The 72,089-nt window shown below is 44.4% G+C and overlaps 1 protein-coding gene and 1 pseudogene across 1 annotated transcript; both read left to right on the top strand.

The window, feature by feature from the left end:
* Positions 1-14,607: 14,607 nt before the first annotated feature.
* On the top strand, positions 14,608-30,567 carry LOC121565417 (annotated as a pseudogene).
* Positions 30,568-41,649: 11,082 nt separating this feature from the next.
* Positions 41,650-43,958, top strand: LOC121562527 (2-hydroxyacyl-CoA lyase 1-like). Its single transcript, XM_045219468.1, has 7 exons — positions 41,650-41,955; positions 42,597-42,677; positions 42,837-42,909; positions 43,097-43,174; positions 43,351-43,445; positions 43,746-43,858; positions 43,942-43,958. Exons 2-7 carry the CDS (start codon positions 42,652-42,654, stop codon positions 43,956-43,958), a joined length of 402 nt encoding a protein of 133 aa, XP_045075403.1. The 5' UTR covers positions 41,650-41,955; positions 42,597-42,651.
* The last annotated feature ends 28,131 nt before the right edge of the window (positions 43,959-72,089 follow it).

Here is a 72,089-nt window from a genome sequence, read left to right as displayed (position 1 = left end):
AGCTACTTTCGGGTGGCGGGTACACCAGGTTCCTCTAGCCAGTGTGATGTCAAATCTGGAGAGATGGAGAGGAGACTCCATCCCAGATAAAGTGGGCACCATTAAGTTGAAGAGAGCAGTAACGCTCCAACCCATGCGTGAGCATCTGGTGTGGGGCCGCCTACCCCCAAAGACAAAACTCTCTGTGGGCAGTACTGTTGTTGTCGAGCCCAGCACGTCTCGCTGTGTGAATCGACACATACTAGTGGGGAGAGTAGTTACGCCTCTGTGGGGGGATGGATGGCTCCCTGTGAAGATTGTGAATCCAACAACATCGCCAGTTACCCTGAGACGAAATGCTAAAGTGGCGGATGTGTACCCTTGCATTGCATTGGAGTATTTTAATGATGTCAAGCAGCAAGCAGCTCATCAGAATGTGGCAAAGGCTCAATGTGACAGATCACATGGCAGTCTGACAGCTAAGAGTTCAGTTGGTGGCAATGTTGAATATGGCAACAGTACACTGAGGAATCTTGGACTTCAAGGCCTGTCTGTTGAGAAGTGTCCAGTTTCACAGTTCTGGAAAGATAAACTTGTCAACTTTAATTGGGAAGTATGACACAGTGTTCTCTAGACATAGCCTAGATTGTGGCGAGGCAAAGGAGTTCTGCCTTCGCATACGGCTGACTGATGACCGCCCATTTCGATGACCTTATCGTAGGCTGTCTCCAGCTCATTACCAAAAACTCTGGGAAACACTGGATGATATGGAGGAAAAGGAAATCGTCCGAAAATCCAGCAGCGAGTATGCCTCACCATTGGTGCTGGTATGGAAAAAGAATGGGGACTTGCGCCTATGTACTGACTTCAGGTGGTTAAATGCCCGCACAGTAAAGGATGCTCATCCCCTGCCTCATCAGGCTGATGTACTGGCCGCGCTGGGAGGTAATGCCTTCTTCAGCACAATGGATTTGACGTCAGGGTATTACAACGTGCCCCTGCATGAAGAGGACAAGAAATACACTGCCTTTTCCTCACCCATTTACATTTTACATTTTAGTCATTTAGCAGACGCTCTTATCCAGAGCGACTTACAGTTAGTGAATACATTTTTTTATATACTGGCCCCCCGTGGAAACACAAACCTGGCGTTGCAAACGCCATGCTCTATCAACTACTAATCCCTGCCGGCCATTCCTCCCCTACCCTGGACTGGGCCAAGTCCGCCATGATTCCCTCACGGCCGGCTGCGACAGAGCCTGAGTCTGCACTCGGCCTTTAGGTCTGCACGAGTACAATCGGTTACCTCAGGGCCTCTGCAACAGCCCGGCTACTTTTATGAGAATGATGCTGACCATCTTTGGTGACCAAAACGTTCTAAGTCTCCTTTGTTACTTGGATGATCTGATGGTTTTTGCTAAGACGGAGGAAGAGAGTCTGCAGAGACTTGAGATGGTTTTTCAGCGGTTGCAGGAGCACAACCTTAAACTGTCTCCGTCTAAATGCAAGTTTCTGAGGAGGTCTGTAAAGTTTTTGGGCCACATCATTTCTCAGGAGGGTGTAGCCACTGACCCTGCTAAAGTTCAAACCATATTGAATGTAACTGAGAGTGAGATAATGGAAGCTGATGGTGTCACACCGTCTCCTATCAAAATAGGTTATTTCCTTGGTATGGTAGTATACTATCAGCACTACATTGAGAATTGTTCCATGGTTGCTAGGCCATTGTTTCAGATAACTACAGGTCAGAAGAAGCCTAGGAGAGGCAAGGGTAGGAAGAGGCCTGGTCCCCCTCGCAGGCTCACTGCTGCAGACTGGACTGCCGAATGTCGACTCGCTTTTGAAGCTTTGAAATCAGCACTAGTTGACCAGGAACTGCTGGTTCATCCAGATTTTTCTCAGCCATTTCTACTTTCCGTGGATGCATCTACTAGTGGTTTGGGAGCTGTACTATCACAAGTGCAAGATGGGAAGGACATAGCCAGGCCGATAGCTTTTGCTAGTAAATCTCTTAATCATGCACAATCCAAGTATCCTGCTCACCGGCTGGAATTTCTAGCCATGAAATGGGCCATTCATGATAAATTCAGCCATTGGCTGCGAGGGCATAAGTTTACTGTGTGGACCGACAACAATCCACTCAAATATATTCTTACAAAGCCGAGACGATGCATGCGAGCAGAGATGGGTTGCAAAGCTGGCACCCTTTGAGTGGCGCAGTGGTCTAAGGCACTGCATCGCAGTGCTAGCTGTGCCACTAGAGATTCTGGTTCGAATCCAGGCTCTGTCGTAGCCGGCCGCGACCGGGAGACCCATAGGGCGCCGCACAATTGGCCCAGCGTTGTCCAGGGTAGGGGAGGGAATGGCCGGCAGGGATGTTGCTCAGTTGGTAGAGCATGGCGTTTGCAACGCCAGGGTTGTGGGTTCGATTCCCACGGGGGGCCAGTATGAAAAATAAAAATGATGTATGCACTCACTAACTGTAAGTCGCTCTGGATAAGAGCGTCTGCTAAATGACAAAAAATTTGAAAATAAAAATGATATCCAGGACAGTGGGGAGAACAAGTATTTGATACACTGCCGATTTTGCAGGTTTTCCTACTTACAAAGCATGTAGAGGTCTGTAACTTTTATCATACGTACACTTCAACTGTGAGAGACGGAATGTAAAACAAAAATCCAGAAAATCACATTGTATGATTTTTAAGTAATTAATTTGCGTTTTATTGCATGACATAAGTATTTGATACATCAGAAAAGCAGAACTTATTATTTGGTACAGAAACCTTTGTTTGCAATTACAGAGATCATACGTTTCCTGTAGGTCTTGACCAGGTTTGCACACACTGCAGCAGGGATTTTGGCCCGCTCCTCCATACAGACCTTCTCCAGATCCTTCAGGTTTCGGGGCTGAGATCCCCAAAGCCTACAAGAATTCTGATAGTGAAACTCCACTCAGCTGGGATGGTGCTGTGCCTGATGTTGTTAACTTGGTTGAAGATGCTTTGTCAGTCTGGTCTGTGACAATCTACCAGGATTCTGATCAGTCGTCTGACACTACTAGTGTTGAGTCGGAAATTGAAAGTGTGCTGGCTCCGGATATGCTGATCTGTAGTACTCCCCAACCTGAGGTTAGACCTTTGAGCACGGTTGGTGCTATGACTAGACTAGGTTGATTTATTAATCCAGTGAATAGGCTAATCCAAACTATGTCTACACAGGAAATGAAACAATTCTTGGTTTCTCAGTGACGGTAGGATATTGCCTACCTTTTCTTTTGTTGTGTGTATGTGGTAATCTAAGTGGGTCTTAGAGTGATTTGTGGGTTTGTCTAATATTTTTGACAATTCATGTAACTTTGTGTGTAGTTCATCAGCATAAAATGTGTTTGGCATTTTTTGTATAGGGTTGAATAAGGGATTAGCTACCTCTTATTTTTCCTAATCCTTCACGGGATAGCTTTCCAGCTGATCAACCATTTGTGGGTCTAGAATTAAGGGACTACACTGTCGCCCTGTGGGTGTGAAATGTTTTTTTTCTTTCTTTGCTTTGTTACCTTCGAGGTAATGTGTTTTGTTTTGTGTTTATAATCTAGTGTAAAACAGTAGGGGTGAATGTAGTAGTGTGATGTTGTTCCCCTAGATTATGCACCAAGTTGCACACAAGGACAGTTCAACTAGGCCAGGTCAAGAGGGGATGTTAATAAGTTAATAAAATAATAATAATAATAATAATAAAAAAATTCAATGTGGTTTTTATTTAATTACAGCTGCATAGCTAATGTAATTTGTTGGTGTACAAACATTTTTATATATCTATATTGTAAATACACCTAATTGTAAAAGTTTTGTATATTTTGGTTTGGTCCATCGCGGGTTACCTGTATTTATGTACCCTCTTATTGTTCTCTTTTGCCTGACCTTCAACTAGCAAGGTATGTTGTCCTTGGCGCCGTAATTTGTCAATATAAAACTGTGGTAAAGTTACACAAAGTGCTGTTACCCAACTATAGGTTTTGTTACAATGTGGACAATATAAAGATTTATGTTAACAACTTTCACCAAGCTCGCTAATTTGGGTACCTATTGTAACTCGGGAGTATTTGGGTCAGTGTTTGAGTGAGTTTCTATGTGCTCACGCAGGTGCCCGAGAGCTGTGGCTGCACGAAGGGCTAACCTATTGTGTGTTGTCTCTTGGTGTGCAGTTATGTCTTTTATTTTGTCAGAATTATGTTGTATATCATTTTACTTGTATTGTATAGTGTGTTGTTAGGCACTGAATGTGTGCATGCAGCACCTGTTCTCTTTTGCCTGACCTTCAACTAGAAAGGTGCCCGAGAGCTGTGGCTGCACCAAGGGCTAACATCATTTTTTTGTCTCTTCGTGTGCAGGTCGAATAAAAATTATCCAACCATCAGAATTCCAGTTGTGGCAGTGTCCTAATTAAAAGTACACAACGCAGAACGAACCACACTACATATGCATAATGATGTAGTAAACAACATCGCTCTGCGTGGGAACTTTTGGTGGGGGGGAAGTAGCCTTTATAAGTCTCCATGGTGGGTAAAGACCATCACTTCGTTGTCTTGTTGGGAATAGTAATAATTTGTGACAGTACGCATTGTATTAGTCTAACGGTTGTTTTTAATTTATTTCTCACATTAAACAGACATTTGAGAAGGATTTGAGAAGCGAATTGCTTGCAGTTGTACCTATGACACACAGACACACTAAAGCTGTACAGTGTAGTTAGAAAAGTCAATTTACATTATTTGCAGATGTGTTCCCTTTTATTTACAAATCGAAAAATTTAACATTTGAAATGAATGTGGCAGAACAGTTAAGCATAGAGTTCCTGTGGGAGTCTTCTCCTTCAGTCTTTTTGCCTCCTATGCCTCGTTTCCTATTAGATGGGATTTTCCCAATGCCAAGTTCACCTGAGACAGCCGCTATCCAGTGTCATGTGTTGCTGAATTACAGATCTCGCTATCCCAATGTCGCTGCTGTCCATGGTGCTGAAATATCCAATCTCGGCTATTTGCATACATAGGACCATCCACACTTGACACCACACACACAAGTTAATGCTAATATCACACACACTTTTGAACATTGCACAACCTGCAACAAGACACTGAAACAGCACTTAATTTCAAGTTTGTTTGTTTCTGAATAAAGATGCGAAGAATGAAATCAATGTGTGGAAGGAGATTGGACAATGTATAGGCATTCCCTATAGCTGTATTTGACTGGAGCATGATCAGATTGCTTTGTTTCAGCCAGAATGGAAATTTGGTCTGAGAAACTATGCCCATTATAGCATGACTATTTCAGACAGAATTCACTTAATATTGTCTGTAAAAATATAAATAAGCCAATGATTATATGACCCCCTTTCAAACATTCACATATTTATCATTTTCTTGCAGATATACAGTGCATTCAGGAAGTATTCATACCCCTTAACTTATTCCACATGTTGTTTTCTTACAGCCTGAATTCAAAATGGATTCAATTATAATATTTTCTCTCACGCAGCTACATACAATACCCCATAATGACAAAGTGAAAACACGTTTTTGAAATTTTTGCAAATGTATTGGAAATGAAATACAGAAATATCTCATTTATATAAGTATTCACACCCCTGAGTCGATTAAAGCTGTGTCTTTCTGGGTAAGTCTCCAAGAGCTTTGCACAACTGGATTGTAAAATATATGCAATATACATTAAATAGACAGACATTTTTTTTTTTTGCCATAGGTTTTCAAGCCGAATTAAGTCAAAACTGTAACTAAGCCACTCAGGAACATTCAATTTTTTTATTTTACATTATTTAGCAGACGCTCTTATCCAGAGCACTTACATTATTTATTTTTTCATACCCCTGTGGGAATAGAACCCACAACCCTGCGTCGAGCTACATCCCTGCCGCATTCCCTCCCTACCCTGCGGCCATTCCCGCCCCATGGGTCTCCCTCAGGCCGCTGCGCAGAGCCTATTCAACCATTTATACAGCTCACTGCGATCAGTCCTTAACCACTAGCCACAATTCAAGTCATCTTGGTAAGCAACTCCAGTGAATATTTGGCCTTGTGTTTTAGGTTAATGTCCTGCTGAAGAGGGAATTTGTCTCCCAGTGTCTGTTGGAAAGCAGACTGAACCAGGTTTTCCTCTAGGATTCTGACTGTACTTAGCTCTATTCCGTTTCTTTTTATCCTAAAAAAGTCTCTAGTCCTTGCCAATGACATGCATACCCATAACATGATGCAGCCACCACCATGCTTGGAAATATGAAGAGTGGTACTCAGTGATGTGTTGTGTTGGATTTGCCCCAAACATTACACTTTGTATTCAGGACATAAAGTTAATTTCTTTGCCACATTATTTGCAGTTTTACTTTAGTGCCTTATTGCAAACACAATGCATGTACAGGTTTCCTTCTTTTACATTTACATTTTAGTCATTTAGCAGACGCTCTTATCCAGAGCGACTTACAGTTAGTGAGTGCATACTCTGTCAATTAGGTTAGTATTGTGGAGTAACTACAATGTTGATGATTCATCCTCAGTTTTCTCCTATCAAAGCCATTAAACTTTCTAACTGTTTTAAAGCCACCATTGGCCTCATGGTGAAATCCCTGATAGTTTTCCTTCCTCTCCGGCAGCTGAGTTAGAAAAGGACGCCTGTATTTTTGTAGTGACTGGGTGTATTAATACACCATCCAAAGCGTAATTAATACCTTCACCATGCTCAAAGGAATATTCAATGTCTGCTTTAATTGTACCCATCTACCAAAAGGTGCCCTACTTTGCGAGGCATTGGAAAACCTCCCTGGTCTTTGTGGTTGAATCTATGTTTCAAATTCACTGCTGGACTGAGGGACCTTATAGATAATTGTATGTGTGGGGTACAGAGATTATGTAGTCGTTTGAAAATCACTATTATTGCACACATAGTGAGTCCATCTAACTGATTATGTGACTTGTTAAGCACATTTTTACTCCTGAGATTATTTAGGCTTGCCATAACAAAGGGGTTGAAAACTAATTGATTAGATTACTAGATACTAGACTCTGTCAATATGTTTTTGGAAGTGGCTCTGCATTTCTTGCATACACATCATATTTATGTAAGGATTATGACGACCTTCTAAAAGGACAAAGCTGTTTATGTGTGTTCCCTTGTCTCCACTGTCACCACATCCCTCGATGTGTGCAAACAGAGCATCTATATCAGGGATGGGCAACTCCAGTCCTCGGGACCTGATTGGTGTTACACTTGTTCCCCAGTCCCAGCTAACACATTTGACTCTAATAATCAAGTACTCATGGGCTTCAGTTTAGAATGCAATAAGTTTAATCAGCTGTGTTTGCTAGGGATGGGGAAAAGTGTGACACCACTCCGACCCCCAAGGACTGGAATTGTCCATGCCTGATCTATATGGTAGGACCAGTACCAGATTAATATGGAGGCGAAAGAAACGCACACCTATTTAGGCGAGGTGCTGGCTATCGGAGTAGAACACTTGAAAAAGAAAAGGAGAGCCGCACACTCTAGGAGCTCAGATGCAATAATTTAATAACTTAATAACCAACGTCAGGATACCCTGATGAAGACAGCTTGTCTGTCGAAACTTTGGTTATTAGGTTATTAAATTATTGCATCTGAGCTCCTAGAGTGTGCGGAAAAAGTGTGACACCACTCCGGCCCCCAAGGACAGGAATTGTCCATCCCTGATCTATATGGTAGGAACAGTACCAGACCTGAATGAATGTGTCTGTTTTGAATATTCACGGAGACAGAATGATGTGGTTGATAGCAGAGACGTCATGCCCAAAGGGGGCACAGGGTCACCTGCCCCCTCAGATTTGTGATGTTTAAATTTGTATTGTTATTTTTTCTCTGTCATACTACTAACCATGAAGTTGGCTTTAGCTAGCCCAGATAGGATCCCATTCTCCCAACCTAATAACTACACTGAACAAAAATATTAACGCAATATGTAAAGTGTTGGTCCCATGTTTCATGAGCTGAAATAAAAGCGTGAAATATTTTGTTCGCACAAAAAGCTTATTTTTCTCAAATTGTGTGCACAAATTTGTTTACATCCCTGTAAGCGAGCATTTCTCCTTTGCCAAGATAATCCATCCACCTGACAAATATGGCATATCAAGAAGCTGATTAAACAGCATGATAATTACACAGGTGCACCTTGTGCTGAGGACAATAAAATGCCACTCTAAAATGTGCAGTTTTGTCACACAACACAATGCACAGATGTTTCAAGTTTTGAGGCAGCGTGCAATTGGCTTACGGACTGCAGGAATGTCCACCAGAGCTGTTAACAGATACTTTTATGTTAATTTCTCAACCATAAGCCAAGGCGGCTTTAGAGAATTTGGCAGTACTTCTAACTGGCCTCACGACTTCAGACCACTTGTAAAGCAGCGTATGGGCGAGCTGTTGGCTGATGTCAACGTTGTGAATGCTCCATGGTGGCAGTGGGGTTATGGTATGGGCAGGCATAAGCTACGGACAATGAACACAATTGCATTTATCGATGACAATTTGAATGCACAGATATACCGTGGGATAGTGTACGTGCACAAAGTGAGTTTGTAACATGTATATCATTCTTACTTGTTGTTCTTTATATTTACTACCATTGCCTATTGTAAGTTGCCTCTCTGTGTTTTACTGTGTTGTGTAATACTCCGCGGTAGCATTATGCCATTAATACAGCCTTTCCTTTGTTAATAGCGTTGTTGCTCTACTTGTGCTATCAGATATTGTGCATATTCATTACCCCTGTTATCTGTCCATTACAGGACCACTATCATTCCACTACCTTTCCATGTCCATTTCATCCGTGTGTGTCAATAAAGTATCCTTGAATGTAACTCTGAAGTTGCCTTATTCCCCTCTTACCGGGGAGGTGAAAGCGCAACCTGGTCTCAGAACATTTCGTATTATTCTGTATGTACAAAGCTGTGATCAAGGCAAAGGGTGGCTACTTTGAAGAATCTCAAATCTGAAATATATTTTGATATGTGTAACACGTTTTTGGTTACTACATGATGCCATATGTGTTATTTAATAGTTTTGATGTCTTCACTATTATTCTACAATGTAGAAAATACACAAGACACAGAGGAGGAGAAACTATCCAACACCCTGGGAGAGAGAACGAGTGACCTCAGTCGAACTCACAGCCAGAAAGATGGGTTAGATACAGGAGAGGAGGAGGTTACCCCGGATGCCATCACCCCTGCTCCTGTGAACAAGGAATGAGAGGGGAAGCCTTCTAATCAGGCCAACGGGCAGGCGGAGCGAGAGGTCATAGTGATAGTGATTCACACCCAGAGAGAGACAGACAACCCATACAACCTCTTGGCTGAGATTAACCACACAGAGGTAGAGGCAGAGGGCCTTCAGGGCAAGCCAGTCAGCCTGCCTGCTCTGATCCTCAAGTCAATTGTATTTAAATTCATATTCATTAAAGATTTTTAGTCAAGACTTGAAAAGTGCCATTTATTTTAAATTATAATTATTCAGTGTCTGCAACCCTCAAGAACCAGGGTGAGTCTGGGTCCCCCTTTAACTGGGCAAACACAACTTGCATATTGTCATAGACTAGGCCGAAACGTTAATCTTTTAACCTTGCTTAAATAAAACAATGCATTTTTAATAGTGAGCAAGAGTTTTCTATGATGATTAAAGTTTTTTTGTCGCGCCCTCCACTTTTTTGTCAAATAATACATCTAAAAAAAATGTAATAAGTTAATTATTAAAAGCATTAAAATTGGGATTGGGATGTTTCCCACCTATTTATACAACCTACTCCACAAAGTTTAGAGAAATGTTCTGAAATTAATTAAGAATTAAACAGAAGAAAATCAGAATTGAAGGCAACTATAATGCAAAGAATTTAATGGTATATGGTTCAATCCTGTTTCTGGTCTAATGAATAATTAATATTGTTCCTCCTCTTCCTTGTGGCAAGCGCAGCAGCACACTGCCCTCCAAAGCCTGCAAAAAAAACGCTGGACTGCCCCTTTCCTCGCCCTGCATGGAACATCCAGGGTCACGTCCTTGGTGACGTGTGGGGTGACGTCCAGGGTGACCACAGCAACATCCTCTGGAAAGGGACAAAAGCGGGACAGAATGTAAATAAATGCAAACCGTAGGTTCTAAACACTGGCCAGTTGAATGGGATCTTTTATTTCAGCTCATGAAACATGGGACCAACACTTTACATGTTATCATGATGAACGGCACCTGTCAGAGTGCTTTCGATAAGTCTTACTCACCTGCTTGGATGTCAGATGGCAGAGTGGCGTAGACGGCCACCAAGAGAGGCTTTTCTTCAGGTGTGACGTCCACAACCTCCAAGAGTGAAGAAGCAGGGTATGCATCTGTGTTAGGGGTGAGGTCCACAAGCTCCAGGCTGGAAGAAGCAGGATCTGCCTCTGTGTTTGGGGGTGATGTCCACAACCTGTAGGTGGGAAGAAGCCGGGTCTGCATCTGTGTTAGGGGTGATGTCCGCAACCTCTAGGTGGGAAGAAGCCGGGTCTGCCTCTGTGTTTGGGGTGATGTCCACAAGCTCCAGGTGGGAAGAAGCCGGGTCTGTCTCTGTGTTAGGGGTAGTTTCCACAACCTCCTGATAGGAAGAAGCCGGGTCTAACTCTGTGTTAGGGGTGATGACCACAAACTTCAGGTGGGTAGAAGCAGTCTCAGCCTCTGTGTTAGGGGTGATGTCCACAAGCTCCTTGTGGGAAGAAGCCAGGTGTGCCTCTTTGTTAGGGGTGATGTCCACAACCTCCAGGTGGGAAGAAGCAAGGTGTGCCTCTTTGTTAGGGGTGATGTCCACAACCTCCAGGTGAAAAGAAGTCGGGTCTGCCTCTGTGTTAGGGGTGATGTCCACAACCTCCAGGTGGGAAGATGCTGGGTCTGCCTCTGAGTTATGGTTGATGTCAACAACCATACGGTGGGAAGAAGCAGGGTCTGACTCTGTGTTAGGGGTGATGTCCACAAACTTCAGGTGGGTAGAAGCCGTCTCAGCCTCTGTGTTAGGGGTGACGTTCACAACCTCCAGGTGGTAAGATACCGGGTCTGCCTCTGTGCTACGGGTTTTGTCAGCAACCTCCAGGTGGGAAGAAGCCAGGTGTGCCTCTGTGTTAGGGGTGATGTCCAAAACCACTATGTGGGAAGAAGCCGGGTCTTCCTCTCTGATACGGGTGATGTCAACAACATCTAGGTGGGGAGAAGCTGGGTCAAACTCTGTGTTAGGGGTGAATCCCTCAACCTCCAGGTGGGCAGAAGCCGGGTCTTTCTCTGTGTTAGGGGTGATGTCCACAACCTCCGGGTGGGAAGAAATTGGGTCTGCCTCTGTGTTATGGGGGATTTCCACAACCTCCAGGTGGGAAGAAGCCTGGTCTGCATCTGTGTTAGCGGTGACAATTAAAATCCTGATTGGCTCTACTACTACAAGGCACCAGGATGTCATGACAAAAGGCATCTGTCAGAGTGCTTTCTATGAGTGCTACTCACCTGCTTGGATATCAGCTGGTAGTGTGGCGGAGAAGGCCACCACTAGGACAGGGGGAACTCGCAGGGTGTCTGCAGTAGGCTGGAAGTAGCTTTTCACCTCGTCCGCCACAAAGGCACAGACAGAGCTCATAAAAAAGGGGTCTTGAGGTCATCCAGGGAGAAGGACTGGCTGATTCTCCCGAGGATCGACCTCACAGAGTCAAAAGCAGCAGCCCGGGAGAAAGGGGTGTGAGGAGAAGAGGCCTTCAACGTGTTGGAGAGCTTCTCCCCTACGGCCACCACCATACTCACAGCCATCCCGCTTAGGAGGATGGGGTGATCTGAATGGCCTTCCTCTGGCTGAAGCCACAGGGCCAGGAGGATCCTGGGCACCAGCTCCACCACCACCTGGGATGGGCTGAGCAGGTTGCTACAGGGCTTATTGGACAGCTTGTCCAGAATGCTCCTCACAGCTCTCTCCACGATGATGTGGACCTTGGGGTCGCTGAAATCAACAAAAAGCAGCAGAGAAAGCTAAACGATGTGCAATGTTCACACAGAGAAAACTGCCCTAGTTATTTTCTGCATAGCTCCAGATGTGTAGATGAATGGAGCAAGCTGTATGCAGGGCAGTACATGGAACTCACATGTCAGCGCCAGCTGGAGAGGTGGTGTGCATAGAGCGGCGAAGCTTGCAGACAGCCTTGTGCTCCATGTCAATCATTTTTAGGCAGGTGTTTACTTCCCAGGTCTGCCGTAAGAAACAGGAAGTCCCATTAGTGTAATTTCACAACAGATATATTCTGCTGTACTGACTAGTTGTTGAAAGGCGAGAAAGGAGCTCACTGACTGATAGTCTAAGTCTCTAACTCTCATTCTCTTACCAGCCGAGCGAGTTCGTTCCCCTCCTCCAGGGTTTCCTTCCACACCCTTCAAATAAAACACAAAGCATTTCAACTTTCCTGGCTTCCTATTTATCTGTTGTTTATTTTACCCACACCTCCTGGAGTGCTGCTGGTGACAGAGAATGGCAGTGAAGGTGAGAGCTGACGTGGTACTCACCTCTCCCTAAGGGATTTTTTGCCCTGAGACACCAGCCAGTCGCTCATGTGCTCCATGGTGACATGGGGCGAGACCTGGCCTCGACTCTGGAGCAGCAGATAGTGGACCATGAACTTCTTCTGCAAGATGAGGTAAGGTGTGAGACCGTGCCACTAAAGACCATATAATGTGCTTTCAGAAGGCCTCCCGCAACATTTCACAACTGCTCATGTCTCACAATTTGCAAGTGATATTAAAAACTCTTATGACCATCTTCTCTAAACTGTCTTGAAATAAAACTCTTGTTTTGGGATTAAATCTATCTCTTTTTTTCTGTGGTTACTGTTTTTGTGGGATGAATCTTACCTGTTTATTGTAATATGCTTCCTCCCAGCAGGCCTGCAGAGTCTGCAAATAAAGGCTGCTTCTACAGAATTCCTTTGAAGATAATTAAAATAATTATGCTTTATTAGGTACATTATGCACAGGCATTTACAGTATGCCAAAAGGAATATCTCCTAAGATTACCTTAGTGGGACCATAAGTGAACTCAGGAATGCTCCCAACCCTATCCATGGTCAGAGGGGGACGAAATGCAGCGCTATAAATATACGGGATGCTTTAGAGATAACAGGAATGATTTAAAGTCGCGAATGATCAATGCCTGTGGAGTCGTCCAATATGCTGCGCTGAGAATTGAGTTGTAGGCGATATTTGGATATGTTTGGCGCAATTTACATGTTTACATTCTATTGCCATGGAGAAATTGAGTTTCTAGAACCTGTTTTCTTCTATGTCTTTATTTCGTGAAATATTAAGATCTTTATTTTGTCATAATGTGTATATGAGGACGTTGGAGCCCGTTCCGATTCATGACGCGGTTATCCAGGTGCATGTTGCATAGCCCTACTAATCCAACCTTGGCTTACAAGTTAAATTAAATTAGTAGATATGCCTATACAAATCTATTGACCACATCCATTTAAATCAATGATTGTCAATTGAAAATGTGGTAGTTGTGTTATCCTGTTGTGCGTGTCAGGGCTCCTCTTAAGCACGTTATTCCAATATTTCCTAGAATTGACGCAGGTTACACTTTTGCAAAACTACTAGGTTAAAAATAAGAGCATGAATGACAATAAAGGTATGACTTGAATTATATGTGTAGTAGTGTGATGTTGTTCCCCTAGATCATGCACCAAATTGCACACAAGGACAGTTCAAGTAGGCCAGGTCAAGAGGGGATGTTAATAAGTTAATAATAATAATAATAATTCAATACGGTTTCTTTATTTAATTACAGCTGGATAGCTAATGTTATTTTTTGGTGTACAAACATTTTTATGTATCTATATTGCAAATACACCTAATTGTAAAAGTTGTATATATTTTGGTTTGGTCCATCGCGGGTTATCTGTATTTATGTACCCTCTTATTGTTCTCTTTTGCCTGACCTTCAACTAGCAAGGTATGTTGTCCTTGGGGCCATAATTTGTCAATATAAAACTGTGGTAAAGTTACACAAAGTGCTGTTACGCAACTACAGGTTTTGTTACAATGTGGACAATATAAAGATGTATGTTAACAACTTTCACCGAGCTCGCTAATTAGGGTACCTATTGTAACTCGGGAGTATTTGGGGCAGTGTTTGAGTGAGTTTCTATGTGCTCACGCAGGTGCCCGAGAGCTGTGGCTGCACCAAGGGCTAACCTATTGTGTGTTGTCTCGTGGTGTGCAGTTATGTCTTTTATTTTGTCAGAATTATGTTGTATATCATTTTACTTGTATTGTATAGTGTGTTGTTAGGCACTGAATGTGTGCATGCAGCACCTGTTCTCTTTGCCTGACCTTCAACTAGCAAGGTGCCCGAGAGCTGTGGCTGCACCAAGAGCTAACATATTGTGTGTTGTCTCTTCGTGTGCAGGTCGAATAAAAATTATCCAACCATCAGAATTCCAGTTGTGGCAGTGTCCTAATTACGTGACCTGCCGACTGGTCAGCTCAAGCCGACCGCCGGAGCTGTGCATGTGGATGAGGTGCACGACATGCGCATGTGAATTTGTTGATGGTTTACTGTAAGTGAATATATACTGTAAACAGTGAAAGTGAATGTAGCATATTCATTAGATACAGGTATTCGTGCTTATTTGTATGTTTTGGATGAATTTGTTTTTTGCATTTATTTTTTTGGGTATTTGAATGCACTAAATTACATTGTATTTTAGTGCTCTGTTGAGCCATGGAAGATTCTCAAATCCATAAGACATGTTATGCTGGGGATTTTAGTGTGGGTAGAGGGAGGGGTGTCCTTCCATTTACACCAATTGTACAGTCAGCTCCTGGGAGTAGAGTGTTTGCTAGTCCTGAGTTTGCAAGCACTGGGAGTGGTAGGCTGTTTGTTCCACCTGACCAGGGTATCCCACCTCTGTCTTTTGATGTACCATCATCCACAGTACTCAGTGATAATGGGACTAATCAAATGTTCTGGTCCTGTCCCCGTCTGGCAGATTAGTTGTCCACTATTTAAAACCCTTTCTGAAGCATTTGATATAAAGTTGCAGCCTAGTGCAGAAATTGCTATTTTTGGAGTACCAAACAACAATCCTTCTCTGACCAATAGACAGCTAGATGCCATTGCCTTTGCCTCCCTGTTAGCCCGCAGAAGGATTTTATTGGATTGGAAATCTATCAATCCTCCCTTAGCCTCTCTTTGGCTCAAAGATCTGAAGCTGTTCCTAAAATGAGAAAAAATGAAGTTACCATTCGAGGGTCAACCAACTCATTTTATTCCTCCTGGGACCCGATGATATCCTATTTTGAACAGCTCCAAACACTTCCTCCAGATTAGTACTCTTGGCCCCACCTTGAGATTACTGCTATATAGGCCTATAAAATCACTTAATCACCTGAAATTGTTAGGCTATTACATTTTTGCTTGAAGTAACGTTGTTGTATACTTTTGTTTTGTTTTCTGACATGTAACTCAATTACTTTCCCTTTCTTTTTAAATGTGTTTGGAGGCATTCTGGGGGAGGGGGAGGTCAAAGGGGGACTAAAAGGGGAGAAATGTACCATGTCTTTACATGTTATCTTTCATTCATTGTGAATACAAAATATATAATTTTAAAGGGAAGGCTTTGAAGCCAGATTTAGCGGATTTTGCTGTTTAGTTTTCCTCAACCTGTGTTTTGTTTCTCTCTCCTCTCCCTGTTAGATGGTGAGGCTGCTTCTCTCCAGAGGAGCCAACATTAATGCCTTTGACAAGAAGGATTGCCGAGCAATCCACTGGGCTGCTTACATGGGTGATGAGTTTACCACATCATTTACATTCTGACTAATGTCCTTTATACCAATGAATGAATGAATAGACTGTGTGTTAGTCTCACAGCTCAGCTGTATGAGCCACGTCTAGTGTGTTATTATGTCAGAATCATGTACTAAGTAGGTTGATTAGATGTTTTCAGTTGTACTAACATGATGTAGGTGTTGCTTATGGTGCTGTGTACCACTGTAAACTAATCTATCTCTCCCTCTCTCTGCCTATCTCTCTGTGTTTGTATCTCTGTTTCTCTCTTAACCCCCTCTCTCTCTCTCTCTCTCTCTCTCTCTCTCTCTCTCTCTCTCTCTCTCTCTCTCTCTCTCTCTCTCTCTCTCTCTCTCTCTCTCTCTCTATTTATCCCTCCCCCTCTCTCTCTACCATAGGGCACATTGAGGTGGTGAAACTGCTGGCCTCTCATGGATCAGAGGTGTCCTGTAAATACAAGAAGGCCTACACCCCTCTCCACTCTGCAGCCTCCAGTGGAATGATCAGTGTGGTCAAGTACCTCCTGGACCTTGGTGTGGATGTGAGTCAACACGCATTCAAATGTGTAGGGGGTTTTCATAATAGTAATGAAGAGAGAGAGGTTAGAGCCAGTGATTTGGACCAGGGGGTTTTCATAACCAAGTAATGAAGAGAGAGAGGTTGGACCAGGGGGTTTTCATAACCAAGTAATGAAGAGAGAGAGGTTGGACCAGGGGGTTTTCATAACCAGGTAATGAAGAGAGAGAGGTTGGACCAGGGGGTTTTTCATAACCAAGTAATGAAGAGAGAGAGGTTGGACCAGGGGGTTTTCAGAACCAAGTAATGAAGAGAGAGAGGTTGGACCAGGGGGTTTTCATAACCAGGTAATGAAGAGAGAGAGGTTGGACCAGGGGGTTTTCATAACCAAGTAATGAAGAGAGAGAGGTTGGACCAGGGGGTTTTCATAACCAAGTAATGAAGAGAGAGAGGTTGGACCAGGGGGTTTTCAGAACCAAGTAATGAAGAGAGAGAGGTTGGACCAGGGGTTTTTCAGAACCAAGTAATGAAGAGAGAGAGGTTGGACCAGGGGGTTTTCAGAACCAAGTAATGAAGAGAGAGAGGTTGGACCAGGGGGTTTTTCATAACCAAGTAATGAAGAGAGAGAGGTTGGACCAGGGGGTTTTCATAACCAAGTAATGAAGAGAGAGAGGTTGGACCAGGGGGTTTTCAGAACCAAGTAATGAAGAGAGAGAGGTTGGACCAGGGGGTTTTCATAACCAAGTAATGAAGAGAGAGAGGTTGGACCAGGGGGTTTTCAGAACCAAGTAATGAAGAGAGAGAGGTTGGACCAGGGGGTTTTCATAACCAGGTAATGAAGAGAGAGAGGTTGGACCAGGGGGTTTTCAGAACCAGGTAATGAAGAGAGAGAGGTTGGACCAGGGGGTTTTCAGAACCAAGTAATGAAGAGAGAGAGGTTGGACCAGGGGGTTTTCAGAACCAAGTAATGAAGAGAGAGAGGTTGGACCAGGGGGTTTTCAGAACCAAGTAATGAAGAGAGAGAGGTTGGACCAGGGGGTTTTCAGAACCAAGTAATGAAGAGAGAGAGGTTGGACCAGGGGGTTTTCAGAACCAAGTAATGAAGAGAGAGAGGTTGGACCAGGGGGTTTTCAGAACCAAGTAATGAAGAGAGAGAGGTTGGACCAGGGGGTTTTTCAGAACCAAGTAATGAAGAGAGAGAGGTTGGACCAGGGGGTTTTCAGAACCAAGTAATGAAGAGAGAGAGGTTGGACCAGGGGGTTTTTCATAACCAAGTAATGAAGAGAGAGAGGTTGGACCAGGGGGTTTTCAGAACCAAGTAATGAAGAGAGAGAGGTTGGACCAGGGGGTTTTCATAACCAAGTAATGAAGAGAGAGAGGTTGGACCAGGGGGTTTTTCAGAACCAAGTAATGAAGAGAGAGAGGTTGGACCAGGGGGTTTTTCAGAACCAAGTAATGAAGAGAGAGAGGTTGGACCAGGGGGTTTTTCAGAACCAAGTAATGAAGAGAGAGAGGTTGGACCAGGGGGTTTTCAGAACCAAGTAATGAAGAGAGAGAGGTTGGACCAGGGGGTTTTCAGAACCAAGTAATGAAGAGAGAGAGGTTGGACCAGGGGTTTTCATAACCAGGTAATGAAGAGAGAGAGGTTGGACCAGGGGGTTTTCAGAACCAAGTAATGAAGAGAGAGAGGTTGGACCAGGGGGTTTTCATAACCAAGTAATGAAGAGAGAGAGGTTGGACCAGGGGGTTTTTCAGAACCAAGTAATGAAGAGAGAGAGGTTGGACCAGGGGGTTTTCAGAACCAAGTAATGAAGAGAGAGAGGTTGGACCAGGGGGTTTTCAGAACCAAGTAATGAAGAGAGAGAGGTTGGACCAGGGGGTTTTCAGAACCAAGTAATGAAGAGAGAGAGGTTGGACCAGGGGGTTTTTCAGAACCAAGTAATGAAGAGAGAGAGGTTGGACCAGGGGGTTTTCAGAACCAAGTAATGAAGAGAGAGAGGTTGGACCAGGGGGTTTTCAGAACCAAGTAATGAAGAGAGAGAGGTTGGACCAGGGGGTTTTCATAACCAAGTAATGAAGAGAGAGAGGTTGGACCAGGGGGTTTTTCAGAACCAAGTAATGAAGAGAGAGAGGTTGGACCAGGGGGTTTTCATAACCAAGTAATGAAGAGAGAGAGGTTGGACCAGGGGGTTTTCATAACCAAGTAATGAAGAGAGAGAGGTTGGACCAGGGGGTTTTCATAACCAAGTAATGAAGAGAGAGAGGTTGGACCAGGGGGTTTTCATAACCAAGTAATGAAGAGAGAGAGGTTGGACCAGGGGGTTTTTCATAACCAAGTAATGAAGAGAGAGAGGTTGGACCAGGGGGTTTTCATAACCAAGTAATGAAGAGAGAGAGGTTGGACCAGGGGGTTTTTCATAACCAAGTAATGAAGAGAGAGAGGTTGGACCAGGGGGTTTTTCATAACCAAGTAATGAAGAGAGAGAGGTTGGACCAGGGGGTTTTCATAACCAAGTAATGAAGAGAGAGAGGTTGGACCAGGGGGTTTTTCAGAACCAAGTAATGAAGAGAGAGAGGTTGGACCAGGGGGTTTTCATAACCAAGTAATGAAGAGAGAGAGGTTGGACCAGGGGGTTTTTCATAACCAAGTAATGAAGAGAGAGAGGTTGGACCAGGGGGTTTTTCAGAACCAAGTAATGAAGAGAGAGAGGTTGGACCAGGGGGTTTTCAGAACCAAGTAATGAAGAGAGAGAGGTTGGACCAGGGGGTTTTTCATAACCAAGTAATGAAGAGAGAGAGGTTGGACCAGGGGGTTTTCATAACCAAGTAATGAAGAGAGAGAGGTTGGACCAGGGGGTTTTTCAGAACCAAGTAATGAAGAGAGAGAGGTTGGACCAGGGGGTTTTTCAGAACCAAGTAATGAAGAGAGAGAGGTTGGACCAGGGGGTTTTCAGAACCAAGTAATGAAGAGAGAGAGGTTGGACCAGGGGGTTTTTCATAACCAAGTAATGAAGAGAGAGAGGTTGGACCAGGGGGTTTTTCATAACCAAGTAATGAAGAGAGAGAGGTTGGACCAGGGGGTTTTTCAGAACCAAGTAATGAAGAGAGAGAGGTTGGACCAGGGGGTTTTCATAACCAAGTAATGAAGAGAGAGAGGTTGGACCAGGGGGTTTTCATAACCAAGTAATGAAGAGAGAGAGGTTGGACCAGGGGGTTTTCAGAACCAAGTAATGAAGAGAGAGAGGTTGGACCAGGGGGTTTTCATAACCAAGTAATGAAGAGAGAGAGGTTGGACCAGGGGGTTTTCAGAACCAAGTAATGAAGAGAGAGAGGTTGGACCAGGGGGTTTTCAGAACCAAGTAATGAAGAGAGAGAGGTTGGACCAGGGGTTTTTCAGAACCAAGTAATGAAGAGAGAGAGGTTGGACCAGGGGGTTTTTCAGAACCAAGTGACCTGATCAGGAATGTATTGTTTTGTTCTCTCTCTCCCCCCCCTCTCTCTCTCTCTCTCCACTCTTTTCCCTCCCTTGCTCCCTCCAGATAAATTAGCCCAATGGGTACGGTAACACCCCCCTCCACGTGGCATGCTACAACGGGCAGGATGTGGTGGTGAATGAGCTGATCGAGTGCGGCGCCAACGTGAACCAGGTGTACGAGAAGGGTTTCGCCCCACTCCACTTCACGGCCGCCTCGCGCCATGGGGCGCTCTGCCTGGAGCTGCTGGTGGGCAACGGGGCCCTCGTCAACATCAAGGTGAGGAGACCGGATGACCAACACTGTGTCTGAACTAAATAACACCCTATTCCCTATGTAGTGCACTACTTTTGACCAGGGGCCCATAGAGCAAGGAGCCGTGATGACACTGCCTGTGTCCCAAATGGCACCCTGTTCCCTTTATAAGTACACTACTTTGGTTCAAAAAGTAGTGTACTTATAAATAGGGTGCCATTTGGGACTTACACACTGACGCAGCACATGGCTTAGTATTTGGCCCTGGTCTACATTCAAATACCAATGGAATAGGCCTAACAATGCAAACTAAATGCAATCAAGCGCTCCTCCAATACGTGTTTGATTTTGCCTGTGGTCAGCAGCACAGACTGCCGTGTGAACCATCTTTGTCTTTCTATCTGCAGAGTAAAGATGGAAAGACCCCCCTCCACATGACGGCCATCCACGGACGCTTCTCCAGATCTCAAGCCATCATCCAGAATGGTGAGTCGCTGTGAATGCTCTCAACTGAATATATATGAACCAGTAGGCTCTTCAGCATTGTCTTTTGTCTTCAAACCATGATTCACTGGCACAGAGCAATGTTACTTGCAATGTGGTTGAACATGAAGCTTCATGAGGCCTCTAGGGTCAAGTGGTTGACGTGTGTGTGTGTGTGTCTGTGTGTGTGTGTCTGTGTGTGTGTCTGTGTGTGTCTGTGTGTGTGTGTGTGTGTGTGTGTGTGTTCTGTAGGTGCTGAGATCGACTGTGAAGAAAATAATGGAAACACACCTCTGCACATCTCTGCTCGCTACGGCCATGAGTTACTCATCAATACACTCATCACGAACGGAGCTGACACAGCCAAGTGAGAACACACACAGTTTCCAGCAAAAATGCAACATGCATCTGCAATTCTGTCATTGACCGAATTCCCGCTTGGAGACTATGCTCAACACATTGTGGTGTGTGGGGGGTTGATAGACAGGGCATTGCAGCATGCTGTTGTGTTGATCTGCTGTGGGGTTTAATGAGGACTGTGATGTGGTGCTGTTTCCAATCTTAGCTGAATCAACTGTAAGTTGCTCTGGATAAGAGTGTCTGCTTAAAGTCTAAAATGTAAAAATGTGTTGCAGGCGAGGCGTCCATGGGATGTTCCCCCTCCACCTGTCTGCTCTCAGTGGGTTCTCTGACTGCTGTCGGAAGCTCCTCTCATCAGGCTTTGATATAGACACCCCTGACGACTTTGGAAGGACCTGTTTACATGCTGCAGCAGCTGTTGGGTGAGTGGACTGGTCCAGGCTTTACACCAAGGAATATTTAGTTCATGAACTGGAAAGCCACCAGAAAGAACAAACACATATTCACACTCTTACATTTCACATTGTTTAGCAGTATTAAAAAATCGTATAGATCATTAGTGCGGTATCATTTCTGTATAATGTGGTTCCATGCCATGGTGGTATTGACTTGCGCTCTGGTCTAAATTGTCTTTATATCTTCTTGAAAGAGAAGAGAAACCTGAAAACTGCTCTTGCTAGTATCACTTTTTATTATTGCTTTTATTAGCATTATAAAAACAGTGATACTAGCAAGAGCAGTGTACGGGTTTCTCTTTTCTTTAAGGTTCTCATTGTTACCATCCACCTGATAGCTCAGATGTGAAAGGGCCTTTCTGAACTTGATATCTTGTTACCAGGAACCTTGACTGTCTGAATCTGCTGCTCAACACAGGGGCAGACTTCAACAGAAAGGACAGCTTCAGAAGGTCTGTCTGTGGCATCAAATAACTTTCATATGTGATCTTTATGATAATGGGGAATATAGTATAGGGGCATATAGGAATTATTATGGGAAATATTGGGCGGCAGGTAGCCTAGCGGTTAAGAGCGTTGGGTCAGTAACCGAAAGGTTGCTGGTTCAAATCCCCTAGCTGACTAGGTGAAAAATGTGTCTATGTGCACTGCAGCAAGGCACTTAACCCTAATTGCTCCTGTAAGTCGCACTGGATAAGAGTGTCTGCTAAATGACGTAAATGTAAATGTTTTACAGCTCCAATAAGCTGTTTCTGTTGTTGTTGTTGAATGGTTTCTGTGCGTTCTTCTAGGAGTCCTCTGCATTATGCGGCAGCCAATTGTAACTACCAGTGTCTGTTTGCCTTGGTGGGGTCTGGGGCCAGTGTGAACGATCTGGATAAAAGGTGTTCCATCCCGCTCCACTACGCTGCTGCCTCCGACACAGACGGAAAGTACGTCTCACACCTCTCTTACTGTTGTGTGTGTTGTGGTGCCATGACCTTTCACATTTCACTGTAGTCTGGAGAGTATGTTGTGGTGCCATGACCTTTCACATTTCACTGTAGTCTGGAGAGTATGTTGTGGTGCCATGACCTTTCACATTTCACTGTAGTCTGGAGAGTATGTTGTGGTGCCATGACCTTTCACATTTCACTGTAGTCTGGAGAGTATGTTGTGGTGCCATGACCTTTCACATTTCACTGTAGTCTGGAGAGTATGTTGTGGTGCCATGACCTTTCACATTTCACTGTAGTCTGGAGAGTATGTTGTGGTGCCATGACCTTTCACATTTCACTGTAGTCTGGAGAGTATGTTGTGGTGCCATGACCTTTCACATTTCACTGTAGTCTGGAGAGTATGTTGTGGTGCCATGACCTTTCACATTTCACTGTAGTCTGGAGAGTATGTTGTGGTGCCATGACCTTTCACATTTCACTGTAGTCTGGAGAGTATGTTGTGGTGCCATGACCTTTCACATTTCACTGTAGTCTGGAGAGTATGTTGTGGTGCCATGACCTTTCACATTTCACTGTAGTCTGGAGAGTATGTTGTGGTGCCATGACCTTTCACATTTCACTGTAGTCTGGAGAGTATGTTGTGGTGCCATGACCTTTCACATTTCACTGTAGTCTGGAGAGTATGTTGTGGTGCCATGACCTTTCACATTTCACTGTAGTCTAGAGTATGTTGTTGGCCGTGTTTGAATACATACTAGTGTTAAATCAGCAGTGTGAAAGCTTGGCCACGTCTCCTTTGGGAAAGTGTCTCTGCTTGCTTATCTGTCTGTCTTGATGTTGGTATAATGATTAGTGAACTCTTGACCTCTGACCTCTAGGTGTCTGGAATATTTGCTGCGAAACGACGCTAACCCAGGGATCAGGGACAATCAGGGCTACACCGCAGTCCATTACGCGTCTGCGTACGGACACCGCCTCTGTCTGGAGCTGGTGAGTCAGAACCACAGGGGACTAGACGCCCTGCATTCACAGACCATTTTGTCTGCGTCCCAAATGGATGTAGGGCCCATAGGGCTCTGGTCAAAAGTAATGCACTATATAGGGAATAGGGTGCCATTTGGGACAGACGTTGATATTCAGTAGGTTTTAAGGTGTGGTTGCATGTTTGTCGTGGCCGCATCGTCACTCTTGATGTTCTTTTTCCAGATTGCAAGTGAACACCTTTAGATGTGGTAAGTACCAGTTGGTTACTTTTCCTCACACTAGCTTGTTTAAGTTACGAATGCAACACCCCAGTATGTCTGCAGGGGCTGGTCACTGAGATTTACAACATGAAACATGCTACTAGACTAAACTTCAAAGTAAATATGTTACAAGTCTAAACTGGCCCGTCCTTGTCTTTCCCCAGCTAATGGAAACCTCAGGGACAGACATCCTGAACGACTCTGATGTCAGAGCTCCCATCAGCCCCCTACACTTAGCTGTGAGTAAAGCCTACCTGCTCCTGTAGGGGTCTCGCCACATGACAAATGGCACCCTATTCCCTATTTAGTGCACTACTTTTGACCAGAACCTTATGGGCCCAGATCAAAAGTACTGCACTACATGGGAAATAGGGTGCTATCTGGGATGCAGGCATGGTGTTGTTTTTCCACGAAGAGTTGATTGTCCAGACACTCACACACCATGTTCCTATCTGTTCTTGATTAGTGTAAAATACATGCATATTTTGACACGGTGATGATGAGGATGATTTCCTTATTTTGCCATTTGAGTTAATCAACCTCCAACAGAGGAGTAGTAGTGTGTTTGTTTCTAAATCTCACGCTTGGCAGGGACCTTCGATGTTGATGCTGGGCGGGAGAAAAAATGGGCACCCGATTTGAGAGACACTGGTCTACTTTAGAGGTCTAGGACTGTTTCTGTTCAGGCATACCACTGGTCTACTATAGGACATTGATTATATTAAGAGTGTATATCTGTTCAGGCGCACCACTGGTCTACTATAGGACATTGATTATATTAGGAGTGTATATCTGTTCAGGCATACCACTGGTCTACTATAGGACATTGATTATATTAGGAGTGTATATCTGTTCAGGCATACCACTGGTCTACTATAGGACATTGATTATATTAGGAGTGTATATCTGTTCTGGCATACCACTGGTCTACTATAGGACATTGATTATATTAAGAGTGTATATCTGTTCAGGCATACCACTGGTCTACTATAGGACATTGATTATATTAGGAGTGTATATCTGTTCAGGCATACCACTGGTCTACTATAGGACATTGATTATATTAGGAGTGTATATCTGTTCAGGCATACCACTGGTCTACTATAGGACATTGATTATATTAGGAGTGTATATCTGTTCTGGCATACCACTGGTCTACTATAGGACATTGATTATATTAGGAGTGTATATCTGTTCTGGCATACCACTGGTCTACTATAGGACATTGATTATATTAGGAGTGTATATCTGTTCAGGCATACCACCGGTCTACTTTAGGACATTGATTATATTAGGAGTGTATATCTGTTCAGGCATACCACTGGTCTACTATAGGACATTGATTATATTAGGAGTGTATATCTGTTCAGGCATACCACTGGTCTACTATAGGACATTGATTATATTAGGAGTGTATATCTGTTCAGGCATACCACTGGTCTACTATAGGACATTGATTATATTAGGAGTGTATATCTGTTCAGGCACACCACTGGTCTACTATAGGACATTGATTATATTAGGAGTGTATATCTGTTCTGGCATACCACTGGTCTACTATAGGACATTGATTATATTAGGAGTGTATATCTGTTCAGGCATACCACTGGTCTACTATAGGACATTGATTATATTAGGAGTGTATATCTGTTCTGGCATACCACTGGTCTACTATAGGACATTGATTATATTAAGAGTGTATATCTGTTCAGGCATTCCACTGGTCTACTATAGGACATTGATTATATTAGGAGTGTATATCTGTTCTGGCATACCACTGGTCTACTATAGGACATTGATTATATTAGGAGTGTATTTCTGTTCAGGCATACCACTGGTCTACTATAGGACATTGATTATATTAGGAGTGTATATCTGTTCAGGCATACCACTGGTCTACTATAGGACATTGATTATATTAGGAGTGTATTTCTGTTCTGGCATACCACTGGTCTACTATAGGACATTGATTATATTAGGAGTGTATATCTGTTCAGGCACACCACTGGACTTTGCTTCAGACTGTGTGTTTGTTTCCATTCAGGCGTACCACGGCCACCACCATGCTATGGAGGTCCTGGTTCAGTCTCTGCTGGATCTAGACGTGAGGAACAGCCAGGGGCGCACCCCTCTGGACCTGGCTGCCTTTAAAGGCCATGTGGAATGTGTTGACGTCCTCATCAACCAGGGAGCCTCCATCCTGGTTGAAGACTTCACCCTGAAGAGGACCCCCATCCACGCTGCAGGTACGCATAGGATATCACGTAAGACCTAGAGATTCTGCAATTCAAAAGTTTTCCTTACCAAGATGGACATTTGTTTGGTCATGTTGCTAGGATGCCAATGTCCACTCTAGGGATATTATATAGCATAGTGTGAAAATGCCCACTACACACTGATCTAAGGTCATTTTTTGTCATTATTGCTGAGGATCTGGGGAGTGTAAGCTGATCCTAGATCAGTGCACAGGGGAACTTCTATCCAGAGCCAGGTACACAGCTAGCAGGTGAAAGGCTTCGAGGGCCTCAGCCCCACAATGTTTTATTATCTGCTGTGTTAACATCATGAGGATGTCATCTACCAATACCACTGTTCTAGAAATCTGTCTGTTCATGTGAAGGTAATAGTCGTCCAGCAATCAGCTCATATCCTCTCTGTTTAGCCTCCTCTAGCTACCAACGGTCAATAATCTCACATTGTTATATCCTCTCTGTTTATCCTCCTCTAGCTACCAACGGTCAATCATCTCACATTCTTATATCCTCTCTGTTTATCCTCCTCTAGCTACCAACGGTGATTCGGAGTGTTTGCGTTTGCTGATTGGAAATGCTGACCTCCAGAGTGCAGTGGACGTTCAAGACGGGAATGGACAGTAAGTCAATTGGGTTTTGGATACAATTCCTGAAATAAAGAGATTTTGACACTAGGTCTACGTCCCAAATGGCACCCTATGCCCTACTTGGTGCACTACTTTAAACCAGAACCCTATGGGCTCAGGTCAAAAGTAGTGTACCATATAGGGAATAGGTTGCCATTTGGGACTTAGCCTGGTTATTACCAGTTTGTAATATGACCTTGTTGTCTTGTGTATCAGAACCCCTCTGATGCTGTCGGTGCTGAGCGGACACACAGACTGTTTGTACTCACTGCTCAACAAGGGAGCCAGCATAGAAGCCAAAGACAAGTGGGGCAGAACAGCGCTACACAGAGGGGTGAGGAGGAGAGCTGGCTGTATACGCTCACACACAGAAAGAGACGGGGAGGCTCAAATATACATATTATCTTCAGAAAAGTAGTTGTCCATGGGTAGTGGTGTATTCATCCCTGTAGGGGGACCTGCCTCCAGACATCATTTGTAATAATTGATGATTCATTATTATATAATTGATTATTAGTTATTTCAAATCCATTCTTGTCTCCCCGCCCTTCCTCCCAGGCGGTGACGGGTCATGAGGAGTGTGTGGAGGCCCTGCTGCAGCACAGCGCCAGCTTCCTGGTTCGGGACTGTAAGGGGCGGACCCCTGTCCACCTGGCTGCGGCATCCGGACACATCGGGGTGCTGGGGGGGCTCCTACACGCCGCCCAGTCAGTGGAGACCCTCCCCGTCATCAGACAACCAGGGCTACACGCCACTACACTGGGCCTGCTACAACGGTACGTACTGGACTAACGGAACACTAGATCTTTTCTGATTTTCTCTCTTCAGCACCGTAAACATGTCCCTGAATTAGGCAGGCCATACAACGGTACGTACTGACTAACTGGACTGTAGCTCTGTTCTCTCCTCCATGAAGTGTACACTCATTCACTCCCTCTTGTGGCTTGAAAAGCATTCGATTGGTGTGGACGGAGCCATGTGGGGGAATGAACAAGACTACAACAGAATTAGGGGTTATGACTCTCAGTGGAGGACCTTACACTGAAACAGGACTTTGTCAGGGATTGACATAGCATATGTTGTAGCTAAAACATCTTTTGTGATTTCACCATTGTCAGATGTGTAGCTTTCTCTGAGAGTATTGTTGTGGTCTGCAGCGACGTCATCTTTTTCCTGTATGAATCAATCTTCCACTAGGCCATGACACGTGTGTAGAGGTGCTGCTGGAACAGGAGGTTTTCCACAAGACCGAGGGCAACTCGTTCAGCCCCCTCCACTGAGCTGTGATCAATGACAACGAGGGGGCTGCAGAGATGCTGATTGACACTCTGGGGCCGGCCATTGTCAACGCCACTGACACCAAGAACCGGTAACTACAGCACATGACAAAGTCCTTTTCTTCTGGAGAATAATGTTGTCTTGGGAATAAAATGACCTCTGGGGTTGGATGAGGGATTGTAGATTACTTTTAATACATCTATTAGTGATTTTATATTTCTATGGTATAAACAGGGTTAATTGAACAAACTTGTTTATAACAGTCCTACATGATGTCGGTGAAATAAGTTTCCTCTCTCTCCAGGACCCCCCTGCATGCGGCGGCTTTCACGGACCACGTGGAGTGTCTTCAGCTGCTGCTAGGCCACAACGCCCAGGTCAACTCCCCCGATGCCTCCGGGAAGACCTCCCTCATGATGGCTGCTGAGAACGGACAAACCAACGCTGTCGGTACGCAGCCCCCTCTCCTCCGCTTTGCCTCGCCCAGCCGGTTTAAGTTCAACATGTCTGTTTTACATTTTAATAAGTCGCTTCATTTCCTAATTGAGTTTCTTTATGTTTCTCTGTCTGTGTCAGAGCTGTTGGTGAGCAGTGCCAAAGCAGAGCTCACCCTGCAGGATGCAGTCATGAACACTGCTCTTCATCTGGCCTGCAGTAAGGTGAGCATCCCCACATGAAGATGACGTTCATCTGAACAGTTGGCTCTCTCTGGTTAAAATTTTGGTCTGACATGTTTGACTCTGGTTTTTAAAGGGGCATGAAACCAGTGCCTTGTTGATATTGGAGAAGATTACAGACAGGAACCTCATCAACTCGACTAACGCAGCCTTACAGACGTACGTATGGTTCAGCTGTATTAATTGGGCCAGAAGTATTAGAAGAAGTGCACTATATAGGGAATAGTCTGGCATTTGGGAGGTATCCTCATTTGCTGCTGGCTAATCTGACGGTACTTTCTCCTCAGGCCGTTACACGTTGCAGCCAGAAATGGTCTGACGGTGGTGGTTCAGGAGCTACTAGTGAAGGGTGCTAGCGTGCTCGCAGTCGATAAGAATGGTAAGATCCATAACGCTAACACCGTTTTCTTCTGTACTTCTCTTCTCAATGTGTCCACAAATGTTTCTCTCTAGTCCACTGCTTGGTTATTGTCTTAACTTTGTATCTCCTAGCCTGTTGTTAGTTCATGTTTTTCACCAAAAGTGTTATAGTAAACTGTGATGCTCCTGAAGTGACCCTCTGCTGTTCTGTTTGAACCCCTCAGGTTACACGCCAGCCTTGGCCTGCGCCCCCAACAAAGACGTGGCGGACTGCCTGGCGCTGATCCTGTCCACCATGATGCCCGTGTCCCCCTGCAACCCGGCGCCCAGCCTGTCCTTCAGTGCCATTAACCACTACACCACCAGCCCCTCCAAGAGTGTGACCTTCGACAGCCTGCCCGTGCTGCGCAGCGAGCACAGCTCCTACTGCAGCTTCAACAACATCGGCCACCGCGAACACGATGGAGGCTTCTACAAGGATGAGGAACTCAACGACTCAGACTCAGAGACATACTGAGGGGGGTGGTGGTCGCTGCCCAGGAGGGGAGCCAAGGGCAGGCGGATGGACAGTGAAGTGGGGCAGAGGCCACAAACAAATACACACATACACACCGTTTCTTAAATCACCACAGCCAGCTTTGGGAGGGCACGAGCCGAGACAGTCCGCACAGGAGCCTTAAGAGTCCCGCAGATGGAGAGAGAGAAATGGAGGGAGGGAGGGAGAGGGGGAGGCACAACAGGCTGGCTGGCCACACTCATCCTCTCGTACCACCAGGTGTCCTTCCCGCAGATACTGGACTTCAGAGGAACTGCTGCTGCTATACCCCACCTTTACCTTTACCCACAAAGGTCCTAAACGGTAAAAACTGTCCAGCCAACAGACAGACGGACACCTTATGACGGCAATAACCTGTAGTCCAAGGGGATAGTAGCACTTCACTGAGTGAAAAACAGACATGGACCAAAAGATGTGGAAGAAGCCTTTTCAAAACCTGTTTTGACAGTAGAAATGGGATTGAGTGTTTTGGGCTGAGAAAAAACATAAGGAGTGATGTTTCATTTAAGTTTTATGAGAGTGATGGTCATGTTTATCCGCACACTAAGACAGACAGAACGCACCTAGCCTCTTGTCTGTAATCCATGTGGGAGGAGGGGAAATCATTGATTTTTTATGAACAAACATTTTAATAAAATCATTCATGTCTTAAGCTCCTGACCCTCTGTGGGAACCAAAAAATCGTAGTATTTGCTCTCATGAGTAATTTCAAAGGATTTCCATCCCCAATGGCACCCTATTCCCTTTATAGTACACTACTTTTGACCAGGGCCATAGGGTTCTGGTCAAAAGTAGTGTACTCTATAAAGAATAGGGTGCCATTTAGATTTTGCATTTGTATGTGAGCGACAGGACTTTTTACATTTGCGTTATTAAACCTACCTGTCCTTTGCCCTCTAGAAATTATTTTAGAAAGTAAATTATTAATTCATGTATTCTTTCTTGTGATATTTATATCATCATTTTGTGTCTTCTTTAGTTACTGAGGGGAGGTTAGGAGAGTAGGGGCAGCTGTTTGAGCGAAAACAATGATGCATACTAAGTACTACAACGTTTGTGAAAAGCACTGATACTATTCCGAGGCAGAAAACATGCCTCCCTTGGAGAGGAGAAACACTGTAAACCAATCGTAGGACAGCAGCATTTAGATTTTCTTCTGTTGAAAAAAATATATATATATTATTTGTCTTGGTCTTATAATCAATGTATTTTGACAGGTTTTTCTTGCTTTAACTTCTTCAAAAAAATGAAACCACTCAATCATTTGATGTGATTGCTTGTTCAAACCCCCGTTTTTGTCTCTTTTTGAAAATCATTTTAACTGGAAATATGTACAATACATATGCTATGTTCGTCAAATCAGGATCAGGAGGTTCACAGGTTTTTTCGTGTCCTTTTTTTTCTTTAAAAGGATGAAACTAGCATGTACATATGAAATAGTGACTGAATTCGAAACTCCCATGAATTCTTTCAGTATCTGAAGATTGCTGTATATTTTATGAGTAATAAAATAAAGAAATGAGTTATGTTATTTAATAATGAACTATGGGTTATCTGTTTTATGTGACAACCGCAGTATCAATTTCTAGGTGACAGTGGTGCTAATCCCAAAAGAAAGGCTACATACAACAAGGAACAAGAAGTCTATTGGCAAAGTGATGAATATTGCATGTACCTTGGCCTAACGGTGTGGGTTATGTATTTTATTTTTCATGGCGTCCTCAACATTACAGTTTTAAGGGCAACAATAGCCTAAATTTGTTTACAACTCGCAGGATTTCCATACGTGAGCTTTCAACAACACAGACTGTTGCATCAGCACGAGATCGAAAGTGCATCAAATCTGTACAGCATTGTTACGTCATCACTGATAAACGTTGAAACTGATCAAAAACCGCTGGAGCAGTTCAGTCTAATCCTCCCTAGTGCTGGAGGATTGCGTTAGTTTTCGCTCTGGATGCGCGTTCATTTTGGCAAGGAAATGTGCTGATTTTGCAAGGAGATGGAGAATAAAGAGTTCAAGGTAGACATGTTATTTATTTTTAAATCTTCAATTATATTAATTACTGTGGATTAAATATTGTTTAACAAATGAAATAATGTGCTATTCATGCTGTAATATCAAACTAGAAAGTATATGGCCGGGGAGTCATGAGAGTTGGCTAAAGGTACAGTAGGGTCAAATGGGGGTCAAAGGTTATGACAGCACCTTCATAAATTCGTCCAAAATGGCACCCTCTTCCCTATGTAGGCTAGTGTACTACTTTTGACCAGGAACCATAGAAGGGTTGGCTGACGTCACGAAAATGATGCTCGCGCATCGATGGCCGGAAGTCGTGTATCTTGTTATGATTCTGAACCTCAGCTAACAACAAGCTGCCATGTGGGGAATCGTAGCTCTGTGGCATGTTTCAGCTCGTTGTATGGTGTTATTGATACCAAGTCTTGTTTTGAGGTGTTTTGACTGATATCATGTCTATGCAATGGCTAAAATTCGCTACCTAGCTAACCAACAACAACTGTAACAATGTAGTTGATACGAGTTCATTGTTCAAATGTATTTATGTTTGCATTAAACATTTAGAGACTAAATATAGTTTACATGTTGTCAACAGTCTAAGTCAAACCCTGTCTATTTTGCCCCATAGTTGCATGCCAGTTTTGTTGCTTAACAACCAACCCCTCTATAGAGTCCCACAGTGGAGGTGTGATAATACCCATAAAACCTAGCGGTCAAACAGGGAAATGGTTCCAATCGTTTTTCCACCATTCATTTTTCCCATAGGCGATTTTAGAAACACATAAAATAAGGGCTGTATTTCGTGTAGGCTTACCCTGGCGTGACGTTTTTGTAACCATGTAAATCTCTCTCGGACAAGTTGATGTATTTGATGTATTTTTCTATTACATGTATGACATTTCATTGAGATATTTTGTGTTTTAATGACGCAAAATTGAATTCCACCCTAACTCTGCTTTCTGTTGTCGCTATCAGGATGCAGTGGTGACATTCACTACCGTGACCCACAAGGATGAAACTTCCCAGACCAGCCTCACCCTCAGCAGGGGAAAGAGAAGCTACCCAGACCTACACACCTTTGTGCAGGACATGAAGGACGAGTAAGTTGCTCTTTGGCTTCCCCATGCATCCCCTAGATATGTTCCCTATCTCAATTGCATACTCCTCGTGTCCTCTCTTCTCAAAACCCATTGGGTGAGAAAGCCAGAGGTCCCGCCCTTCTGACCTTCTCATCCAATGGGTTTTGAGAAGGAGGCGAGGAGATTGAGAGTCTCCCATAGTCTCGGGCCAATACAAAGGACTCAACGGACCAAATAACCAATCAGGGATGTCTGGGTGTGGCCTAGTTCCATAGAGGTCAGTCCATAACGTAGTCTAAGATAATAGAGGTAATGTCCATCCATAACGTAATCTAAGATAATAGAGGTAATGTCCATCCATAACGTAATCTAAAATAATAGAGGTAATGTCCATCCATAACGTAATCTAAAATAATAGAGGTAATGTCCATCCATAACGTAATCTAAAATCATAGAGGTAATGTCCATCCATAACGTAATCTAAAATAATAGAGGTAATGTCCATCCATAACGTATTCTAAGATAATAGAGGTAATGTCATGTAGTTCATTGTGTACTTGCATTTATTTACTTTTCAATCATTGGAATCTGCTGAGTGAGAATATGCGTGCCGGGGTGAGTTATAGTCACCTCTAAAGTAGTTAATGTTGGTAAAATGGACCAAACATTCATTTGTGGAAATCCTGCAGGACCTTTAATCCTGAACCACTGCTTTAATTGACTAGCTTGAGTAAATGGTTCTACGTTTTATATCAGTGCAGCCCCTTTAACAAACTACCTCTGTATGGTCTTTTAACATTGCAGATGAGCAGACATGAGTTTAGTGCCAAGTGCATGGATATTGTAGCATGGGTGATGGAGTCTACATCCACTGTGGTTGTTCCCGCCCTTGACCTCACCATGTAGATAGAGCTCTCTGATTCGCCAAGCTCTTCTGGATCAGGAAGTAATGAGGCAGGAGAGGTGACCTCTCTTGGCCGCAGCGTCAGATTCAGCTGTAGTGGAGGACCCATTAGGTGCACCAGCGCCAGAACCGCCTGCAGCACACGCACTCCCACGCCTTTCCCCTCCTCTCACAGGTACCTAGCCCTATCCCATCCTCTCACAGGTACATAGCTCTATCCCCTCCTCTCACAGGTGCCTAGCCCAATCCCCTTCTCTCACAGGTACCTAGCCCTATCCCCTCCTCTCACAGGTACCTAGCCCTATCCATGCCTCTCACAGGTACCTACCCCTATCCCCTCCTCTCACAGGTACCTAGCCCTATCCATGCCTCTCACAGGTACAGTGGGGGAAAAAAGTATTTAGTCAGCCACCAATTGTGCAAGTTCTCCCACTTAAAAAGATGAGAGAGGCCTGTAATTTTCATCATATGTACACCTCAACTATGACAGACAAATTGAGAAAAAGAAATCCAGAAAATCACATTGTAGGATTTTTAATGAATTTATTTGCAAATTATGGTGGAAAATAAGTATTTGGTCACCTACAAACAAGCAAGATTTCTGGCTCTCACAGACCTATAACTTCTTATTTTAAGACGCTCCTCTGTCCTCCACTCGTTACCTGTATTAATGGCACCTGTTTGAACTTGTTATCAGTATAAAAGACACCTGTCCACAACCTCAAACAGTCACAATCCAAACTCCACTATGGCCAAGACCAAAGAGCTGCCAAAGGACACCAGAAACAAAATTGTAGACCTGCACCAGGCTGGGAAGACTGAATCTGCAATAGGTAAGCAGCTTGGTTTGAAGAAATCAACTGTGGGAGCAATTATTAGGAAATGGAAGACATACAAGACCACTGATAATCTCCCTCGATCTGGGGCTCCACGCAAGATCTCACCCCGTGGGGTCAAAATGATCACAAGAACGGTGAGCAAAAATCCCAGAACCACGCGGGGGGACCTAGTGAATGACCTGCAGAGAGCTGGGACCAAAGTAACAAAGCCTACCATCAGTAACACACTACGCCGCCAGGGACTCAAATCCTGCAGTGCCAGACGTGTCCCCCTGCTTAAGCCAGTACATGTCCAGGCCCGTCTGAAGTTTGCTAGAGTGCATTTGGATGATCCAGAAGAGGATTGGGAGAATGTCATATGGTCAGATGAAACCAAAATATAACTTTTTGGTAAAAACTCAACTCGTCGTGTTTGGAGGACAAAGAATGCTGAGTTGCATCCAAAGAACACCTTACCTACTGTGAAGCATGGGGGTGGAACCATCATGCTTTGGGGCTGTTTTTCTGCAAAGGGACCAGGACGACTGATCCGTGTAAAGGAAAGAATGAATGGGGCCATGTATCGTGAGATTTTGAGTGAAAACCTCATTCCATCAGCAAGGGCATTGAAGATGAAACGTGGCTCGGTCTTTCAGCATGACAATGATCCCAAACACACCGCCCGGGCAACGAAGGAGTGGCTTCGTAAGAAGCATTTCAAGGTCCTGGAGTGGCCTAGCCAGTCTCCAGATTTCAACCCCATAGAAAATCTTTGGAGGGAGTTGAAAGTCTGTGTTGCCCAGCGACAGCTCCAAAACATCACTTCTCTAGAGGAGATCTGCATGGAGGAATGGGCCAAACTACCAGCAACAGTGTGTGAAAACCTTGTGAAGACTTACAGAAAACGTTTGACCTGTGTCATTGCCAACAAATGGTATACAACAATGTATTGAGAAACTTTTGTTATTGACCAAATACTTATTTTCCACCATAATTTGCAAATAAATTCATAAAAAATCCTACAATGTGATTTTCTGGATATTTTTTTTCTCATTTTGTCTGTCATAGTTGACGTGTACCTATGATGAAAATTACAGGCCTCTCTCATCTTTTTAAGTGGGAGAACTTGCACAATTGGTGGCTGACTAAATACTTTTTTTCCCCACTGTACCTACCCCTATCCCCTCCTCTCACAGGTACCTAGCCCTATCCATGTCTCTCACAGGTACCTAGCCCTATCCATGCCTCTCACAGGTACCTACCCCTATCCTCTCCTCTCACAGGTACCTAGCCCTATCCATGCCTCTCACAGGTACCTACCCCTATCCCCTCCTCTCACAGGTACCTAGCCCTATCCATGCCTCTCACAGGTACCTAGCCCTATCCCCTCCTCTCACAGGTACCTAGCCCTATCCCCTCTACTCACAGGTACCTAGCCCTATCCACGCCTCTCAAAGGTACCTACCCCTATCCACGCCTCTCACAGGTACCTAGCCCTATCCTCTCCTCTCACAGGTACCTACCCCTATCCTCTCCTCTCACAGGTACCTAGCCCAATCCCTTCCTCTCACAGGTACCTACCCCTATCCCCTCCTCTCACAGGTACCTAGCCCTATCCCCTCCTCTCACAGATACCTAGCTCTATCACCTCCTCTTTTTGCAGGTCTTTCCTGTTATAGGTACAAATATCCATTCCAGATCCACTTAGTGAGAAATACTACTTAGATACTACACAACCACTCTAAAAAGTTTACTCTAAATGTTAATGTTTGGACTGAGTGTGGTTTGAGATGGTTCACAATGCTTCCTTTGAATAACAATAACAAGGTTGAGTTTGTGTCCCAAATTCTTGGATCATATTCTTTTATTTTGTTACCATGTACTATTAATTTCTGTTGTGCATTCTGCAGGTGTTTGACCTCTTTGCTGAGTGAGGACAAAGAGTGATATGTCTCCTCACCTGAGGGTGGCGATAGAGAGATGAGACACAGACCACACTCAGCACCACTGAGATCTGTGTTTGGCATCTCTGAGGACTCTGTCTTCGACATGGTCCAGAGCGGCCAGTCGCAGGGTGACATCGTACCGCTGCCCAAACGGAGTAGACATGAGAAATACAGACCAAGCAAAATGTCAACGGACGGCAAGTTTATGATGGGTATTGTCGAGTTGGTTATAAACCTTCTCAACTCCAGATTGGCTGAGCTAATGCGAAGTGTCAGTCAGGGAACTCTAGTTCTGCTGACTGGAAGTATCTCAGCAAGTCAACAGTTTGCCCAAGAGATGCTAAGCATGGCGACTTCTAAGATGTATTCCCATGCCATAGAGCATATTGCGCTCGGCCACAAGTCTCCCCTTGAGTAAGAGAGGGAGCTTGAGGCCATCTTGGGTCCTCTGGCTGGACAGGTCATAGTCATCATCATAGAGAGCATCATCAAGGCTAAAACCAACGGAGGAAATGAGGGGAGAGCGACCAGCCCCTTGACCTATTTTCTAACTGCCATTTCGGCAGAAATACAAAGCCTAGTGGTTCACAGATCGGCTAGCAGACCATCCACCAGACTGTCCAACAACGACCCACTGCTGAACATTTCCAAGTCGAAGGTCTTAAGATCAGTTCTGCTCAAAATGGCAGAGCTCTTTGGCCAAGGTCCAAGTGAAACCTGTCTAGTTCCACTAGTCCAGAGTCAGTCCAACAACTCCATTTGCGACTGGACTGTGAATGCAGGCACCATTCATCCAAGTACATTTCTGTCCGACAACAGAATGACAGAAGTGTCATCCGATGTTGTGGATCTTGTACTTGAGGTTTTTTGGATAACAGGATTTTTGGATAACAGGAACCCGTCAAGGGCACAGAGTGCCTGCTCCCACAACTCAGCTAGTGGAGCAATAGATATGAGAGCTCTTGCTGGGGACTTGGTCAGACAGGTGTCTGTCAAACTCAGTCCGTTTGTATCTGACAGTCAACTCTCCACCATGTCCATGACAGATCTGTCATCATCTTTTTCTGACTCCACCTTGAAGCAGTTGTGTTCTCGCTCTGCTGTTGCTCTGGCAACTGCCTGTCAAGCAATCAAAACAGAGCTCGAGAACCAGAGACCTACCAACCTGGCAGCCAGAGACCTACTATCGTCTCTGGTAGAGACCATTGAGGACATGGATATCTCTGACATCCTCCAGGGCCCGTCGGCCATTTTGGAGGAGGCTGCTGTGATAAAGCACCCAGAGATGTCCACCTCGACAATATACAGATCTCTGCTTCTCGACTCATCTCTCGCCTCCTCTAAGATGGTCACTGAGAGCATTATCTTCAACAACCGATGCCCATCAGAGGAGAATGTGAGTATTCAGAAGGAGCTCCCTGCTGATAAAGTTAACATCCTCCATGGTCAACCAGTGGAGGAGTATATTGTCAAAGCTGAGCAATGCATCATTCAGGTCATTCAGGATGCAGCTGTGACATATACTGCTGCGCTGGATAGAACCGACTCTTGTGGGAAACTGTCGGAAATCCTATCTGTCCATGTTTCCTCAGAGAATATTGAGGAGGCATCCTCTGATCTCTTTGGTGGAATTATTTCCGACCTGCATGAGGTATCTGAGGTCAATAAGGCCTCCATGCGTACGAAATCAGGTCGCAAAATGTTTTGGGTGGAAGTGAGTTCAGGTTCCCAGATGATTTATACCAAAACCCTGGACAAACTAAGGAAACTGTTCACCTCCCACCATCTCACTGAGGGAAAAAATACTCCTGTGCAAATCGAGCTCTCTGCAACTGGACTACTTGTAACTGAGGCCACTGTGGAGGAATCTCCTGTACAGAAGACAGACAGTAAGACCCCTTCTAAGTTCTCAGCCTCAGCCCACCAGCTCACCCTCGACACCTGCACTAAAGGGGTAATCAAACAGGTGATCTCGGTGCTGAGGGTGGACACTTCAAAGGAAGACTGCTCCGCTTCCGTTGGGGAGAGCACGTCAAATTCATCCTTCGATTTCAACCAGAAGTTGGACTCGATAATTTCGAAATTGGAGGACCTCACCATTTCGAGTGACGTGACGTCAGCCGAGATTGCCACACTCACGCAATCTCTTAGTGCAGCCAGCAGAACCTCTAACATTTCCATCCAGAGCTTTCACAGTGCTGAGTTCCGAGCTAAGGCCAAACACATTGTGAGTGAGACCATTCTCAGAGCTGCTAGCAAAGCCAGCCATTCTTTGCTATGCATGCCTAGCACCACCTTCTCACACCATGCGGTTTCTACAGCCGAAGATATAGTAAATATTATCATGCAAGACCTTGAAAGTGTATCCCAGTACACTGTGGATGACGCAGACTCCTTCCCACTAGAAGAGAAAAAGCTGGAGTCCCAGCTCAAACCCAGAGTTGTCTTTGACAACTTATTGAATGCTGCTCAAACCATGTACCACAGAGTAAAGGATAGACTGAACATCTTTTTCTCTTTTCCACCGGTGTCAGTCACCACAGCCAAATATGTGCTGGACTCCACCCCTGTGGAGACACTCAGACGTTCTAAGTCCGCTGACACTGCTCTTGTTGAGGACAGGAGCCGCCCTCCGTCTGTGAGAAGTGAGAAGCCTTTGTCAAAAGTATGTTTGGCTAAATGGTCTAAAGCCCTTGTGTCTTCGAGTGGCTCTTCAACAGACCACCATGTAATTGACACATGCAGTGAGGATTTCACTCTGCCCACCAGGAGTATGTCAGTTGTGAGCAACAACAGTTTGAAGAGAGCCTCTCCTCTCCACGGCAGTGGATTGAGTGAAAGTTGCAAACCTCTTGTGGCTCTAAAAGACGTAACAGTGGCAGTCAGCCAAGAAGGCTTTAGCAAAACTGCAAAGAAGACGCTCAGCTTGATCCTAAATGTGATCAAGTGTAGAGTGGCCAACTCTGAGAGTTCATCTGTTGGGCAGATTGCAAGTGAGGAGTGTCTGATGGCCACTAACATGTTAGACTCTGTACTGGAGAGCCTTGACCAGTTGCCAGACATGAGTGCTGCCGATGAGATCACAAGGACAGAATCCCATTCCTCTATCGCAATGGATGAGAAAGGTTCACGGTCAACGCTTGTGAGCCAACAAGAAATAAACATATCTGACACCAATATCATAGTGAAAACTATAATGGACACAATCAAGACGGACGACCCAGAGATGACTTCAGCAGAAGAAAATCTGGATAGGCTCCTGTCAGTTGAAGCCCTTCAAGGTGCGTCTGGCAACCTGATTGCAAAGGTCCATGGTCTTATTCAGGAGATAACCATAAACCGCCAGCTTCAATCAATGGTTGGCCACAGAAGCCTCTCTCAACCAGCGCTGCCTAAACCAGCCCTGAGGAAGCTGTCAAAGGACGATGCCTCAGAGCTCATTTACAACTTTGCCCAGACTTCTGTTAGGAGACTCCTGGGGCAGTGTATGGGAAGGCCTATGCCACCATCGGCTGAAATGGTTTTGGATCAGGTCATCAAGTTGATGACAGACGTGGTGATGGACAGCCTGACTTATGTGTCCAAGTCTACAATGGAGGATGGTAAGTGAAAGGACCTATTTTCATCTGCATAGGACTTAATTGTAACATGATGCTCAATACATTGCGTTTTATGATGTGAAATTCACTGGTTGTGTCCAAAATGGCACCTTCTTCCATATTTAGTGCACTACTTTTGACCCTATGGGCCCTGGTCAAAAGTAGTGCACTATTTGGGATGCAGTGACTGACTTCAATGGCTGCATCCTCTTCTCCCAGTTATTGTACACAGGTCGGTCACACTAGCGTGCTCTTCTCACTCAGACACCAGCAATGCCACAAGTGTCATCACTCATGGTGTTGTAGCTGACCTTAATGCTACTGAGGAATTCCCTGCCAGGAGCCTTAGCCCGGCTGATGTAAAGGCTGACGGCATGGCCCGTCTTCCCTCTGCCAGAGGGGAAGAGACTAAGAAGAACAGGAAGTGGCGTTTCCCTACCGAAAATGCATTCGTTTCCAAAGATCATGATTAAGGCAGGGTGCTCTGTGTTTTGAGATTACCTCTGTAAGGCAGGGCTGAAATTTACCCTACAGATTCACTACACCCCTATTGTCTCTCAGCATTAGAACAAAACTGTTGTCATTTTCTTTAGGAGGTTGAGTGAGGACGCTGTAATGCAATCCTAATACACATGGGAGAGAGTCAATGGCTATGTCCCAAATGGCACCCTATTCCCTATATAGTGCACTACTTTTTACCAGAGCTCTCTGGGCCCTTGCCAAAAGTAGTGCCTTACGTAGCTGAATAGGGTGCCTTTTGGGATGCACACTCTGTATTTTACACAGGCTCAGTTGTCCTGATGTGTTTTGTCAACAGCTGTTCAAGACAAAAGGGGAACCGAAGAGACACCCTGAACTGGATGCGCTGCCTACCAAACGTCTCAGAGAGACTCATATTTCACAGGGTAAGTGATAAGCATCGATAATGTCATATTGATGTATCACCCTATGACAAGCTTGTTAAAACAGTGACAACAGATACAGGCAGACCGACGGACAGACATGCAGACAGACAGGCAGACTGACAGGCAGACGGACAGGCAGACAGACAGACAGGCAGACAGAAAGACAGGCAAACAGGCAGACAGACAGACAGGCAGACAGGCAGACTGGCAGACTGGCAGACTGGCAGACTGGCAGACGGACAGACACAAACACACACATTCATTTTCTGATTATGAAATGTTCTTATGACAGATGCTGAGTGTGAGGTTCCAGAGTTTCCATCCACTTCCCCACCCAAAGAGGACCTGACAACCACACCAGCCCCTGCTCCCCAGGAGTCCCAGTCCCGTAAACGCCCACTCATAGTCAGGGTGTTACACGCTCTCTCCAGAGCCATCTCCAAACCATTCAGAGGAGCTTCTGGGAAGAAGAATTAGCCAAATGCCTGATTTTATTAATATGATATTTTAATCAGAGCCTTTATTTAATAAAACAATACTGCATTGATTTCTGTCTATAGTAGTCTTCATGTATGTGCAAGATAACGGTAAAGTACTTCAAACCACATAGTCAAAAGTATTCATAGTGAAGTACCGTTTATGATTATTGATTGTGGAAATACACATAATACAGAAAAGTTGTTGTCACATATAAAGACAGACATAAAGGAGAACTCTGTAGACCAGTCACATTCTCAAGCCATAACTAAATCCATGAATGGATCTCCTATAAGATGACAGGAGAACATTTGTAACACTTTCTATGAAGCCTATATCTATAATGCATACACTCAAGTCATTTACATTTTACATTTTAGTCATTTAGCAGAAGCTCTTATCCAGAGCGACTTACAGTTAGTGAGTGCATACATTTTTTTTTCATACTGTCATACACTCATAATGACTTAATTGAGTTAAGTGTTAAGTTAAGTGCAGTTATAAACACATAATGAGGGCTTATTATGTATTTCTTGCAATAAAATAGAAAAATGCTACTAGTTTATTAAATATTCATGACTGCTATTGCACGGCTCATGTCCACACTTCTGTACAATAGGGGGCAGTAATGCACCATAACGTTGGATGCCAACTGCCTATAAACCCCACTGAAGAAGAAAAAGCTACTCATGTAATGCATGCTGGAAAGCAGACAAAAACTAATGATTTGCAAGAGATCTAAACAAGATTTATAAGCTACTGAACAACAAGTCCAAGAAATCATTGCTAACCGCGTTTGCACTTTGAACAGATTTCTCGACAATAATAATGGAAGATGTGACTGGGGCTCAGCTCATTGCAGAGGCACTAAAAGCTCAGGTGAAGTGTGTGCAATATATATAAAACAGTGTTCTACTGTGTAACCGTGTTACTAATAATATATTAGTCGCTGATCATGTCCTTGGCAGTGAGAATGTAGCACTACGAGTTGTGAAAGTGTGCCATAGGTCATTGCACTGGTATAGCTAACTATTAATATTGTTGTAGAAAAACATTTAGATGTTTATGTGGAATAGTATATGTTAACACCCTTGTTGATGCATGCCAATGTGTGTGTCAATGCAAAGAAAATCTAAACTACATTGTAACAATTCATATACAATTCAGTATGAAAATGCTAAATGACTAAAAATGTTTAAAAAAAAGGTAAATATACTGTATCTACATGTAACTCTCTACAGAATGTAGAATATATGTTTGGAATAGTTGGTGTTCCAGTCATTGAAGTAGCTATGGCAGCTCAATCCTCAGGAATAAGCCACCTTTTTATTACTAAACCAGCTCTCCCCAAATCATGTGATATTAACTACCCGTACATAGACTACAGGAGCGTGTAGTGTGTGAGGGTCAGTTTCATAGCTTTTTTGCATTGCTAATTATGTCTGCCTGTCTGTCTGATCCTTTGTGTGTCTGTCTGCCTGTCTTCCTGTCTGTCCCTCTGTCTGTCTGTTCCTCTCCAGTCCAGGTGCGTGTCTGGTTGTGTCTGGACCGGGACTCATCCATGCACTTGGTGGAATGGCCAACGCTAACATGAACTGCTGGTATGCTAGAACTCCACAAACAGAAGACCCTACTACTCATGTTCAGTGGTCCTTTCAAAAGAAGGGATGCTATCCGCACACTGCAAAAAATGATCTGAGGACTCCAAACTATCTCAGATTGTCAGTTGATGTCATTGTGTGATACCTCTCTCTCTGTAGGCCTGTGATTGTTATTGGAGGCTCCTCCGATCAAAACCAAGAGACCACTGGGGCGTTTCAAGAGTTTCCACAGGTACCGATTCAACCATGATATTTCTGACTTTTGAACATTAGGGGTTGTTTCCCAGGACACAGATTAAGCCTAGTCATGGCCTAAAAAGCAAACTCAATAGAGAATCTCTGTCTGGGAAACTGGCCCTAGCAGTTGAATTGCTGAAAGAGGAAATCATGTGTTATTTGTGGTCCTCTTTCTCTGTCAGGTGGAGGCATGCAGATTGTACAGTAAGTTCTCTGCTAGGTCTAGCAGTCTGGATATGATCTCCTCAGTGGTAGAGAAGGTATACAGTCTACTCTGACTCCCTCTGTGTAGTCCTCTTCATATCATTTGGTATCACCTGCAATTGTCTGTTTTCTGACCTCTAATTTTCCAGCTTAGCAAGGTACCTTAACTGCTTCATAAGAGCACAGCACAGCCTTAATTGATCTGAATGGAAGGGTGTTTGGTCTGTCTAAGGCAGCACGCACTAGCATGTATGGACGTCCAGGTGCTGTATACGTAGACATATCTGGGGACATGGTCAATGCTAAATTGGACAGGAGCAGAGCCAGGTTAGTGGCCATCACTGTCTTTCATCCATTTAAAAATGTCTACTAATGTGTTACTGTTGAATATGTATACCTCTGAATTCACATCACTGTAGTCATTTTTATTTTATCTTGTTATACCTTTTAACGTCTGAAGTGAACCAGAAATTAAATTACTTAGAAAATATAGCACTATATCAAAATATTCTCATCAGAGAATAGCAATAAGCCTCGATAGACCTTCATGGTTTATTTACATATGCAATAAAGTTGCTAGGTAACATGTTTAATGTTTGACCTATTATTTATTATTTCCTTTGTCAGAGAGGTGCCCTGTAGTCCACCTCCTCCTGTGAGTATGGCTGACCATATGGCGATCACAGAAGCACTGGCGGTCCTGAAAGGAGCCAAACGGCCTTTACTCATCATTGGCAAAAGTAGGCATTGCTTTTTTAATAGCCAGATAATCTGGGGGAACAGAACTAAAATCTTGCATAATTGCGTCAGATACTTGGATAAGGTCTGGGGAGATGCTAAGAGAAAGATACTAACGCCACTTGCGAACTCTCCACCCCCTAAACGGAAACTCTCTGCAAGGTTCCGGCAAGTTTATGGGCCAAATGTCCCCTCCCGTTCTGAAATTGAAAAGATGCGAGCACCTGCGAAATCGGGATTTGTCCAAATGATTAGTGGTGAAAAATCAGCGTACCGGAACAAAGTTGTCACATCCCAGTCTGTTGACAGACGCTACTTCCAGTTATGTTACGTGCGTCTGTCCAAGAGAGATCAATAGCCAGCTGAGACGCACTGTAACACATATAGCACTGTACCACGGTTCAGTTGAAAACTGGGCCACGTTCAGTCGACAAATGTTGTTGACATGATTTCTCATTCTACCTGTCCGAGAGGCACGTTCGTTCTACATGCTATATTTCTATCTGAACGTTGCACAACGTTTTGCTCAGCTGAATGCATCCCAGTTGTGAAGGCCAGTCTGTTGAAATCCGTGTGGCAGTGCCCTCTGTCTGTGTCCCTCTGCAGGTGCAGCCCATTGAAGAGCAGAGGGGGCTCTGAAGGAGCTGGTGGAGGGGTGTGACCTGCCCTTCCTGCCCACCCCCATGGGTAAAGGGGTGCTGCCTGACGATCACCCCAACTGTGTTGCTGTTGCCCGCTCCAGGTCAGCCTCTCCTTCTCTCAGCTGGCATCATATTCATGTACAGACCATTGACTGTATAAGTAGGACCAATAATTTCCCTGACCATTTGAACGGACCAGGAAACTCCTGAAATCCCTATCTATAACTAGTCTCTCCTGGCCAGGTCATGTCAATGTAAACTGGTGTCAATCAAACAACTACACTACTCCTATAACTAGCCTCTTTTCATTACATTTTGTTTTGTCCCTGCTCTCCTCCTCCTCTCTTCCTATCCTCCTCCTCCTCTCTTCCTATCCTCCTCCTCCTCTTCCTATCCTCCTGGTTCTATGGTCTTGGTGGGGACTGCAGAGCTCTGCTCCAGTCTGATGTTGTGGTCCTACTTGGTGCCAGACTCAACTGGATCCTGCACTTTGGCCTTCCCCCCAGGTTTGACACCCAAGTAAAGGTCATCCAGCTAGGTCAAAGGTCACCAGTAGGGTTTCTTTTTTTTCCTTATTTTTTTGGATTCCAGATTTTCTGCTTATTCCGTTATGATTTTTGGAATCTTCCAACAGGGATTTCTGGGAATTTTGGGAAAGTAACTGTAACTTTGCAACACTAGTCACAGGTCATTTCATAGTGAACTACATTTCATTGTAACCAGGTATAAAGGTATTTGACTCAGTCTATTGGATTTAGTCTATCAATTATATAGCTTCTCTATAAGTCTTTGTGGTCTCTCCAAATAATGTCATGGCTGTCTTAATGCTGTACAGTACATCTATATTTAAGCAATAAGGCCCGAGGGGGTGTGGTATATGGCCAATATACCACGTCTAGGGGCTGTTCTTAAGCACGATGCAAAGCGGAGTGCCTCGATACAGCCCTTAGCCGTGGTATATTGGCCCTATACCACAAACCCCAGAGGTGCCTTATTGCTATTATAAACTGGTTACCAACGTAATTCGAACAGTCAAAATACATTTCAAATCAAATCAAATCAAATCAAATTTTATTGGCCACATGCGCCGAAATACAACAGCTGCAGACATTACAGTGAAATGCTTACTTACAGCCCTTAACCAACAGTGCATTTATTTTTAACAAAAAAGTACAAATAAAACAACAACAAAAAAAGTGTTGAGAGAAAAAAAGAGCAGAAGTAAAATTAAATAACAGTAGGGAGGCTATATATACAGGGGGGTACCGGTGCAGAGTCAATGTGCGGGGGCACCGGCTAGTTGAGGTAGTTGAAATAATATGTACACGTGGGTAGAGTTAAAGTGACTATGCATAAATAATTAACAGAGTAGCAGCAGCGTAAAAGGATGGGGTGGGGGGAGTGCAAATAGTCCGGGTAGCCATTATTAGCTGTTCAGGAGTCTTAAGGCTTGGGGGTAGAAGCTGTTGAGAAGTCTTTTGGACCTCGACTTGGCACTCCGGTACCGCTTGCCGTGCGGTAGCAGAGAGAACAGTCTATGACTAGGGTGGCTGGAGTCTTTGCCTTCCTCTGACACCGCCTGGTATAGAGTGTAACGGTTTTGACTTGAGGTTATTTATAGGGGTGCCAGGTAGGTTGTGCCTACCAGAGAAAGCATGGGTTTCTCCTTTTAGTTTGGGAGGGAATGAGTCCCATCTGGTCCGTCAAGTCACACCAATACAAAGGACTTATGTAAAAGTCAAGATGGAAATATACTTTTCATAAACCCCTTAAAACCTTGGAAAGAACTTCAAACAAGTGTATTCTTTTGCGTGGTTGTATTAACAACATAAATGATCACACACACCCACACACAACAATATAACAAATCAATGCACTTATGTTCATTTAGAAATGTCCTGTACCTCGGGCATAAAAAGAGTCCAGCCCGGTAAATAAGTTCAGTGACTCAAGTGACCTTAGTCCCGCAACGTTTGTCCGTAGCATAAACCCAGTATATTCATACACTCAAAATAACACTTATTTTGTAACACAACTATAAAGCGTATCAAAGACTACCCAAAGAATAATACGTCCTCACAACTACATAAATCACAGTATACATCACCCCAAACAAATGAAATACCGTGTACAAAAAGTTGTAGTCAGTCGGTCAGTCAGACAATCCGCCAACAGCTCTCCAGCGGAGAAAAGGCCACGAAAACCAACGGAGAGTTGTAGTCCACAGACGCACAGAGTGGATCCAATCCTGGGTAAACTCGCTTTAAGGCTACAAAACACACTGTAAGGCAACAAAACAAAACGTCATGGCGAAGCTTCATCAACTGAAGGTAGTACACATCCTCATTCATGTCTCAATCACAACTTCCCTTTTTGCGCAGCTGATGCTGGCTATTTAATGAGCAATTAAAGGGGAAGCGCCCTATTAGAAGGAGAAGCACTGAGACGGTTCAGAAATATTCAGGGCCGTCACACACCCTCCCCTGGAAAAAGCCGACCATTGCCCGGGAAGGCAGATCTTGGTCGGGAAACCGAGAAAGGTCTCCTCATCACTTTCCTCTACAAAAATATTCATTACTTTTTGGCGCTCACGCTCCTCAGCTGAGGGGTCACAGGCATTAAGCCGTGAGACTTCTGGGTCTGGGAATCCGAGAAAAGTCTCCTTACTTTCCTCTTCAAAGATCTCCAGGACCTTGCGGCGCTCAATCTCCTCCAATTCCTCAGCCGAGGGGTAACAGGCCTTAAGGCGTGAGACATGGACAACGCGCATATCTTCACCTGTGTCCTCTTTCACCACTCGGTAGTTCACAGGGCCCATCTGCTCCACAATCCTATATGGTCCTTGCCATTTAGGGAGCGAGCTTGGCCGAGAAGAATTGTTCAGCTTTCGAGTAAGGATGAGAGCGAAGCCACACCCGATCACGAAGCTGGAACTGCATGTCTCGTCTGTTCTTATCATAATTTCTCTTCTGCTTGAGTCGAGCCTGGATCATGTTCCTTGAGACAAGAGCTCTCAAGTCGTGGAGATGGACTACCTGGTCATAGCAAGCAACGTCTGGAGTAAGCTGCTGGGGCTGTAGCACCATATCCAAGGGTCCTCGGAGGAGACGACTTAAGTTCAGCTCTGCAGGTGTGACTCCAGTGGACTCTTGCACAGCAGAATTCAGGGCAAATCGAAACTCGTGAAGGTGCTTGTCCCAGTGTTTGTGCTGGGTCCCTACATAGGAAGCAACCATTGTCTTCAAGGTTCGATTTACTCTCTCAGTAAGGTTGGTCTGTGGGTGATAGGCTGTGGTCAACTTCTGTCTCAGGTTCCATCTTTGGCAGGTCTCTCCAAAGAGATCAGAGACAAATTGGGAACCTCGATCAGACAGGATGTAATCAGGCACTCCCCAGCGAGTCAAGATCTCTTTCGTAAGGATGTTAGAGACGGTCCTCGCTGTGGCCTGACGCAGGGCAAAGAGCTCAACCCACTTGGAATAGTAATCAACAAAAACAAGCATGTACACATTCTGATTGGAGCTTCTAGGAAATGGACCCATCAAATCCACTCCTAACATTTCCCAAGGTCGGGTAACCACAGTTTGCTGCAACTTGCCAGCAGGTTTTCTACCTTCTGGTTTGTACATTTGACAAACCTGACAGTTTCGGATATGTGACTTCACATCCATGCTCAGATGTGGCCAGTACAGTAATGCTTGCAAACGTTTGTAGGTTTTGAACCTGCCCAAATGACCAGCTAATGGGTCTTCATGGAAATGTTGAAGCAGTTGAAGGCGTAGAGTTTCAGGTATGTACATTTGGTAGAGTGTTCTGTGAGGTAGTTGTACAACTCGGTAGACTTTGTCTTCAATGATGGTCAGCTTTGTGGTAGAGTTGACCATCTTTTCTCCATCTTCCAGGATAGTCTGGTACAAAGCCTGTACTTCTGGATCATCCTGTTGGGCTTTCCAAATGACCTCATCAGAGATGGGAAAGTCAGTTTTGGGTGAGTCTCGACTGCTAGACAGGACAGTAGCACATGTAAGATGAGGGCCACCATTACCACAAGCAGGAGCTCTGGATAAGGCATCTGGAACAGTGTTGTATTTTCCTTTCCTGTATTCTACTGCAAAGGTGAACTCTTGCAACCGTAGAGCCCATCTGATGAGCCTGGTGCTTGGTTTGTTGGTCTTGAACACCCACACAAGGGAGGAATGGTCAGTGACCACAGTGAAGTGTCTTCCCTCCAGGTAGTACCTCCACTTTTCCAAAGCCCAGACAACTGCAAGGCACTCTTGCTCGGTTGTGGAGTAGTTCCGTTCTGCTCCATTCAATGTCCGACTGGCGAACGCTAGCACTTCTTCAGTACCAAGTCCAGTCTGTTGGACTAGGACAGCACCAAGTCCAACATCACTTGCATCAGTGTAAACAACAAAAGGGAAATCAAAGTTGGGATAACCCAAAATGGGAGGTGTGACGAGGTGTCGTTTCAGGGTTTCAAAGGAGTTCTGGCACTCTGCCGTCCATCGGAATTTCGCTCCTTTTCGCTTCAACCCGTTGAGGGGTTCTGCCACCTGGGAGAAGTTCCACACAAACCGATGGTACCATCCAGCCATCCCAAGGAACCGTTGAAGGGCCTTGAGTGTGGTTGGCACAGGGAAGTCTTGTACAGCCTTGGTCTTTTCAGGATCCACATGAATACCATCACAAGACACAATATGGCCAAGGAACTTCAGGGAGGTTTGGCAGAAGTTGCTCTTCTTCATGTTCACTGTCAGACCAGCTTCTCTTAGCTTGTCCAACACTGCTTGAAGGTCTTGAAAGTGTTGCTCTCTGTTCTGGGAGTAGATAATTATATCGTCCAGGTAGACGAAACATATCTTCCCTTTGAGCTCACCTAACGCAATCTCCATGAGTCTTTGGAAAGTGGCAGGTGCATTCTTTAATCCAAAAGGCATCACCTTAAAGGAAAACAAGCCCTCAGCACAGACAAAAGCAGTCTTGTCCTTGCTTTCCTGGTCCATCTCAACCTGCCAATAGCCACTATTGAGGTCAAGGGTAGTGAACACAACAGCGCCAGACAATGACTCCAGGATCTCGTGGATGGTGGGAAGAGGATAGGCATCAGTCTGGGAAACATTGTTGGTCTTCCTATAGTCCACACAAAATCTAAGACCACCGGTCTTTTTTGGAATGAGGACAACAGGAGCAGCCCAGGGAGAGGAGGAACGTTCTATTATATCTTGTGTCAACATATCATTAATGAGTCCCTTTTGGATGATTAGCTTCGCTGGGGACAAACGATATGGCTTTTGCTTGATCGGCATTTCCTGTGTAAGGAATATTTTGTGCTTCAGGAGTCCGGTGCGTCCTAGCTTTGAAGTACACACATCAGCATTATTCTGCAGCTGTTCCAACAGCCTTAACTCCTCTGGCTGTTCCAGCTGAGCTCTTCTTACAGCCTGTAAAAGGAGATCATCAGAAGGATTACCCAGGGTTAGTGGTACCGTAGCAACGGCAGAGAAGACTGCCACATTTGGACCCCAATCATGTAACTTTGTAACTTCTGATTGGAAGAAATGCTTCTTGCTCGGATTGTTTGGAAACCAGTAGCAATTGTGTGCGATATCAATCTGGACACCGCTGAAGTACATAAAATCAATTCCCAACACGACAGGAAAAGCAAGGTTCTTGGTTTGTAGGATAACCGAAGGAATCATATAGGAGCGGTTACACAGGCGGAACTCCACTTCACTCCATCCAAGTGGTCGTTTAGCCTCACCGTCAGCCAGATACAGTGGACCTTCTGTCCACGGCTTCAAGTTGTATTTTGGACCTTGAACCTCCTTCCACAGTTTCTCATTGAGCAGTGTGTAGGATGACCCGGTGTCCAGGATGGCTCTTCCTGTCCATGGGCCTATGGACAGGGGTAACACCAGCTGGTGTGGTATTAACTGAAAGGAAGGGGGATGTCGGCGGGGGGGCGTAGGCAGTGACTCTTGAGGTTTCCGCTCTGGTCAAAGCACCCAGAGTAGGATGGTCGTTCCTGCGAAGTGTGTTAGGTGTGTTGGCCTGTTGTGATTTGTGGTTTCTGGAAGGGTTTACTTGATACGGTCTTGGACATGTAGCTGAAGAATGTCCCTTTTGGCTACATCTCCAACAGAACATGGGAGGGGTCTTGGCTGGAGACTCTGGCTGTGGTTGATGATCTGGCTTGGGTAACTGTTTGGGTGTCTGTTTCTTTCTCTGTTCATATTGCTGTTGGCATTCTCTGTCCTTCTCGAACTGCTGTCCCAGGCGAACCAGTCCATCGACAGTGGTGACTCTTTCTCTGAGTTGACTGGCTAGTAGTGGGTTGATGTTCTTCAAGATCAACTTAATGACCTCTTCCTCCTCAATGCCAGGTTTCCACCTTCTGCACAGGGAGTGGTAACCGTATGCAAAGTCACGGATATTCTCATTCTCCCTTTGCACTCGATTCCTGACTCTGTCTGCCAGCTCATCTGTGTAGTCCTCAGACAGAAATGCAGAGGAAAACTTGGCCTCAAAGTCAGCCCAGGAGGTAGTGGTGAGACGTGCCACATCCCACCAGTCTCGAGCTGTCCCATGCAACACATTCCTCAATGTGGCAAGGAGTTCTTCGTCAGCCAGGGGATTGAGGGCAAGAAAGTCATGACATCTTTCCAGATACATTAGCGGATCAGGACTGTCATCCTTTTTCCCAAAGGTGGGAAATTGCAATTTAATGGGCATCGCTCCCACATGACGTCTACTCAAATCACCATGAACAAAAGAGCTAGGAGGGATTGAGGAAGTAGAGGGTGAGGGAGTTATGGGACCATGAAAATGAACACCAGGATGCATGGTGGATTGCATCCTGCAAGGGGTGGCTGCAGCATGGCCTTGTCTTGGCTGTTCTGAGGTGCCCGCTTGGCCCTCAGTGGTCTGAACAGAAGTGGACACAAGAGAAGCTCTGTGCAAGGAGTTGTGCCTAATGGAGGCCATGTCAACAGACACATCATCCAACATTTTAACACAATTAGAGAGCGCTGTCTGCAAGTGGTCTACAGTGTTAACCAGGGGAGAAAATACAGAATTGACGTCCTTGAGGACCTCAGTGTGATGATGTTGCAGGCGCCACTGGAGAGTGGCAGTGAGTTGGCTTTGTTGGTAGTCAAACTGCCTGTCCATGGCACCAGTAATTTCCTGTCTTCCACTCTCACTGAGCTCTGTCAGAGTGTGAGTTAGAGTACTCAGTGAGTTTCTGAATTCCATGGCACTCTGTTGTTGCTCTACACTCAGACATTTGAATTTATGATGGATTAGAGTGTGGAGATGTTGTTGAGTCTTACGAATATCAAGGATGTCACCTTGAAGTTGTAAGACTACAACCTCTGGAGATAAACCAGACAATGGAGGAAGGTTGGGCGTCAGAGGGAGGGCTAGCTCAGTACTTTCACACAGATCCATGTCAATAAGTGAGTTACTAGTTAGACCTGTGGCCTGAGGTCCAGACCGAGCATTTAGATTCCCAGGGCTCTGGCCCAAATCAACTCCATTATTTCCAGTCACATTATGATTTGTATTGTTGGCTCGGTAGTCAGAATGGCCCTGTGTATTCCCATTGACTGGTAGGATATGGATGAGCACATTTTCTTGTAGTGAATCCATTATTTTAATTCCACTCAAAAGATTTGCTTTGGTTAGTTCTCAATGTTGAGGTCCCATCTGGGGTGCCATTTTTTTATGTAACGGTTTTGACTTGAGGTTATTTATAGGGGTGCCAGGTAGGTTGTGCCTACCAGAGAAAGCATGGGTTTCTCCTTTTAGTTTGGGAGGGAATGAGTCCCATCTGGTCCGTCAAGTCACACCAATACAAAGGACTTATGTAAAAGTCAAGATGGAAATATACTTTTCATAAACCCCTTAAAACCTTGGAAAGAACTTCAAACAAGTGTATTCTTTTGCGTGGTTGTATTAACAACATAAATGATCACACACACCCACACACAACAATATAACAAATCAATGCACTTATGTTCATTTAGAAATGTCCTGTACCTCGGGCATAAAAAGAGTCCAGCCCGGTAAATAAGTTCAGTGACTCAAGTGACCTTAGTCCCGCAACGTTTGTCCGTAGCATAAACCCAGTATATTCATACACTCAAAATAACACTTATTTTGTAACACAACTATAAAGCGTATCAAAGACTACCCAAAGAATAATACGTCCTCACAACTACATAAATCACAGTATACATCACCCCAAACAAATGAAATACCGTGTACAAAAAGTTGTAGTCAGTCGGTCAGTCAGACAATCCGCCAACAGCTCTCCAGCGGAGAAAAGGCCACGAAAACCAACGGAGAGTTGTAGTCCACAGACGCACAGAGTGGATCCAATCCTGGGTAAACTCGCTTTAAGGCTACAAAACACACTGTAAGGCAACAAAACAAAACGTCATGGCGAAGCTTCATCAACTGAAGGTAGTACACATCCTCATTCATGTCTCAATCACAACTTCCCCTTTTTGCGCAGCTGATGCTGGCTATTTAATGAGGAATTAAAGGGGAAGCGCCCTATTAGAAGGAGAAGCACTGAGACGGTTCAGAAATATTCAGGGCCGTCACAATGTGTCCCTAGCAAGGGAGCCAGCAGAGTACTGGAAAGACATGGGCCAGTGGGTATCCAAGGGTAAGAGGATCACTGATTGGGCTGGGAGTGGCGATCAACGAACAGCCCAGCCACAGATAGTACATTTAGATGAGAATGGCCATGCTGAGGAGAGGAATACCTGTTGACAGAACAACAGGAGTCGGGACTTAAAATAAGTTCCAGAGCATTTGTGGTCCCGGGGTCCAGCAGACGTTAGGATTAATAAAAGGGGTAATTCCAGTACAGGTGATACCGAAATCTAATCATAGGCCATATCAGAAGCAATAACCTATGAAACCAGAAGCAATAAAAAGGTTTGCAGTTTACCAAGAGCAGATTGGGGAGGGACCTTGAGGGAGGGCCACTTCCCGGGGAGATAGTGGGGCCAGAAACAAAGGTGCAGTGTCCTGGAAATCACATCTGTTTTTTTTTTTTTCAGTTCTGCTGGGGGAGTACATTGTATGATGGGGTTTTGTGTTGAATTAGAGACAGTGAGACTATTAGTCAATACCTAGGAGAGAAGAGAGGTTACGGTAGCAAAGACAGACAAGAAGGAAATGGTAATAGTGGAGACAGGAGTGAGTGGAAGTGCTACACCAATGTGACAAAACGGGACATTTTTGCTAGAGAATGTGGAGGAACCGTGTAGTTACTGGGTGTGCAAGGAAAGGGCACCAGTTAAGAAAACTGTAGGCAGAAGGGGAAGAGAGAAATCAGGAGTCCTCATGACCTGGCTGTTTGGTTGTTGTTTTTTAATTGGGGTTTTCAAACAAAAACAACACACCTAGTATGGATGTTTATAAAGTCTTGTTGTTTCAATTTTGGGGGGTTTTCAGCAGGTCAAGGGTGATAAGGTCTTAGAGGGAGCACACGTGAATTTGTATGGAGTTTTATAGGTTTTGGCTGAGTTTGGGGTATATATGATTTCTGAGAATGAATGTCGTGAGGATTAATGAACACTTGGGATAAGTAACATTTATTAAATATTTAGAATAATGGTAATGTTTGGTATACATGGGATGGAATTTCAATTGCCTCTGAACTCTGTTTTAACTTTCTGGAGTTAATTAATCATCCACACTGGTAAATTCCTAAAGGCATGAGAGGAGGACTTGAAGATAGTTTATTTTACCAATAAATAAAAATAAGGGATGGCAATTGGATGATAAATTACCAATATTACCTAAGTGATTGTTAGGTAGGTGGGATAATATTGACACATGGGCAGTGACGTGTCAAAAAGGAGGGATGGATGGTAGAACAGATTAGACAACACTTTGTTGCACATGGGATTACTAATTATATAAAAAAAAAAGATGTGTTATTGTGCTCAAAATAATCACCAGGGCAGACAAAGGGCACCTCAGGGTGAGAGTATCCTCCGGCTAAGCACCCTTTCCAGCAATTGGAAATGGATTTTATAGAGTTATCACGGAGTAAGGGAAGAAATTTAGAGTAACCCCAGACAAAGATGGGTTATCCCTTTGAGAAAGTAGTTTGGAAGACCTTACAGAATGCCAAGCAGCTGGCAAGGGGACCAGACAGGCAGACACAGAACCAGAGAGCACCCTAGCAGAAACACGTGGAGAAGGTCGCTTATTAACCATCACCTGTATGTCAGAGGTTTCGGCCCCCACAGGTGAATTAAAGGAGAAGGTGACCCACTCTATCTAACCAGGAGACTGAAGCAGGCCTGGCGGGAAGGGGCCCTACCAAGTACTGCCTTTGCCAGCAGAATAGCTGAGAGAGATTCATCTGGGTGCATGTCACACACTGTAAAAAGGTAAAAACCAGCTACTACCTGACGAACAAACACAGAGATAGGAGAAAGATCCGATCACCACTAGGGCTCGGGGTTGCCTCTTAACGAAGATTCCCTACCTGTCTGATCATCCCTGTGTGAGTTCGATAGTCAGCAATGGGTTGGGCCTCTGGGCATCTGGATATGTTCTCAGGCGCGAGGGTGGGGATTCACAGGTTTCCTGGACGGTAGGTGGAAGCTGTCTGATTGTGGGGGCCACTATTCCTAACACACTCAAACCCTCCTGATCCGCTCAGAAGTAGTAGTTAACCTAACACAAAGTTGATAAAATAATACCTAGCACAGTCTACGAAGGCATAGGGAGACAGCAGATGTAGGAAAGGAGTACTAGGGACTGTAGGGAAGGACATCACCTTTGAGGTCTTTAGGCGGACCAGTTGGGAAGTTGGGGACTACTGGCTGGTAGGATCATAAAGGATGGGAGATATATTGTATGTCACCAAGTGTACATCCTGGGACTATGTAGTTGCTTTACACCGATGGAGGGGGATATGTGTGTGTGTGTGTGTATGGTTGCATGTGTGTATATGTGTGTGAACTGAAGGTCAGTAGAGCAGTTTTAGAGTGGAAAACTACAGCCCGCCTACAGAGGGAAGGGATTTCTTTTGCATGTGACGTATGAGTATAAAAAGATGGACTCTGAAATTGTGATGGCAGAATTCTCAATGAATAAATATCTCTGACTATGCAGACCGAGACTCTGGTCGCGATTTAAATCCCAAAAGACTTACAACCTTTTGGGAGACGCACAGAGAAACTGAAATAGTTTGTTAAATAATTCACATAACAATGCCTTTGTGGCGGACGAGGTGAAAGCGACTTCCAGCCTACTGCAGACACCCTGCCAGTTCCCCTGTCCTAGTGGTGGCCGCCTCCGCCACACTACCAGCTGACATCCAAGCAGGTGAGTAGCACTCATAGAGAGCACTCTGACAGATGCCTTTTGTCATGACATCCTGGTGCCTTTGTAGTAGTAAAGCCAATCAGGATTTTTATTGTCACCCCAAACACAGATGCAGACCCAGGTTCTTTCCACCTGGAGCTTGTGGACATCACCCCTAACACAGAGGCAGACCCGGCTTCTTTCCACCTAGTTGTTGTGGGACATCACCTTTGACACAGAGGCAGACCCGCCCTATTCCCAGCTGGAGGTTGTGGAAGTCACCCCAAATATAGAGGTAGAACCCGTCTCTTCCCACTTGGAAGTTGTGGGACATCACCCGTAACACAGAGGCAGACCCGGCTTGTTCTCAGCTGGAGGTTTTGGACCTCTCCCCTAACACAAATGCATACCCGGCTTCTTCACTCTTGGAGGTTGTGGACGCCACACCTGAAGAAAAGCCTTCATGGTGGCCGCCTCCGCCACTCTGCCATCTGACATCCAAGCAGGTGAGTAAGACTTATAGAAAGCACTCTGACAGGTGCCATTTGTCATGATAACATGTAAAGTTTGGTCCTATGTTTCATGAGCTGAAATTAAAGATCCCATTCAACTGGCCAGTGTTAGAACCTACGGATTGCATTTATTTACGTTTCTGTCCCGCTTTTGTCCTTTTTCAGAGGATGTTGCTGTTCACCCCGGACGCCACCCCACACGCCACCAAGGACATGACCAGAGATGTTCTGCGGGGGCGAGGAAAGGGGCAGTCCGGCACGTTTTTTGCAGGTTTGGGGGGAGTGTGCCTGCTGCGCTTTGCCACAAGGAAGAGGAGGAACAAGATTAACTATTCATTAGACCAGAAACAGGATTGAACCATAGACCATTAAATTCTTTTCAATATAGTTGCCTTCAATTCTGATTTTCTTCTGTTTAATTCTTAATTAATTTCAGAACATTTCTCAAACTTTGTGGAGTAGGTTGTATAAATAAGTGGGAAACATCCCAATCCTAATTTTAATGCTTTTAATAATTTACTAAGACATTTTTTTTTAGATGTAATATTTGACGAAAAGTGGAGGGCGCTCAACCAACGTTGAGTCGAGGCGCAACCAAAACCTTAATCATAATCTAAAAGGAAAAGCGCTAACTCCTTCTCACTATTAAAAATGCATTGTTTTATTCAAGCAAGGTTAAAAGATTAACGTTTAGGCCTAGTCTATGACGATATGCAAGTTGTGTTTGCCCAGTTAGAAGGGGGAACCCAGACTCACCCTGGTTCTTGAGGGTTGCAGACACTGAATAATTATCATTTGAAATAAATTGCACTTTTAAGTCTGACTAAATATCTTTAATGAATATGAATTAAACATTTTATTTCATTTTTTTATTTAACCTTTATTGAACCAGGTAGGCCAGTTTTAGAACAAGTTCTCATTTACAACTGCGACTGGCACAAGATAAAGGCAAAAGTAGAGCATTAAAAAACAGCAGCAACACAGAGTTACACATGAGATAAAACAAAACATCCAGTCAATAACACAATAGAAAATCTATATACAGTGTTTGCAAATGTAATAAGTTATGGCAAAAATAGGCCATAGTGCAAAAATAATTACAATTTAGTATTAACACTGGAGTGATAGATGGGTGTAGATTTGCAATATGATGTGGATTGATGACCTGAGCCAGTGGGATTGGCTGCAATTTTTACATTTTAAGTCATTTAGCAGACGCGCTTATCCAGAGCAACTTACAGTTAGTGAATACATTTTTTGTTTTTATATACTGCCCCGTGGGAATCGAACTCCACAACCCTGGCGCTGCAAACGCCATGCTCTATCAACTGAGCTACATCCCTGCCGGCCATTCCCTCCCCCACCCTGGACGCGCCGCGGGCCAAGCGCCGCCCATGAGTCTCCCGGTCGCGGCCGGCTGCGACAGAGCCTGGATTCGAACCAGGATCTCTAGTGGCACACTGCGATGCAGTGCCCTAGACCACTGCACCACTCAAGAGAATATGTAGTGAGGGCCAACCAATGAAAGCGCACAGGCCCAATGGTGGGTAGTATATGGGGCTTTGGTGACAAAACGGATGGCACTGTGATAGACTACATCCAATTTGCTGAGTAGAGTGCTGGAGGATATTTTGTAAATGACACGCCGAAGTCAAGGATCGGTAGGATAGTCAGTTTTACGAGGGCATGTTTGGCAGCATGAGTGAAGGAGGCTTTGTTGTGAAATAAGGAGTCGATTCTAGATTTAACATTGGATTGGAGATGCTTAATGTGAGTCTGGAAGGAGAATTTACGGTCCAACCAGACACCTAGGTATTTGTAGATTGTCCACATATTCTAAGTCAGACCCGCCGAGAGTAGTGATTCTAGTTGGGCGGGCTGGTGCATGCAGCGCCGATTGAAGAGAGCATGCATTTAGTTTTAATAGTGTTTAAGAGCAGTTGGAGGCTACGGAAGGAGTGTTGTATGGCATTGAAGCTCGTTTGGAGGTTTGTTAACACAGTGTCCAATGAAGGGCCAGATGTATACAAAATGGTGTCGACCGCGAGGTGGATCTGAGAGTCACCAGCAGCAAGAGCGTACATCATTGATATACACAGAGGACAGAGTCGGCCGAGAATTGAACCCTGTGGCACCCCCACAGAGACTGCCAGAGGTCCAGACAACAGGCCCTCCGATTTGACTCATTGAACTCTATCTGAGAAGTAGTTGTTGAACCAGGCGAGGCAGTCATTTGAGAAACAAAGGCTATTTAGTCTGCCAATAAGAATGCGGTGATTGACAGAGTCGAAAGCCTTGGCTGGGTCGAGAAAAGACAGTACTGTCTTTTATCGATCGCGTTATAATATCTCTATAGGACATTGAGCGTGGGCTGAGGTGCACCCATGACCAGCTCGGAAACCAGATTGCATAGCGGAGAAGGTACGGTGCGATTCGAAATGGTCGGTGATCTGTTTGTTAACTTGGCTTTCAAATACTTTCAAAGCACAGGGCAGGATGGATATAGGTCTGCAACAATTTGGATCTAGAGTGTCACCCCCTTTGAAGAGGGGGGGATGACGATCTCAGATGATCGAAAGAGAGGTTGAACAGGCTAGTAACAGGGGTTGCTACAATTTCAGCGGCTAATTTTTAGAAAGAAAGGGTCCAGATTGTTAGGCCAGCTGATTTGTAGGGGTCCATATTTTGGGGGGATTCATGAGCAAGTTGCAGAGCTGGTGGCCGGGGTAGGGGGATAGCCAGGTGGACAGCATGGCCAGCCGTAGAAAAAATTATTATTGAATTTCTGATTATCGTAGATTATCATGCTGTTTAATCAGCTTCTTGATATGCCACATTTGTCGGGTGGATGGATTATCTTGGCAAAGGAGAAATGCTCGCAACAGGGATGTAAACAAATTTGTGACACACAATTTGAGAGAAATAAGCTTTTTGTGCGAACGAAATATTTCACGCTTTTATTTCAGCTCATGAAACATGGGACCAACACTTTACATATTGCGTTAATATTTTTGTTCAGTGTAGTTATTAGGTTGGGAGAATGGGATCCTACCTGGGCTAGCTAAAGCCAACTTCATGGTTAGTAGTATGACAGAGAAAAAAATAACAAGACAAATTTAAACATCACAAATCTGAGGTGTCTCTGCTATCAACCACATCATTCTGTCTCCGTGAATATTCAAAACAGACACATTCATTCAGGTCTGGTACTGTTCCTACCATATACCACACCACTTCCTAACCAGTCCTTGTGGAGTGGTGTCACACTTTTCCCCATCCCTAGCAAACACAGCTGATTAAACGTATTGCATTCTAAACTGAAGCCCATGAGTATTTGATTATTAGAGTCAAATGTGTTAGCTGGGGCTGGGGAAAAAAGTGTAACACCAATCAGGTCCCGAGGACTGGAGTTGCCCATCCCTGATATAGATGCTCTGTTTGCACACATTGAGGGATGTGGAGACAAGGGAACACACATAAACAGCTTTGTCCTTTTAGAAGGTCGTCATAATCCTTACATAAATATGATGTGTATGCAAGAAATGCAGAGCTACTTCCAAAAACATATTGACAGAGTCTAGTATCTAGTAATCTAATCAATTAGTTTTCAACCCCCTTTGTTATGACAAGCCTAAATAAGCTCAGGAGTAAAAATGTGCTTAAAAAGTCACATAATCAGTTAGATGGACTCACTATGTGTGCAATAATAGTGATTTTCAAACGACTACATAATCTCTGTACCCCACACATACAATTATCTATAAGGTCCCTCAGTCCAGCCGTGAATTTGAAACAGATTCAACCACAAAGACCAGGGAGGTTTTCCAATGCCTCGCAAAGTAGGGCACCTTTGGTAGATGGGTACAATTAAAGCAGACATTGAATATTCCTTTGAGCATGGTGAAGGTATTAATTACGCTTTGGATGGTGTATTAATACACCCAGTCACTACAAAAATACAGGCGTCCTTCCTAACTCAGCTGCCGGAGAGGAAGGAAAACGATCAGGATTTCACCATGAGGCCAATGGTGGCTTTAAAACAGTTAGAAAGTTTAATGGCTTTGATAGGAGAAAACTGAGGATGAATCATCAACATTGTAGTTACTCCACAATACTAACCTAATTGACAGAGTATGCAATCACTAACTGTAAGTCGCTCTGGATAAGAGCGTCTGCAAAATGACTAAAATGTAAATGTAAAAGAAGGAAACCTGTACATGCTTAGTGTTTGCAATAAGGCACTAAAGTAAAACTGCAAATAATGTGGCAAAGAAATGAACTTTATGTCCTGAATACAAAGCGTAATGTTTAGGGGAAATCCAACACAACACATCACTGAGTACTACTCTTCATATTTCCAAGCATGGTGGTGGCTGCATCATGTTATGGGTATGCATGTCATTGGCAAGGACTAGAGACTTTTTTTAGGATAAAAATAAACGGAATAGAGCTAAGTACAGTCAGAATCCTAGAGGAAAACCTGGTTCAGTCTGCTTTCCAACAGACACTGGGAGACAAATTCCCTCTTCAGCAGGACAATAACCTAAAACACAAGGCCAAATATTCACTGGAGTTGCTTACCAAGATGACATTGAATGTTCCTGAGTGGCTTAGTTACAGTTTTGACTTAATTCGGCTTGAAAACCTATGGCAAAAAAAAAAATGGCTGTCTATATAATGTATATTGCATATATTTTACAATCCAGTTGTGCAAAGCTCTTGGAGACTTACCCAGAAAGACACAGCTTTAATCGACTCAGAGATGTGAATACTTATGTAAATGAGATATTTCTGTATTTCATTTCCAATACATTTGCAAAAATTTCAAAAACGTGTTTTCACTTTGTCATTATGGGGTATTGTGTGTAGCTGCATGAGATAAAATATTATAATTGAATCCATTTTGAATTCAGGCTGTAAGAAAACAACATGTGGAATAAGTTAAGGGGTATGAATACTTTCTGAATGCACTGTATATCTGCAAGAAAGTGATAAATAAGTGAATGTTTGAAAGGGGGTCATATAAACATTGCCTTATTTATATTTTTACAGACAATATTAAGTGAATTCTGTCTGAAATAGTCATGCTATAATGGGCATAGTTTCTCAGACCAAATTTCCATTCTGGCTGAAACAAAGCAATCTGATCATGCTCCAGTCAAATACAGCTATAGGGAATGCCTATACATTGTCCAATCTCCTTCCACACATTGATTTCATTCTTCGCATCTTTATTCAGAAACAAACAAACTTGAAATTAAGTGCTGTTTCAGTGTCTTGTTGCAGGTTGTGCAATGTTCAAAAGTGTGTGTGATATTAGCATTAACTTGTGTGTGTGGTGTCAAGTGTGGATGGTCCTATGTATGCAAATAGCCGAGATTGGATATTTCAGCACCATGGACAGCAGCGACATTGGGATAGCGAGATCTGTAATTCAGCAACACATGACACTGGATAGCGGCTGTCTCAGGTGAACTTGGCATTGGGAAAATCCCATCTAATAGGAAACGAGGCATAGGAGGCAAAAAGACTGAAGGAGAAGACTCCCACAGGAACTCTATGCTTAACTGTTCTGCCACATTCATTTCAAATGTTACATTTTTCGATTTGTAAATAAAAGGGAACACATCTGCAAATAATGTAAATTGACTTTTCTAACTACACTGTACAGCTTTAGTGTGTCTGTGTGTCATAGGTACAACTGCAAGCAATTCGCTTCTCAAATCCTTCTCAAATGTCTGTTTAATGTGAGAAACAAAATTAAAAACAACCGTTAGACTAATACAATGCGTACTGTCACAAATTATTACTATTCCCAACAAGACAACGAAGTGATGGTCTTTACCCACCATGGAGACTTATAAAGGCTACTTCCCCCCACCAAAAGTTCCCACGCAGAGCGATGTTGTTTACTACATCATTATGCATATGTAGCGTGGTTCGTTCTGCGTTGTGTACTTTTAATTAGGACACTGCCACAACTGGAATTCTGATGGTTGGATAATTTTTATTCGACCTGCACACGAAGAGACAAAAAAAGATGTTAACCCTTGGTGCAGCCACAGCTCTCGGGCACCTTGCTAGTTGAAGGTCAGGCAAAAGAGAACAGGTGCTGCATGCACACATTCATTGCCTAACAACACACTATACAATACAAGTAAAATGATATACAACATAATTCTGACAAAATAAAAAGACATACCTGCACACGAAGAGACAACACACAATATGTTAGCCCTTGGTGCAGCCACAGCTCTCGGGCACCTGCGTGAGCACATAGAAACTCACTCAAACACTGACCCAAATACTCCCGAGTTACAATAGGTACCCAAATTAGCGAGCTTGGTGAAAGTTGTTAACATAAATCTTTATATTGTCCACATTGTAACAAAACCTATAGTTGCGTAACAGCACTTTACCATATTGACAAATTGCGGTGCCAAGGACAACATACCTTGCTAGTTGAAGGTCAGGCAAAAGAGAACAATAAGAGGGTACATAAATACAGATAACCCGCGATGGACCAAACCAAAATATACAAAACTTTTACAATTAGGTGTATTTACAATATAGATACATACAAATGTTTGTACACCAAAAATAACATTAGCTATGCAGCTGTAATTAAATAAAGAAACCACATTGAAGTATTATTATTATTATTATTATTATTATTATTAACTTATTAACATCCCCTCTTGACCTGGCCTACTTGAACTGTCCTTGTGTGCAACTTGGTGCATAATCTAGGGGAACAACATCACACTACTACATTCACCCCTACTGTTTTACACTAGATTATAAACACAAACAAAACACATTACCTCGAAGGTAACAAAGCAAAGAAAGAAAAAAACATTTCACACCCACAGGGCGACAGAGTAACCCAGTGTAGTCCCTTAATTCTAGACCCACAAATGGTCGATCAGCTGGAAAGCTATCCCGTGAAGGATTAGGAAAATAAGAGGTAGCTAATCCCTTATTCAACCCTATACAAAAAATGCCAAATACATTTTATGCTGATGAACTACACACAAAGTTACATGAATTGTCAAAAATATTAGACAAACCCACAAATCACTCTAAGACCCAGTTAGATTACCACATACACACAACAAAGAAAAGGTAGGCAATATCCTACCGTCACTGAGAAACCAAGAATTGTTTCATTTCCTGTGTAGACATAGTTTGGATTAGCCTATTCACTGGCTTAATAAATCTACCTCGTCTAGTCCGAACACCCTCACCCAAAAACCTAGCAGGAATGTCACGGACAGCACCAACCGTGCTCAAAGGTCTAACCTCAGGTTGGGGAGTACTACAGATCGGCATATCCGGAGCCAGCACACTTTCAATTTCCGACTCAACGCTAGTAGTGTCAGACGACTGATCAGAATCCTGGTAGATTGTCACAGACCAGACTGACAAAGCATCTTCAACCAAGTTAACAACATCAGGCACAGCACCATCCCAGCTGAGTGGAGTTTCACTATCAGAATTCTTGTAGGCTTTGGGGATCTCAGCCCCGAAACCTGAAGGATCTGGAGAAGGTCTGTATGGAGGAGCGGGCCAAAATCCCTGCTGCAGTGTGTGCAAACCTGGTCAAGACCTACAGGAAACGTATGATCTCTGTAATTGCAAACAAAGGTTTCTGTACCAAATAATAAGTTCTGCTTTTCTGATGTATCAAATACTTATGTCATGCAATAAAATGCAAATTAATTACTTAAAAATCATACAATGTGATTTTCTGGATTTTTGTTTTACATTCCGTCTCTCACAGTTGAAGTGTACGTATGATAAAAATTACAGACCTCTACATGCTTTGTAAGTAGGAAAACCTGCAAAATCGGCAGTGTATCAAATACTTGTTCTCCCCACTGTATGTACTGGATATCATTTTTATTTTACATTTTTAGTCATTTAGCAGACGCTCTTATCCAGAGCGACTTACAGTTAGTGAGTGCATACATCATTTTTATTTTTCATACTGGCCCCCGTGGGAATCGAACCCACAACCCTGGCGTTGCAAACGCCATGCTCTACCAACTGAGCAACATCCCTGCCGGCCATTCCCTCCCCTACCCTGGACGACGCTGGGCCAATTGTGCGGCGCTCATGGGTCTCCCGGTCGCGGCCGGCTACGACAGAGCCTGGATTCGAACCAGAATCTCTAGTGGCACAGCTAGCACTGCGATGCAGTGCCTTAGACCACTGCGCCACTCAAAGGGTGCCAGCTTTGCAACCCATCTCTGCTCGCATGCATCGTCTCGGCTTTGTAAGAATATATTTGAGTGGATTGTTGTCGGTCCACACAGTAAACTTATGCCCTCGCAGCCAATGGCTGAATTTATCATGAATGGCCCATTTCATGGCTAGAAATTCCAGCCGGTGAGCAGGATACTTGGATTGTGCATGATTAAGAGATTTACTAGCAAAAGCTATCGGCCTGGCTATGTCCTTCCCATCTTGCACTTGTGATATTACAGCTCCCAAACCACTAGTAGATGCATCCACGGAAAGTAGAAATGGCTGAGAAAAATCTGGATGAACCAGCAGTGCCTGGTCAACTAGTGCTGATTTCAAAGCTTCAAAAGCGAGTCAACATTCGGCAGTCCAGTCTGCAGCAGTGAGCCTGCGAGGGGGACCAGGCCTCTTTTTACCCTTGCCTCTCCTAGGCTTCTTCTGACCTGTAGTTAGCTGAAACAATGGCCTAGCAACCATGGAACAATTCTCAATGTAGTGCTGATAGTATACTACCATACCAAGGAAAGAACCTATTTTGATAGGAGACGGTGTGACACCATCAGCTTCCATTATCTCACTCTCAGTCACATTCAAAATGGTTTGAACTTTAGCAGGGTCAGTGGCTACACCCTCCTGAGAAATGATGTGGCCCAAAAACTTAACAGACCTCCTCAGAAACTTGCACTTAGACGGAGACAGTTTAAGGTTGTGCTCCTGCAACCGCTGAAAAACCATCTCAAGTCTCTGCAGACTCTCTTCCTCCGTCTTAGCAAAAACCATCAGATCATCCAAGTAACAAAGGAGACTTAGAACGTTTTGGTCACCAAAGATGGTCAGCATCATTCTCATAAAAGTAGCCGGGCTGTTGCAGAGGCCCTGAGGTAACCGATTGTACTCGTGCAGACCTAAAGGGGAGGAAAAGGCAGTGTATTTCTTGTCCTCTTCATGCAGTGGCACGTTGTAATACCCTGACGTCAAATCCATTGTGCTGAAGAAGGCATTACCTCCCAGCGGCCAGTACATCAGCCTGATGAGGCAGGGGATGAGCATCCTTTACTGTGCGGGCATTTAACCACCTGAAGTCAGTACATAGGCGCAAGTCCCCATTCTTTTTCCATACCAGCACCAATGGTGAGGCATACTCGCTGCTGGATTTTCTGACGATTTGCTTTTCCTCCATATCATCCAGTGTTTCCCTGAGTTTTTGGTAATGAGCTGGAGACAGCCTACGATAAGGTAATCGAAATGGGCGGTCATCAGTCAGCCGTATGCGATGGCAGAACTCCTTTGCCTCGCCACAATCTAGGCTATGTCTAGAGAACACTGTGTCATACTTCCCAATTAGTTGACAAGTTTATCTTTCCAGAACTGTGAAACTGGACACTCCTCAACAGACAGGCCTTGAAGTCCAAGATTGCTCAGTGTACTGTTGCCATTAACTACACTGCCACCAACTGAACTCTTAGCTGTCAGACTGCCATGTGATCTGTCACATTGAGCCTTTGCCACATTCTGATAAGCTGCTTGCTGCTTGACATCATCAAAATCCTCCAAAGCAATGCAAGGGTACACATCCGCCACGTTAGCATTTCGTCTCAGGGTAACTGGCGATGTTGTTGGATTCACAATTTTCACAGGGAGCCATCCATCCCCCCACAGAGGCGTAACTACTCTCCCCCACTAGTATGTGTCGATTCACACAACGACACGTGCTGGGCTCGACAACAACAGTACTGCCCACAGAGAGTTTTGTCTTTAGGGGTAGGCGGCCCCACACCAGATGCTCACTCATTGGTTGGAGCGTTACTGCTCTCTTCAACTTAATGGTGCCCACTTTATCTGGGATGGAGTCTCCTCTCCATCTCTCCAGATTTGACATCACACTGGCTAGAGGAACCTGGTGTACCCGCCACCCGCCAGTAGCTGTCATTTGATTTGAACTGTCTAATCAGAGACTTCAACATATTAGTGCACACAATGAGTTCATCAACCTGCCCATCAACAATAAGCACTGGGACTACATAACTGAAGCCATAAAGCTGCATTTTTAAGTCACACATGCCCACTGGGCTAGTTTGCTTCCCACCACAACCCACCAGGATGATGTCTGAAGGAGCTAGAAAGTTCCCCTCTACCACTCCTGCCTCCCTCAACCGAGGTACAATATCTGCACGCAGAGTAGTAGCCATGGACCCACTATCTAACATCCCCTTCAGCTCAACTTTATCCTGTACTAGCACGGTGGTGTAAAACAAACTGTCATTCTGAGTAACTCTCATTGTGTTCTGAAAAATTACTGTGTTGTTCTTGGGTACTGACTCACAAAAGTAAGAATAAACAGATTGGATATCATCATCAGTGGAGGAAAAATAAGAATGCCCCACATTGCCCTCCTCAGAATGGAGGCTTTCTAGTTTTCCTGAGACCTGCCAGTCTGTCCACATCCAGGGCTCTGTCGCTGCCCAGCCTCACTACAGTCAAAGCTCATGTGGCCCGGAGAGAAGCACTTGAAGCACAGCTGGTGCATCTGACAGTGAGCTTTGGTCCAGTGATTAGTGCTTCCACAGACAGCGCACTCACGCTGACGTTTGTGGAACTGTTTACGGGGCCCTCTACATTTAACATTTTTAAGTCATTTAGCAGACGCTCTTATCCAGAGCGACTTACAGTTAGCGCATACATTACTTTTTTTTTTTCATACCCCCATGGGAATCGAACACACAACCCTGGCGTTGCAAACGCCATGCCTCTACGAACTGAGCTACATCCCCTGCCGGCCATTCCCTCCCTACCCTAGACGACGCTGGGCCAATTGTGCGCCGCCCCATGGGTCTCCCGGCTACGACAGAGCCTGGATTCGAACCAGGATCTCTAGTGGCACAGCCTTGGACCACTGTGCCACTCACAGACTGAGTATTGCTGAGTATTGCTGACCAGAGCCTTCTCTAACAAAGTCAAAACTTTCTTTAATGTCCCACCCTCAGATACAGATGGTGCCTGGTCTGGTTCACGGCCACATTGAGAAAAAGATGACACATTATGTATTTTCACAGGACTCACTCCCTCCTGAGGGCAGTCAAAAACGGCAGCCACCTGCTGTGAAAGTTGTGTTCTACATGCTTTACGTTCCCTTAACAGTTCATCCAACCGATCCTGTACCTCACTGGCTGTCCAGTCACGAATGGGTTTGCTCTTGAACACTTGGGCCAACTCTTTATCAGGACAGTTGCGTACAAACATGACTGCCAACTCTGAGCACTGATTGGGTAAGGTCCTGCCCTCACTCACAAGGTACTGTTCGGCTGCCTCTGCAGCTTTGTTAAGCCTAATCCAGAAATCTATTGGACATTCATTAGCATATGGTTTGATTGAATAGAAATCAGCTAATGGCATACCTGAGCAGACAGTATCCCCAAAGTGTTGCTTGAAAACACTGAACACCGCCTTAACATCTGTGACAACAAGGTTGTTACGCATCCAGACTTTGGTCACATCCCGTGCCCTCCCCATGAGCCTAGACATCACCTCCCCAACATTCCCAGACCCAGTGTAACCCCTCTTCTCTAGGTAGACTCCCATTAACTCCTCCCACTCCAGGACAGAGTACTTATCTGAGCCATCACCCCTAAAAAGAGGTGGAGCACTAACATCTGACTTCACAACCAGATTCAGCTTGGACGCATCAATAAAGGTTGACCCACACTGCTCAGGCAGGGGAAACTGCTGGGGTTGGTGAGGGGGACGGGGAGGAGAAAGACTGGAAACCCCAGGCTGCAGTAAACTCGCTCTGATAGATTCTGCTATCTCTGAACCAATCTGCTTAATAAGGTCACTAAGCTGACTCGGAGGCGTCCCATTATCACCGAGTACTGTGGATGATGGTACATCAAAAGACAGAGGTGGGATACCCTGGTCAGGTGGAATAAACAGCCTACCCCTCCCAGTGCTTGCAAACTCAGGACTAGCAAACGCTCTACTCCCAGGAGCTGACTGTACAATTGGTGTAAATGGAAGGACACCCCTCCCTCTACCCACACTAAAATCCCCAGCATAACACATCTTATGGACTAAAGAATCTTCCATGAGCTCAACAGAGCACTAAAATACAATGTAATTTAGTGCATTCAAAGACCCCCAAAAAAATTATGGCAATAAACACATTCATTCAAAACATACAAATAAGCACGAATACCTGTATCTAATGAATTTGCTACATTCACTTTCACTGTTTACAGTATATATTAACTTACAGTAAACCATCAACAAATTCGCATGCGCAGTTCCTGCACCTCATCCACATGCACAGCTCCGGCGGTCGGCTTGAGCTGACCAGTCGGCAGGTCACTGCACCAGTTTGTAGCGTGGTTCGTTCTGCGTTGTGTACTTTTAATTAGGACACTGCCACAACTGGAATTCTGACGGTTGGATAATTTTTATTCGACCTGCACACGAAGAGACAACACACAATATGTTAGCTCTTGGTGCAGCCACAGCTCTCGGGCATCTTGCTAGTTGAAGGTCAGGCAAAGAGAACAGGTGCTGCATGCACACATTCAGTGCCTAACAACACACTATACAATACAAGTAAAATGATATACAACATAATTCTGACAAAATAAAAGACATACCTGCACACGAAGAGACAACACACAATAGCTTAGCCCTTGGTGCAGCCACAGCTCTCGGGCACCTGCGTGAGCACATAGAAACTCACTCAAACACTGCCCCAAATACTCCCGTAACAAAACCTATAGTTGCGTAACAGCACTTTGTGTAACTTTACCATAGTTTTATATTAACAAATTACGGCGCCAAGGACAACATACCTTGCTAGTTGAAGGTCAGGCAAAAGAGAACAATAAGAGGGTACATAAATACAGATAACCCGCGATGGACCAAACCAAAATATAGAAAACTTTTACAATTAGGTGTATTTACAATATAGATAGATAAAAATGTTTGTACACCAAAAAATAACATTAGCTATGCAGCTGTAATTAAATAAAGAAACCACATTGAATTATTATTATTATTATTATTAACTTATTAACATCCCCTCTTGACCTGGCCTACTTGAACTGTCCTTGTGTGCAATTTGGTGCATAATATAGGGGAACAACATCACGCTACTACACATTTATTCAAGTCATACCTTTATTGTCATTCATGCTCTTGTTTTTAACCGAGTAGTTTTGCAAAAGTGTAACCTGCGTCAATTCAGAGCTAGGAAATATTGGAATAACGTGCTTAAGAGGACCCCTGACACGCACAACAGGATAACACAACAACCACATTTTCAATTGACAATCATTTATTTAAATGGATGTGGTCAATAGATTTGTATAGGCATATATACTAATTTAATTTAACTTGTAAGCCAAGGATGGATTAGTAGGTCTATGCAACATGCACCTGGATAACCGCGTCATGAATCGGAACGGGCTCCAACGTCCTCATATACACATTATGACAAAATAAAGAGCTTAATCTTTCACGAAATAAAGACATAGAAGAAAACAGGTTCTAGAAACTCAGTTTCTCCATGGCAATAGAATGTAAACATGTATATTGCGCCAAACATAACCAAATATCGCCTACAACTCAATTCTCAGCGCAGCATATTGGACGACTCCACAGGCATTGATCATTCGCGACTTTAAGTAATTCCTGTTATCTCTAGAGCATCCCGTATATCTATAGCGCTGCATTTCGTCCCCCTCTGACCATGGATAGGGTTGGGAGCATTCCTGAGTTCACTTATGGTCCCACTAAGGTAATCTTAGGAGATATTCCTTTTAGCATACTGTAAATGCCTGTGCATAATGTACCTAATAAAGCATAATTATTTTAATTATCTTCAAAGGGAATTCTGTAGAAGCAGCCTTTATTTTCAGACTCTGCAGGCCTGCTGGGAGGAAGTATATTACAATAAACAGGTAAGATTCATCCCACAAAAACAGTAACCAAAGAAAAAAATATAGATTTAATCCCAAAACAAGAGTTTTATTTCAAGACAGTTTAGAGAAGATGGTCATAAGAGTTTTTAATATCACTTGCAAATTGTGAGACATGAGCAGTTGTGAAATGTTGCGAGAGGCCCTTCTGAAAGCACATTATATGGTCTTTAGTGGCACGGTCTCACACCTTACCTCATCTTGCAGAAGAAGCTCATGGTCCACTATCTGCTGCTCCAGAGTCGAGGCCAGGTCTCGCCCCATGTCACCATGGAGCACATGAGCGACTGGCTGGTGTCTCAGGGCAAAAAATCCCTCAGGGAGAGGTGAGTACCACGTCAGCTCTCACCTTCACTGCCATTCTCTGTCACCAGCAGCACTCCAGGAGTGTGGGTAAAATAAACAACAAAAAAAAGGAAGCCAGGAAAGTTGAAATGCTTTGTGTTTTATTTGAAGGGTGTGGAAGGAAACCCTGGAGGAGGGGAAACGAACTCGCTCGGCTGGTAAGAGAATGAGAGTTAGAGACTTAGACTATCAGTCAGTGAGCTCTTTTCTAGCCTTTCAACAACTAGTTAGTACAGCCGAACATATCTGTTGTGAAATTACACTAATGGGACTTCCTGTTTCCTTCGGCAGACCTGGGAAGTAAACACCTGCCTAAAAATGATTGACATGGAGCACAAGGCTGTCTGCAAGCTCCGCCGCTCTATGCACCCCACCTCACCAGCTGGCGCTGACATGTGAGTTCCATGTACTGCCCTGTATGGCTTGCTCCATTCATCTACACATCTGGAGCTATGCAGAAAGAAACCCCTAGGGCACTGTTTTCTGTGTGAACATTGCACATTGTTTAGCTTTCTCTGCTGCTTTTTGTTGATTTCAGCGACCCTAAGGTCCACAGCATCGTGAGAGCTGTGAGGAGCATTCTGGACAAGCTGTCCAATAAGCCCTGTAGCAACCTGCTCAGCCCATCCCAGGTGGTGGTGGAGCTGGTGCCCAGGATCCTCCTGGCCCTGTGGCTTCAGCCAGAGGAAGGCCATTCAGATCACCCCATCCTCCTAAGCCGGGATGGCTGTGAGTATGGTGGTGGCCGTAGGAGAGAAGCTCTCCAGCATGTTGAAGGCCTCTTCTCCTCACACCCCCTTTCTCCCGGGCTGCTGCTTTTGACTCTGTGAGGTCGATCCTCGGGAGAATCAGCATGTCCTTCTCCCTGGATGACATCAAGACCCCTTTTTTTTATGAGCTCTGTCTGTGCCTTTGGGCGGACGAGGTGAAGAGCTACTTCCAGCCTACTGCAGACACCCTGCCAGTTCCCCTGTCCTAGTGGTGGCCGTCTCCGCCACACTACCAGCTGACACCAAGCAGGTGAGTCGCACTATAGAGAGCACTCTGACAGATGCCTTTGTCATGACATCCTGGTGCCTTGTGGTAGTAGAGCCAATCAGGATTTTAATTGTCACCCCTAACACAGATGCAGACCAGGCTTCTTCCCCACCTGGAGGTTGTGGAAATCCCCCATAACACGAGAGGCAGACC

Source organism: Coregonus clupeaformis, unplaced genomic scaffold, assembly GCF_020615455.1.
Source record: "Coregonus clupeaformis isolate EN_2021a unplaced genomic scaffold, ASM2061545v1 scaf2394, whole genome shotgun sequence".
Classification (NCBI taxonomy): domain Eukaryota; kingdom Metazoa; phylum Chordata; class Actinopteri; order Salmoniformes; family Salmonidae; genus Coregonus; species Coregonus clupeaformis.
Note: the sequence above shows the minus strand (reverse complement) of the source record. Positions and strands in the feature narration are given on the sequence as shown.

Coding starts and splice junctions, on each gene's coding strand:
- LOC121562527 (XM_045219468.1), top strand. CDS start 42,652: ATGGCCAACGCTAACATGAACTGCTG. Junction 42,910..43,096: donor CGTTTCAAGAGTTTCCACAG/GTACCGATTCAA, acceptor TTTCTCTGTCAG/GTGGAGGCATGCAGATTGTA. Junction 43,175..43,350: donor TCTCCTCAGTGGTAGAGAAG/GTATACAGTCTA, acceptor GGTCTGTCTAAG/GCAGCACGCACTAGCATGTA.